Here is a 71,218-nt window from a genome sequence, read left to right on the forward strand (position 1 = left end):
AGAACAGTAGTCCTAAGGACTCAGAGGCTGTGCCAGCTGGCCTCAAGGGCCGTGTGTGTGAAGAGAGACTTGCAATACTGCAGAATGGTGAAACTGTACTGATTAACTCCCATGGTATGGCTCCTATGAGGACAAAATGCATTCCATGGTTAAAAAATGACAGACCAATGCCTAAAGCTCAGGTTCACTGGAAGAATTAAAAAAAAAAAAAATGACCTGAGAACTACAAAGGACTCTAAAGAACTGGTTAATAAATTAATTCTGGACAGCACAGGGAAAGACATAAAGAAGGCTTGCCAATCTATTTATCTTCTTCATGATGTATAGGATGCACAGGGGGTTGTCTGAGATGTCCCATATTCTTGGACATTTGAATACTTGGTCCTTGGTTGGTGGTCCTGTTTGGGTTAGCTTGGGAGGTGCGGCCTTGCTACTTGGGGAAGGCTTTGAGGTCCTCCTCCCAGTTTGCTCTCTCTGCTTCCTGCTTATGATGGGAGATGTGAGCCCTCAGCCCTCAGCTGCTCCAGTTGCCATGCCTGCTGGCACACTTCCTCATCATCACAGTGACAGACTTATCCCTCTGGAACCATAAGTCAACAACAAACCGTCATGGAGTTTTATCACAGTTATTGAAAAGTAACCTATACACGATGTCTTTGCTAGAAAAGTAAAAGTGCTGAAGAGGCCTAAGTTTGGGTTGGAAAAACTCATGGAGCTTCATGGCCCACGTGGTAGTTCTGGAAAAGCTGCAACTGGGGAGATGCATGTTCAAGCTGACTAACGTGACTATCAGGAACTGGTGTAAAATCCAGTTTATGCTTCTTTTTTAATGTATGAGAAAACAGAAACAGTACTTGGACAAATCTAATCATGGGCTTTAAATATCCCCTTTAGTAAGAGAATAAAACAAAAATCCTTGTTTTTGTAAACACTACTAAGATTTTGTAAGCATTACTTAGAAATCAGTACTTTAAAAATCTTGTTGTAAATAGAGAATCAGGACTCAGTTTCATCTGGATGTAACAGACTTTTAATCTTAAAATTTATAATTAAGTTAGAACTATATTATAACAATTTTAATAATTTGTATAGAGATACTTTAATATAAAACCATTTTCTTATCTGGGCATGACGGTACCTTTCTTTGATACCAGCACTCAGGAGGCAGAGGCAGGCAGCTATGAGTTTGAGAACAGCTTGTCTACAGAGTGAGTTTCAGGACAGCCAAGGCTATAAAGACAGACTGTCTAAAAAACATTTTTTTAAAATTTTCTTTAACATTTTTATCAATGATCTACTTCATGTTTGTGGTGGTTTGGAAGAAATGGCCCTCAAAGGGAGTAGCACAATTAGGAGACGTAGCCTTGTTGAAGTAACTGTGGCCTTGTTAGAAGTGTGTCACTGTAAGGACCGGCTTTGAGATCTCTTTGCTCAGTGTGACACTCAGTCCGTTTCCTGTTGCCTGCATATCAACATGTAGAACCCTCAGCTCCTTCTCCAGCACCATGTCCCACCAAGACAATAATGTACTAAACTTCTGAAACTGTAAGCCAGTGCCAATTAAATGTTTTTCTTTATGAGGTGCCATGGTCATGATGTTTTTTCACAGCAACAGAAATCCAAACTGAAAGGATAAAAAAAGGTGAAGCGGGTACCTTTTGGCAGGCCCAGCCAGATATGCCACTAAGCAAACATGCCACCTGCAACGGAGTTGGTGGAAGAGGTTTATTAGGGGGTTGGGGGGTGAAAAAGCAAAAGGCCATGAGGAATTGGGACATGAAAGAGGCAGGTGGACAGACAGACAACAGAGAGAACAGGGAAGAGACAAGAGGACAAAGAGAGGCAAGAGGGGACAAAGAGTGAACTGTGCCTGGAGGGAACCTTTAAGGTGTTCATGTCACACAGCTCTTGTTGGAAAAGTGATGGAACTGCATTGGCGGCAAAGGCAGGCTGCTGCCATGATGGAAACTAGCATTAAGACAGTATTTCATGTCTTTTTAAATTATTAGCTTAATTTTGCTTATAAGACTTTAAAAAACAATTATATTTTAAATTGAAACAACATATTAGAGTTGGCCTGGTAAATACACATGCCTTTAATCCCAGGACTCAGGAAGCAGAGGCAGGCAGACCTCTGAGTTTGAGGCCAGCCTGGTCTACAGAGTGAGTGCCAAGACAGCCAGGGCTACACAGAGAAACCCTGTCTCAAAAAATAAATAAACAAAAATTAAAATCAAATTAAAACCAACATATTTGAAACACAGAAAAGACACTCATTGTATTCCAGCTATTTAACAATCAAAGATAGACAGAACATGGTAATCATTTTAAAGAAACTTACATACTGTTTTCAGAAATTAAATCACCTATCCAGGTGGAGCACACCATTCATCCCAGCACTCAGAAATCAGGGACCCGGAATCTCTGTGAGTTAAAGATCAGCTTGGTCTACACAGGTCAGCCAGGGCTACATAGTGGACCATGTAGCAAAAAAATAAAGAAGTAAAGCACCTTAAAATTACACACACACACACACACACACACACACATTCCTCATACATTTAAATCCTCATCCATATATACCAGTGAACATTCACACATCTTAAAATCAGGACATCACTCTATCACCGTTTTGTGTGCCTAAAAGCTGTTGTAGAAGGGCACCAGGGCAGAAGAAGCAGGTGTGACAGAAGACAACCTTGGTAAGCTGTTTGGAATTCTGTAGACTGAATAGAGATGAGCTTTTAAAAATAATGTAATGGGGTGGAGCTAGGCACTAAGAAAGGCAAAGGCAGCAAGATTGGGAGGAGCCTTTCTATTTTCAAGAGCTGAGAATTTGGTACTTGCTTTCATCTGGCTGGGAGAGACTGCAGGTGGAGTGAGTTAGCAAGTTTTGCTGGGAAGAAAGCCCCACAGGGCAGCAGTTGTCCTCAGCCAGCAGGAGAGAAGGGATTTTTTTTTTTTTTTTTTTTTTTTTTTTCTGGAGAAGTCGACCTTTAATTGTGGAAAGGCAGCATACAATTATGAGAGAAGGTGGCATTTGTGTGTCACCGTTGTGTGGTGAGAAAAAGAACATGAACCACAACAAATCAGGAGGAGACTTGATAGGGGAGGATTTTTACAGTGAGCAGGAACCAGAAAGGCAAAGCAGCCTGAATGATGAGAATAGAAGCAGAAACCGAGAAAGGTTTGGATGCAGGGGCCTCAGCTCCGGTTTATTCCTTTGCATTAGGTTCTTTCCAATCTAGACGTCAAATGTGTTACGCTCTGCCCCATGATAACGGTTGTGCAGAGGCATTCAGGCCAGGCCATGGGTCTCACTTGGGGTTTCTGTGGCTGTGATAAAACACCATGACCTAGAGCAACTTGAGGAGGAAAGGGCTTATTTTACCTCACACTTCAAGGTCACACTGATCACTAAGGGCAGTCAGGGTCAGAAACTTGAGCAGGGCCGGAAGCCGAGGCAGAACTGAAACAGAAACCGTGGAGAACACTGCTGACTGACTTGCTCCCCACGGCTTGCTCCGTTTGCTTTCTTACAGCACCCAGGACCACCTGTCCCCAAGTAATACAATCCCCAGTACTGGGCCCTCCCACATCAATCCTTAATCAAGAAAGTGCCCTACGGATTTGCCTACAGGCAATCTGATAGAGGAATTCTCCGGGTTGAGGTGCCTCTTTCCAGACAACTCTCACCCATGCCAAGTTGCCATAAACAATAGTGGCACAGCATGTTATAGACATGACAAAAGTCACTTGTCTGTGGCTGGAGGGGTGAGAAAGGAGGTTCTTTCCTGATGGAAGGCAGGCCAAAAGGAAGAGGCAACATCACCCAGTCAACAGCGCTGTTCAATAGATGGGTTGGACCCACAAGAGGAGAGAGGCGTCTCCACTACTCTCAAGGGAGACCAACAGTCTTCAGGTGCCAGGGGTTTGGAGAAGTCCACCAGGAAGACTGCCAGAGAAGAAAAAAATTGTCTCAAAATGTACCCAATGCTGAATGAGCCAATGCTTGAAGGCAGGTTAAAGGAAGTCCACAAATGAAGAGATATTTATTTGGGGACACTCACACAATGATGGTAATAACCGTCATGGTCTATCTGCTACTGGAGGCTCAATGCCACCCTGCAGGATGCTCCAACCATAACCAGAGAGAGAGAGAGAGAGAGAGAGAGAGAGAGAGAGAGAGAGAGAGAGCTCCAGCGAGCACCTCTTCCTTATTAGGGGTTATGTCCTCACACTGAAGCCACACCCTAAGGTGTGGCCATTACCTCAAGTCTATTGGCAGAACAAGATGCCACTACAAGTGCTGGATGCCACACACACTTGACATATGGTCTCTGTCAGACTCTTAAGAGGAAAGAGGGGACAAGGAATTGGGGGAGGGGAGAGAGGAGTGAAAGAACCCCCATGGAGAGCCTGCACCCCTACTTCCCATCTGGGATGCCAAGTGAAATGTGAGGGATTGAGTGACAGACAGTGCAAGCCTTTATTGGGGTAAAGCCTGCAGAGGGAGCTCCTGTAAGAACCAGAGGCACTTGTCCACTTAAAGCTGAAGCAGTTACAGGGTAGGGGTGGGGAAGGAGGTCGAAGAACTTCCTGCGTTGGCCCATAGCTGGTCATTGCAAGCAGTCAGCTAGAGAATGTGAGGTGATAACCATCGGTCCAGGGTGGCCATTACTTAAGGTCTTTAGGGCAGGGAAGGCAAGAAACTAGATAAACAAGGTACTTCGAGGAACCAAATGACTATAGCTATGGGAATTGTCAAAGTCCAACTAAAATGGAGAAGCTTTGCAAACTGGTGAAGCTGTGGCTAACAGTGCGGACTTAATCAAAAACTCTTATCTCATGGAATCTGGAAGTCAAATGTGTAATTGTGACTTGCCCCTGTGACTGGAGAAGTCATAGGCCATAGGGGTGAACCTACTACTGTTACCTGCTAAGTGGTCTTATTATCAAAGTCTCTCTTACATATTTATGTTTACATTCACAGACTAGTGCCTTACACTCGATCAAAGTTTCTGTTTACGGTGAACAGCAGTTGATGCAGAGACTCATGAGTGGTTAAAATGTGCCTAACAAATGACTTTAATTGCTCAGCATTAGAAAGCATCCCAACATCTCTCCTTCCAGTGCACAGGGAGCAGAAAGCATATAACAGACAACGATAAGGGGAGGGCTATGAAATGCTGTCTTGTGGCGGTGGACGAGGCTTGACTCTCATGAACTCAGAACAGCTGCAATTACTTATATAAAGGCCTACCCAAGACTGAACCAGTGAGCAGTCAGTCTTAGAAGGGGGAGGGCTCGGGGAGTCCTGCCCAGAGAAATGAACGGGAGTCAAGGGCTGCTGTAGGAGATGAATTTATTTTTCTGTGGATAACTTCATACCTCTGCCCACTCAAGTGGCCCTGGTTAAACCTAGAGAGCCAAAGATAAAGGCAAAATCCCAGCACAGAGAAGGGGCATTGGCACAGAGCCCCACCCCTAACCAAGAAGCTATTTGCAATGGACACCTGCTAGAAGAGGGGAAATTGCTTTTCTTCAGTGGAGTGACATTGGGTGTATCAACCACATTTCAGGGTGTGCCCGTGCTCAGGCAGAGTAGTTAGTGAACACAAAACAGATTTCGTACTCTTTGTGTGATCGTGCGCGCGTGCACGTGTGTGTGTGTGTGTGTGTGTGTGTGTGTGTGTTGCTTTTTTTTTTCCTTTTTGGTGTTTTGATTTTGATGTGGGTTTTTTGTTATCTTTACCTATTTATTTTGAGAGAGAGAGAGAGAGAAAGAGAGAGAATATAAACTTGGGGGTAGGTAGAGAGATGGGGAGGATCTTGGAGGTGTTGAAAGGGGAAAGAATGTCTTTAAAATATATTGTATGAAAAGAATTTCTCAGCCACAAGGGGTGGTGCACGCCTTTAATTCCAGCACGTGGGAAGCAGAGGCAGGAGGACCTCTGAGTTCCAAGCCAGCCTTGTCTACAGAGTGAGTTCCAGGACAGCAGGGCTAACAGAGAAGCCCTCCTTGTGTTAGCAAAGAAAAAGAAAGAGACAGACAGACAGAAATTTTCAAAGCCAATAAATAAGAAAACAGGGAAAGAACTGAAAGTGGAGAAGGGGATGGCGGTGGCAGCGTGAAGATGAGAGACAGGAGAGGGTGAGTGCAACCCAAATGTGTTATACATGTGTGCTATACATGTGTGCCATAGATATGTGTTATACATATGTGCCATAGGCATGTCTACAGATGGTTGGGGGCCACCATGTCGGTGCTGGGAACTCTGCAAGAACAAGTGTTCTTAATCACTGAGCCATCTCTCCAAGGACAATCCTATGCTTTTCTTTTCTTTCTTTCTTTTTTTTCTCTTGAGACAGGATTTCTCTGTGTAGCTTTGGAGCCTGTCTTGAAACTTGCTCTATAGACCAGTCTGGCCTCAAACTCACATAAACCCTCTTGCCTGTGCCGTCTAGATGCTGGGATTAAAGTCATGTGCCACCATCGCCCAACACAGATTGATTTTTAAAAACAATTTGATACCAAAGATAAGCAAGTCTAACTGATGACTTCTTCCTTCCTTCCTTCCTTCCTTCCTTCCTTCCTTCCTTCCTTCCTTTCTTCTTTCCTTCCTTTCTTTCTTTTGAGACAGGCTTTCTCTGTGTAGCCCTGGCTATCCTCGTACTCATTCTATAAACTAGATTGGCCTTGAACTCGCAGAGATCTAACTGCCTCTGCCTTCCGAGTGCTGAGACTAAAGGTGTGTGCCACTACGGCCCAGCTATAACTGCTTATTTCTTGTTTTTGAAAAGCTTAAACAGAAGCCAGGCCTGGTGGCACTTGGTTATAATCCTAGTACTTAGGAGGTGAAGACAGGGGTATCAATCTGTTCTCAATTACATAGCAAGCAAAGCCAAACTGAAGGAAGTGATTGGAGATGAATAAGTCCCTCTCACACTAAAAGGAATGTAAGTTTGTTCCCTATCAGACCAAGGATTACCTGAGTTTCACATCCATAGAGAAAATATGGTTCTCAGAACTCTGCCAGTCCTCACAGAGGGGCGGGTCCCTTTCTTCATTGGGCTCCTCCCAATTCAGGACAAAGTCAGGGGCACCTATAAGGCCCTTGTATGGAAGTCAGCCCTCCCTCATGAGGGCCCTCACGTTGCAGGTTAAACATGGTTCTTGGGGATGCTTGCAACACAGTGTCTGAAATATCCCAGCTGTCCACGTGGTAACAGGATAGAGTCCTAAGACTCAAGGTTTAAGTCGCTTAGACTAAACCAGGTAGCCACTAGATGGAGCTCTCGCACCTGCTGAGCTGGGAGGGATAGCTTCCCCACTGTGGCTGTAAGTTGGGCTTGTCTTTGTGCTCTTTGCTTTGAGCTGTTCTGACTATAGGAGCCTCCTCCCACCTGTTAAAGACCTTGAAGACCTGTGTCTGGGTGATATGGGATAATGTTCTTGTCCACTGTAAAGATTTTTCATGCATATTGGTTTAATAAAACACTGATTGCCCAGCAGCCAGGCAGGACATATAGGTAGGGCTACCAGACTAGAGAATTCTGGGAAGAGGAAAGGCAGAGACAGAGTCACCCGCCAGATGCAGAGGAAGCAAGATGAGAATGCCTTACTGAGAAAAGGAACCAAGCCACATGGCTAAACATAGATAAGAATTGTGGGTTAATTTAAGTTGTAAGAACCTGTTAGTAATAAGCCTGAGCAATAGGCCAAGCAGTTTAAAATATATAAGCCTCTGTGTGTTTACTTGGAACTGAATGGCTGTAGGATGGGGTAAGGACCAAGTGTGGTTGGAGAGAAAGGGCAGAGACAGGCGCAGAGGCAGTGAAGCTGGAGGTTGAATAGAGGCTTCTGAGGTAGAGATGTCAAGGGTGCCACCTGGGGCTGAGTTGAAGGGAGATGGACAAGTTGGTGTAAGTGAACCCAGGACACACATGGCATCCCTTTCTCTGCTGAGGGTTCTGAGGCAAGGCCGGCAAGGCCAGCGGGTTACATACTTTTTGTTGCTGTTTTTAAATACTAGGATTAAAAGTGACTTAGGGAAGGTAGAGTTTATTTGGGCTTCCTTAAGTCCATAATAGCCGGGCAGCATGGCAACAGGCAGGTATGGTGTTGAGAGCAGGCAGAGGGTAGATTAGAATGGGGTGAGGGTTACGAGGCCGGCCTCAATGACATGCTTCCCTCAGCAGGCGCCACTTTCCCCAACAGCACCACCTGTGTCTATGGAGGACATTTTCCATTCAAGTCTCCACAACTCAGATATAAAAAAAATCTCAGGATCCAATCCTAATTATGACAAAAGGTACTTACAGTTAAAATCCAGTATACCCTAAGACAGCCAGGGTTCCCCATCTGGGAATAATAAAGAAAACTAAGCATTTGGTGTTTCTCATTTTTGGAGTCTGAGGAGTAAATGGAGGCTGGTGTTTGTTTGTTTGTTTGTTTGTCTACATCTCTGGAGTGAGTTAGAGTGTATCCCATCACACGAGTCATATGAGCGAGATGGGCCTTTAATACTGCACTTTGGAGGCAGAGGCAGGCAGATCTCTGTGAATTGGCCTGGTCTACACAGTGAGTGCCATCTAGGGCCACATAGTGGGGTAGATCTTGTCACAAAAGACAGAGCCAGTTAATCTTAGCACTCGGGAGGCAGAGTGGATCTCTGAGTTCAAGAACAGCCTGGTCTACAGAGTGAGTTAAAAGGAAGAAGGACAAAAGAAAGGGGATGAGGAGGCCGCAGGAGGAAAGAGAAGAAGGGAGGGAGAGGGAGGAAGGGAGGGGGAGGGATGAAGGGAGGGAGGGGGAGGGAGGAAGGGAGGGATGAAGGGAGGGGAGGGAGGGGGAGGAAGGAAGGGGGGAGGAGGGAGGGAGGGAGGCAGGCAGGCAGGCAGGCCCATTTGGTGAAAGTTCCACCTAAGGCAGCAGTTTCTGGAGTTAAATATGTGCTCAAATTTCAATTCTCCCTAGAAGCAGCTCCATTCTGTATTATCAGCCAATCACATAAGAATGTGAGGCAGGACTCTGACCAATCAAAATAAGGCACAGAGCCCTTGAGTTAGGAATGAAAACTCGGGAACTTACTCCTGGGTGTACTTGCTTAGCTGGTTTTTCACAGCACGAGTTTTTTTTATTTATTTATTTATTTATTTTTAGGTCTGGGTTTTTTTTGTTTTTGTTTTTGTTTTTTGTTTTTGTTTTGTTTTGTTTTGTTTTGTTTGAGACAAGGTTTCATTGTGTAGCTCTGGCTTTCCTGGTATTCATTATGTAGACCAGGGTGACCTCAGATTCATAAAGATCCTCTTGCCTCTGCCTCCCAAGGGCTGGGATTAAATGGATGAGCCACCACGGCAGGCTTAAAAGAAACAAAAATATTTTGCTTCACTGAAATACACTGGAGTGTGTGGCCACTTTTGGGACATCAGACACATTTCTAACAGGACTGTGGGTGGTAACTGCTTCCCACTGTCACCTTCTTGGCCTTTGGTTGCTTCTCTTGTCCCTTTTCACAGTTGTGCCAGTAGGTCCCCATCAAACTCTCACCAGCCACCCTTTCAGAGCATGCTACCTATTTCCTGCCAGAAGCCAGAATAGACATTTGACTATTATGGGATTTATCTCTTTCTTTAAAGATTTATTTTTATCTTTTGTGTGTGAGTGTTTTGCCTGCACATATGTCTATGCATCACAGGTACATACCTGATGTCCAAGGAGGTCAGAACAAGGTACGGGATCTCCTGGAGTTATTTGGCTCTTAGCTGCCCTGCCATGTGGGTGCTGGGAACTGAACTCAGGTCCTCTGTGAGAGCAGCCAGTGTGATTTTAACCACTGAATCATTTTTCCAGCTCCAGAATTTATCTTTCAAACGTACAGGTGAGAGGTGGAAATATGGCTCAATGGCTGAGAGCACACACTGCTTTTGCGGGGACCTGGGTTTGGTTCCCAGCATTCATGCCTGGTGACTCACTACTGACGGTAACTGCAGCTCCAGAGGACTCGATGCACACTTCGGGCCTCCATGAGCACTTGCACTCGGGCTAAAGAGATGGATCCACAGTTAAGAGCACGGGCTGCTCTTCTGAAAGACCTGGCTTCAAGTTCCAGCACCATTATGGCAGCTCACAACCATCTGTAACTCCAGTTCCAGAGGCTCCAGTGCTCTCTTCTGACCTCCATGGGCACCGGGCACAATGACATACACAGAGGCAAAACATCCATACACGCTGATTTTTAAATATTTAAGATAATTTAAAATGTTTACATTTGATTAACTTGTGCTTGAGTGTAAGTGCTCACATGCATGCAGGTGCCCAAGGAGGCCTGAAGAGGGCGTAGGATTCTGTGGAGCTGGAGTTATAGGTAGTTGTGGGCCACTTGAAGTGGCTGAGTCTCTTCAAGAGGGTGAAGTGATGTCAACTGCTGACCATTGCTTTCCCCCACCATAAAAATACATCTTAAAAAACAAAACAAACTGCGTGGGCAGCAGTGGTGCACACCTTTAATCCCAGCACTTAGGAGGCAGAAGCTGGTGGGTCTCTCTGAGTTCGAGTCCAGGCTAGTTTATAGAGCAAGTTCCAGGACAGTCAGGGCTACACAGAGAATCCCTGTCTTGGGGAGGGGGGGCTGCCTAATTAGTCTCTAAAACCATATCATTCTAGAGGATTAGAGTAAGACACAAGTGTAATGATATAGAGTGATTTCTCTGCTCTCCATGCAGTCACCTTGACTTGAGGTCTAACGTACGTTAAGCTAGTTTGGGAAACATACTGCGAGTGTGAATTTCAAGGTCTTCTTGAATATGAAATGTAGAAATAATGACCCAAATCTCTTCCCCCGGAATTGGCCCTGAGAAGCCTTTCCAGTTGGAAACTGCCAGTAAATAACTTGCAAAAGCGGGCGTCTGGCACTAGATGGCAACTGAGAGCTGCTGGTGTGGTTACTCAGACTCCCATTGGAGAAGCCCAGGTCACTGGGCTCTGCCTGTGCACAGTTCATAGTCCAGCAGAAGCCAGCTCTGCACTCTCAAATCCCACTTTTCACGCATCGTTTCCGTGCAGAAGCAGTGGGCATCTTTTCACCTTGTGTGTTTCGTCCTCACTGCCCTCATAGGATCTGGGAAGGCTCTGGCTCTTCTCTCCCATCACCTGCCTTCCTTCTGTGTACCCATTGCTAGGCACACAACCAACCGTGCAGTTAGAGAACCTGAGTATCTAGAGAAAGGGCTATAGTCTGTGCGGCCTTCAGAACAGGATGCAGAGGCTCATATTTGAGATCCTCGAAATTCGGAGGCTGAGGCAGATTGCCGCAAATCTGAGGCCATCCAGGACTTCGTACAGAGTTTTTGGTCAGCCTGAGCTAGAGCGAGATTCTGTCTCAAAAGAAAGAAGGTAAGGGAAAGAAGGAAATAAAGAAGAAAAAATGATGGAAGGAAGGAAGAAAAAGGAAGGGAAGGGACATGGAGGAAGAGAGGAGGGTGTGGGGAATATGACATTTCTGCTTTGGGAAATAGTGTTTAGTCTGTCCCTCCTTCTGATTAGAGGACACTATGTAGGTGTGTTAGCCTGCCTCCTCCAACTTTTTTTGGACTTAGCAAAGGTATGATATTAGTCAAAGTTGTTATGTTAATAAAGATAACTGGTTACAAATAACTGAAGCCTGTGTAAACTAGCTTGCACCTAATGGAAAGATAGGGAAATTATTTGATCAATACAACCATTTTTGTTATTTTAGACAGGAACTTGGGAGCCCAGGCTGACCTCAACACTCGGTCCTCTTCTGCCAGTTTCTCAAGTATTGGGATCATAGATATTTACCACCATACCCGGTCAGTTTAACAGCTTTGCAAGCTATGTGAACTCAAGCCCAAACATGAGTTTCAGGCATCCCTAGGTCCAGGTATTGCCTCCATCCATTCCTACCCTTTCTCTCAAGTACAGTCTCCCAAGGAAAAAAAAAAGTCTCTCTTTGCAGTTCTGAGCAAAAGCCCAGACTTGCCTGGGGACCAAGCCCATCACTAAATTTACTTGGTGGAAAGAGGCTGGAGAAAGGTCACACTCAGTTTGGTTATACCATGTGCCCATTGTTTGAGAGGAGGATCCACATGAATCAGAGGACGCCAAGATGGCTGGGCAGCTAGCTCCCTTTCCACTCTTTCATCTCTTCATCCACCCAGTACCCGTCAGCATGTCTTGCCTGGAAGCACTTCCTCTGGGTGCTTCCACCCCATAACTTTCCAGCATGCGTGTGTTAAAGCATTAGTAAGTTCTAGGATATATAGTGGCATGTATGCTTATTAACCGACCATGTATCTTTCTGCTTTATACTTCCCTAGTATGGTGTACACAGGGACAAGGATTAAACATCTTCAGAACCTATTATAGCAACTGGCACATAGTGGGAACTAACTAAATAACTCCAATCCACTCACTTGATAATTGTCTATTAGACACCATGATCATAAAAACAGTCACTTCGGCAGGCTCTAGAATGTCTACCCACCCCCCCCCCCACACCTATAGGCAAGTCTGTGAGGGAGCTTCTAGATTGAGTTAACTCACCCTAAGCATGAGTTGCACTATCCCATGGGCTAGATGGAGTTATGGTGGAGGTTCCACCCAAGCCCCCCTCCCCTGTCTCCCTCCAAACCCTGCTGCATCTCAGAAAGCCTGCCCAATGATGACCCCTCCCACAGAGATGCTCAAGACCATTCCCACAGGGTATTTAAACTGCCCCTCAGAAAACAGACTCATTGGTTTTCTGGTCTCTCTTTCTCATCTCCTCTCTGTGGGGGGGGAGGTAAGGGGGCTGAAAGGCCACCCAGGAGTGTTGTATCCATTAAATGGGCTTTAGTAGGATAAAAGTATAGCATCAACAATATATAAATATAGCATTTAGTAGGATAAATTTGTAAATGAATACAGCATTAGTGGGATAAATCTGTAAGTAAATATAGCATTAGTAGGATAAACTTGTAAATAAATGTAGCATTTAGTAGGATAAATCTATAGCACTGACAAAAATTTAAATTTCTTACAGGTTCAGGTTATGGATTATGTGCAAGTGGTTCTCATATAGACAATGATAAAATGCTTATTTTGTCAGAGGAAACAGATATACACCAGGGTTTCAAATAGCAAAGTTGTCCAGATGCCAGAGTCTGCAAAGGATGATTGGCTTGAACAGCAGTGGTATAGAGGGGTCGGAATGTTGCAGGTCTAGTGCTGAATTGCTCCGAAGTATCCACCAGAGAAGGCCACTCAGACACAGGTCCAAGGCAATAGTTAAGTCTTTATTAGCCAACCTGTGACTATGCTGGATGTTTGGGACCTAAGTGTAACCCTGAGCTTTCCTCAGGGTGGCCTTTCAAACACAAAACCACATCCTGGGTTGACACCTCAGTTAGCAAGAACAGTTAGCCAGAAGCAGAACTTCAGAGCCAAAGAGCAAGGTGAATACAGCTAGGGGCTTTCCCAGGACTGTGGAGTTTGATGGATTGGGCTTTGTTTTACTGTTAGAGGTGGCACGGGCTACCTGCTGAGTTCCATGGCCAAAAAGTACTTCCATCATGTTGTCCATGTGTTGGGGCCTGGAGGCCTTCAAGAGTATGGGGCCTGTTACATAATTATAATTTCTTTGGAAATATCATTAGCCTACTAAATAGCCATCCCTGGCCCACCTCTGTGTCAGACCTAACAACCTGTGATTAACAAATAAAACCCTTTTGGGATATGTTAACTTAGCAGACCACTAGCTTTCCCCAACCCAAAAGGCTAAGAATGTGATCTGGTGTCATTGGATCAGTCTGCTCAGTGTGTTTTAAAAGTGTCTTGATTTTATGATTTTCTTTGTTCTGTTAACATCAGAACTTCATGAAACTGCTTTTTTTGTTGAAACACAGATTTTGGGGTAAGCTAAATCTGGGTTCATAGGCCAGCTTGGGAATAAATATCACTTATTCCCTTTGAGTCTAGAGCTGTGTATTTGCATTGACAAGGTTGAAGACTCCTTTCACTTACAGGTTACTTTATGGTAAAATGTTGTGACTCAATTGAAGGCCTGAGTATATACACCCTGAGGTACCTCCTCATTCTACTCCATCCACCTCTGACATAGTCTGAGACTCTCAAATAGAAGTAAGCCTGTATTAAAAATCTCTTTGTAGCTTGGCTTTACTATATTGGCTGGTCCTGAAATGCCTTTCAGCATCAAAGCTGCAAATCATGATTGAATTTAAGTTGGGGTCTCAAACTCTAGGGGAATGTCTCAGCTTCATAGCATAGCAAGGCATGTTTCCTGTGCTTATATTCTTTTACAAAGACCAAAAGGTAAGCTGGAGAGATGGCTCAGTGGTTAATAGCATGGACAGCTCTTCCAGAGGACCCAAGTTTGATTCTCAGTACCTACCTGCAACTCCAGCTCTAGGGGATCTAACACTGTTGGCCTCTGCAGGGACCTGTCCTCATGAACACACATATACACATACATGTAATTAAAAATAGAAAAAAACAAAATTTTAAAAAGAAAATATCCCCTCCAATTTATTTTTATTTTATGTGCATTGGTGTTTTGCCTGAATGCATGTCTGTATGAGGATGCCAGATCCCCTGGAATCAGAGTTACAGACAGTTGTGAGCTGCCATATGGGTGCTGGGAAATGAACTTGGATCCTTTGGAAGAGCAGTCAGTACTTTTAAGTACTAAGCCTCTCTCCAGCCCTAACATCCCCCAAATTTTTAAAGCCTATAACAATCATCTAGTACTAAGATGTCTCATACTCACACAAACTGTCACCTCCAGTTCCCAGAAGAAAATTATTTTCGGAGAAACTGGGGCAGACTGGAAGATAGCTTAATGCTATTTTCAGGTCTTCCCATTGCTCCACTTTGAATTTAACTTAAACTGAAGGAGCACAGAATAACAAAGGTAAGCACTCCTTTTAGAGGTGTTTGGCCTTTAAAAACAGGCACATCCACCTCTTAAGAGCATACATGTAGCTCGTGCAGCACCTAGAGACAGGATATAGCATTACAGTTTCAAATATACAAAATGTTAACACCAGACAGAGACCAAGTTTCCCAACAAACACTTTTCAACTCACCAAAGAAATATAAGTATTTGAACAAAGATTAGGATAGAGAAGTTGGAACAAGAAGAGAGAGCAGTCTTCCCAGCGATAGCTACCAAATATAGCCTAACAAGTTATACAAACCCAGTAGGAGGAAAAGGGTCCCAAGAGCAGGCAAAAGAGGCTGAGACACCTCCCACTCCAAGAACACCAAGCTACACAACCACAAGTATATGCAGAGGACCTAGCTCAAGCCCATACAGGCTCCCTGATTATCACTTCAGTCTATACGAGGCCCTTTGAGTCCTGCTTAGTTGATTCTGTGGGCTGTGGTGATTCCTGTGGTATCCTGCACTGCTCTGGCTCCTACAGTCCTTCCTCCCTGTCTTCTGGGGGCTTGCCCTGGCTCTGCCTAGTGTTTGGGTGTGGGGCTCTTCATCTGCTCCCATCAGTTGCTGGATGACACCTCTCTGATGACAATTGGGCTAGGCACTGATTTATGAGCATAGTAGAATATCATTAGGAATTACTTCATTGACTTCTTTGCCAGTCACATTTGGTTCGATCCTGGGTCTCTGGGTCATCCAGTCTCTGGTTTCTGGACATCCAGGCAGTGCCAGACATGGGCTCCCTCTATGATGTGGGCCATAAGCTGGGCCAGTCATTGCTTGGCCACTTCCCCAAGTTCTGTGCTACCTTTACCCCAGCACATCTTGCAGGCAGGACAGATTGTAGGACAAGGTTTTGTGGCTGGGTTGATGTCCCAGTCCTACTGATAGGAACCTTGCCTGGTTATAGAAAGTGGCCAGTTCAGGCTCCATATCCTTGTCACTAGGTGACTTCATTGGAGTCACTCTCTTAGATTCTAGGGGCTTTCCACTGTACTGGGTTTCTACATTGCCTCCCAAATACCCCCAGTTCCAGTCATCTTTCCCAGTACTCTCTCGCCCATCTCTCCTACCCACTGCCTGATCCCTCTGTTCCTATCCTCACTTGTCCCCAGTCCACCCACAAAATCTATTCTATTGCCCCTTACCAGAGAGACCCATGCACACCGCCCCCCCTTGAGCCCTCCTTGTTACTTAGCTTTTCTGGGTCTGTGGATTGTAGCATGATTGCCCTTTACTTTAACAGTTACTATCCACTTATAAGTGCATGCATACCATGTTTGTCTTTCTGAGCCTGAGTTACCTCACTCAGGATGATCTTGTCTACTTCCATCATTTGCCTGAGGATTTCATGATGCCATTGTTTTGTTTTTAATAGCTGATTAATATTCTCTTATATAAACATACCACATTTTCTTTATCCATTCTTCAGTTTAGGGAAATCTACTTTGTTTTCAGTTTCTAGCTATTATGAATAAAGCTGCAATGAACATGGTTGAGCAAGTGTTCTTGTGATAGGATGAAGCATCCTTTAGGTATATGCCCAGGAGTATTACAACTACATCTTGAGGTAGATCAATCATCAATTTTCTGAAGAACTGCCATATTGATTTCTAAAGTGGCTGCACAAGTTTGCCCTCCCATCAGCAATTGATGGATGAGTGTTCCCCTTGCTCCACATCCTCACCAGCATAAGCTGTCACTTACATTTTTTATGTCCTTTGAAGAATGTTGGAAGACAAGGAAATGTTACAAAACCTGGCATGTTGGGGGCAATGTACATTAATGCCTGGATTAAAAAAAAGTTTGTGTTACTTAAAACAAAGACCAACTCTAGCCAGGTAGACAACGAATTAGGATCTAAGCAGAATACCAAAGAATGCAGAAGAGGACTAGGGAGCCGATGCAGTTAGAAAGGTGTCTTGTAACAAACTCCCAAATCATGACACAGACTTATTATTAGGTATGAATGCTCAACCTTATCTTATGTTTGTCCCACCAGCTCTTATAACTTGAATTAGCCTGTTTCTCTTCATCTACGTTTTTGCCTCAAGGCTTTTCACCTTTCTTTCATTCTGTATGTCCTGTTCCGTGTCTCGTGGCTGGTGGTGGTCTGCCTGGCTGGCTCCCTTTTCCTCTCCCTCATTCTTTGTCTTCTTCTCTTTCCCTAGAGTAGATTCCTTTTCCTACTTGTTCTCCTTGTCCATGAGCCCAACCTATTCCTCTACTGCCTAACTATTGGCCATCCAGCTTTTTATTAGACCAGTCAGGTACCTTAGGCAGGCAAGGTAAGACAGCCACACATCTTTACATTGTTGAACAAATGCATCATAAACTAATATAACATATCTTTGACTAGTTAAAGTCATATTCTACAACAATGTTTTCTCATGCAAGCATGAGGGTCAGAGTTTGATCTCCAGCATCCATATTAAAAATCTGGGGGAATGGAGAAATGTTTCAGTAGTTAAGGTTGCTACTCCAGATGACCCAAGGTTCAGTTCCCAGCACCCACATGGAGACTTGCAACCATTAGTAACTCCAGCTCCAGGGGATCAAATATCATCTTCTAGTCTCCAAAGGCACCAAGCATATATATGGTGCACAGATATGGATGCAGGAAAAATGACACAAACACACACAATAAATTTATTGATAAAGAAAATCAAGCTGGGTGTGATAGCATGCACTTGTAATCATAGCACTGGGAAGTTGGAGACAGGAGGATCCCCAGGGCTTGCTGCCTAGCTAGTCTCGTCTAATTATTGAGTCCTAGATCTCTGTGAGACTATCTAAAATTAAAATAATATAGGCAAATCCTAAGGGGAAACACCTGTTGTGGGATATTTGTATACTGTATGAAGGTGTGTTGCTGTGATTGGTGTAATGAAAACTGAATGGCTAATAGCTAGGCAGGAGTTATGGGTGGGACTTCTGGGCAGAAAGAGAGAGGAAACAGGAGATCAATCTAGGTGGGCATGAGACACCAATGAGACATGGGGAGTTGGACATACAGAATGAAATAAAAGTAAAAAGACACAAGGCAAAACATAGATTGATATAAATGAATTTAAGTTATAAGAGCTAGTGGGACAAGTCTAAGCTAAGGCTGAGCTTTCATAATTAATAAGCAGTCTCCGTGTCCTTATTTGGGAGCTAGCTGGTAGGACAAAGGCTTGTTACAAGCACCCAAGGTTGACTTCTTGCCTGCACACACATATGCCACCCCTGACCTCCACAAAAGGAGTAAAGGGGGAAAGAAAGGAAATCTTCAAAAAGGAAGATTATGTTACCCTTACATAACAAAAATGTGCCTAGCAGCACATGCTAATATCTAAGACAGGGATGGGAGGAGATGTGAAGGAAATGGGATGCTAAGCCAGGACACAGGCACAGAGAATGTCGCATTTGAGTTCTGAAAGGAAGACCAGGAACATAATCATCTTTTGTGTCTCAGGCCTAATTAGCATGTTTGAGGTCTGGGATTTAAAAGGTCCTATTCGGAAGGAGAATTTACACTCCATTAAAGCAAATGTTCAATCGGAGTCCACGATTTCCATCCAGCTTGGGTTGTATTTGTGAGACACCTGTGCAGAAAGGCAAGGAGAGCAACAAATGAACAGTTTATTAATCAATGTATCATACAACACAGACTGGGAATAAAACTGTGACTCAGAGTCCTAAGCTCCAGAGCAGTATGTGTGGATCAAACTTCATGTTGGATGGTCCATAAAAGTAGTTATTCATCAGCTGTCCCTGAAACTCTAAACCAACTTCAAAACAAAACAAACTCCATCCTGCAAATGGCAGGAACTTGAAAGCTGATTGGGTGGGGGGGGGGCGGTGAAAAAGACCATGAAAAAGGCCATCTTCAGTCTGTCTATCCCAGGCACTCTAGGAATCCACTTGGATCCCCTCCCTGGCTAGAGTTGGTCATTGTTTTGAGCTGCACATACTGGTCTTTATCCAGGCAGTCACATATTTACTGAGGACTTGCTGTGTAATGATTACCCGATCAGGCACTGTTACCAAATATGAGGGTCACAGTAATGGCAAGGACTTATCTAGACCTAGATGTGCCAATCAATGTTCTAAGCATATTAAATCAATTTTGTGTCACAAGGATCTTAAGAGGGGAGAGGCTGATAGGTCCCATTTACACAGAGAAGTTTGATAATTTATCAAGGTCACCCACCCATTCTTAACCAGGAAAGCTGGTATTAGAATCAAATGGTCTTTGCTACGGTCCATACTCTCAACCATATGATATGCTGCTTATTAAGAAAGGATGCATTGTCCCTGTCATGGCCCCCTCTGATAAGTATGCCTGGTTTTCTACCTACCTCTTCATCCAAAGTTCCTGGGGAAGCTGCACTCTCCATTGCTAATCATCAGCATGTCAGCTGTCCCCGACCCTGTAATTGTCTCAGACTGGAACTCTGACCCACTGAGAGCCAGCAAGTTCTGAAAGAGCTGCTTCTCAGGCTTCCGGCCCATTTCCTCTTCCTCGGGTTCCAGCCGATGAGGAGCACTCACTTCAGCCCACTGCTGCTGTGCAGTAGTGTTATCCACGGGAACAAAAACTGAGAGGTCGAAATGGAGAACTCAGGTTCTGTACCAGGCTTACAGCACTCAGTTTCAAGAGTACAGGTCCCCTGTGTCCCCATTACTGGGAACTGAGGCTGTGTTGCCACAGCCATCCCTATCCTGCTAAATGTGGCCACTTTTTTTTTTTTTTTTTTAATCCATGAGCTGGAGAGATGGCGCATCAGTTAAGAACTTGGCTGCTGTTTCAGGTGACCCAGGTTTTATTCCCAGCACTCATGTGGCAGTTTATAACCATCTGTAACTCCAGTTTCAGAGGATCCAATGGCATAGGATGACTTTTAGGAGTACTAGGCACATAATGTGGTACACATACATATATGCAGGTAACTTGCCTATACTCATAAAATGAAAATTAAAAACGTATTTATTCTTTTAACAGCTTAGTATCGCTGACTTTCTCAATTTTTACTCAGAGCCAAGTCTATCTGTGGATGCCAGAGCATCATGATTCTATAATGTAGCTGCTCTTTAAGTGTCAAGCATCTCTATGAAGTTTGGGTCTGCTAACCAATATACAGTGGGCATTTTGTTTTTGTTTCTGGGCTTGCTTTGTTTTTGCAGTATCACAGATTGAACCCAGAGTCTTATTGATATCAGGCAAGTGCCGTACCGCTGAGCTGACATGCCTAGTTCTGTTTCCTTTTATTCTGAGACAAGATATCCTCGGTATGCTCAGACTGGCTTCCATTGTGCCAGCCTCTTCAGTTGCTAGGACTAGAGGCAGTACCACCACACCTGGCCAATATATGCCTTCTAATTTTCTATTGTGCGGCCAGGGACAGGGCTCTAAAATCTCAATCATTCTCTAGTGTTAGACTTTTATCCAGACAAAGGACAGCAAAAGAACAGATAATCCTTCAATACTCTTCATTTCATCATCATAGTTACCTTCTGTTAATGTTAATTAAAATTCCTCAAAATGGTGTCTCAGCAGGGCGATGGTCAGGGACCAGAGTCTATTGAACACGGGGCAAACTCAGTCCATGCATCAAAAAATAGCTTTCAATGGTGAGATGACTCAGTAGCAAGTAAGAGCACGTGCTGTTCTTGCCAAGGATCCAAGTCTGCTCCCAGGACCCACACTAGGCAGTTCAAAGTCTCCTGCAACTCCAGTTCCAGGGGACCTGTGGCAGTTAGACTTAGAGGCACTACATATTCCCAGGCATTTGAACACGTGGTCCCCAGTTGATGGTCCTGGGGGTCTTAGGAGATGTGGCCTTCTTGGGCCACTGGAGGGTGGCTTTTAAGTTCACTGTCTGCTTGCTCTTCAGGCTGTGAGCTCTGTATGCTGCCCCAGCTGCCCAGCTTGCAGCTGTCCCTGCTGCCTCCTCATGATGGCCATGATCTCTAGCCCTCTGGAACCTTACGCCCAAATAAGCTCTTCCATCTATAAGTTGCCTTGGTTACCACAGCAAGAGAGAAATGACTACTACAACATCCAAAGCCTTATTCTAAACCCTGAGGGTACCTACACACACATACACACACACACATACACACACACCACACCTTTTAAAAGATGAAAAACATGACTTTAAATATGTACACATTGTGAGATGATTACCATTCAAATAATTTACAGTTATTTTATGTGTGTCTGGGTGATGACATTCAGCTTTTAGCTTCTGCCTTCTGAGATAGGATCTTGCTATGTGTTCATGACTGGTTGACTGGTCTTAAACTTGCAGCCATCTTCCTGCTTCAGCACCCCAAGTACTGGAATTAGAAGTACATGCATGCTATCATGCTCAGCCATTTCTGAAAACCGAGTATGCATTAAAAGGGGGGAACAAGTCATCGGTGACTTCATTACTTAAGATAAGCACTATTCATACTAGATGATGTACATTTCAGACACCCTAATCTATTCAGATGTCCTTAGAGAAGAGAAAAAAATAACTATACTCTAAGCCCTTTCAGCATCCCTGTGAGGTAGATATTGTCACCCTTGGTGACCTATGAGGAAACCAGCTCATGGTATAGGAAACCAGTCTTGCTGGAGAGGCCATGCTGCTTCTGAAATTCTTAGAACACCAAATAGCTCAGAAATCAGATGGATACTCAAATTCTGCACGGAGGATCTCAAGGCTAAAACTGGGAACAGCACTGTCATGAGGTTATATAGCTACACTGATAATAAATTTGAAACCAGAATTCAGACCTTGGATGTCCATTTTCCATTCATGGTTCAACCACTCTGGTTAAAGGGAATTTGAGTTGGTAGAAACTAGTGGTCTGCTAAGTTAACAGATTCCAAACGGGTTTGTCTGTTAATCACAGGATGTTAGGTCTGGCCCAGAGGTGAGCAAGGAATGGCTAATTAGGAGGTTAAGTTTAGCCTGAAATAAATTGTAATTAGGCAACATTCCAACCCCTCCATATCACTGCAGTTTTCATCAATCAGCCTTTGCAGACTCAGCTTCTTTCCAGGGATTCTGGCTCATAGCTATGATAGCTGGTTATCCTTTGCTTTATATCTAATATTCACTTGTGAGTGAATGCATACTGTGTTTGTATTTCTAGGTCTGGATTACCTCACTCCAAATGTTTTTTTTTTTTTCTAGTTCCATCCATTTGCCTGCAAATTTCAAGGTGTCATTGTTTTTTAACACTGAGCAGTACTCCATTGTGTAAATGTGCCACATTTTCTTATTCACTCTTTGGTTGAGGGGCATTTAGGTTGCTTCCAGCTTCTGGCTATTATGAATAATGCTGCTATGAACTTAGTTGAGCAAATAACCTTGTGGCATGATTGTACATCCTTTGGGCAGCCAAGCACTGGGCTGAGCTCCTAGCGTTCATTGGAGAGGGAGGAGGAATCATATGAACAAGGAGGTGGTTGGGGGGGGGGTGGAGAACATGATAGGAAAAACCACAGAGACAGCTGACCTGAGCTAGTGGGAGTTCATAGGCTCTGGACTAACAGCTGGGGAACCTGCATGGGACTAAACTAGACCCTCTGAATATGGGTGACAGTTATGTGACTTGATCTGTTGCGGAGGTCCCTGGCAGTGAAGTTTTGGAGACTGTTCCCTATTGTGGGATACCTTGCTTAGCCTTGATATGAGGGCGGGGAGGAGGGGTGTTGATCTTGCTTCAACTTAGTATGTCAGACTTTGTTGACACCCCAAAGAAGTCCTTATCCGCTATGAGGAGTGGATGGCAGGGTGGGGAGGGGGGGGATAAAGGGGATAGGAGAAGGGGAGAAGGGAGGGAGAACTGGGGTTAGTATGTAAAATGCAAAAAAAAATTTTTTTAAATAAAGAAGTCTGCTTTCTGCTTCAAGAAGCGCCCCTCCTCCCGAAAACCAGGTGGTGGTGGCACGTGTCTTTAATCCCAGCACTTGGAAGACAGAGGCAGGTGGATCTCTGTGAGTTCGAAGCCAGCCTGGTCTACAAAGTGAGTTCCAGGACAGCCAGGACTGTACAAACCAAAACAAAACAAAAAACACCAAAGACCACACTATCAACACTGCTGTCCTTTGCCATTCTCAAAGCTCACAGGTCACGAAGAAGCCCTCTTTCAGGCTTCTTTGCTCTCACAGAATGCCATCCCTTTTTCTCCAGCAGTTATTACAGTTTGTGATCATATTTGGGTGTGTGATGAGTTCAGTTATAAAATGGTTTTCTACAGGGACAGTCTGTCTGAGCTATGTTGGAACCCAGCACTGTGATCTGATAGGTCTTCAAAAAACACTTTGTTGAATTGAGGAATGAAGAAAAGTACCAGGGCTTCCAAATGCATCACCAACTGTGTGAGTAGACTGCATTTGCTGTATGTTTGGAACATTCATCTTGCTTTGGGGAAGGACATTTATGACCATTTCGGTCAGGTTTTATTTTCAGTACTTAGGCTCGTGTTCATACTGGTCCCCAGCTGGTAGAGAGAGCAACATAAAAGCAAAGTTCATGAAATTGTCACTCCCTATGTCAAGTGCCAAGAAGAAACTTTTCAAAGCTTAGTGCATTGCAATAAACAATTCAAATTTCCAAATTCAGAGAGTTACACAAGACTGATCCTAGAGCCCCAGCAAATTGGAGGGGCAGTGGTGCATTGGGAATGGGGGGCGCACAGGGCCTGGTTTTTGAAACACAGTGCCTACTCCATGCTCCTGGCTGGCTGAACAAGTTGCTTAACCTGAGATTACAAAGTAGAAATAACACTGCTTGCCCTTCTGTGCTTTGTACACAGCTAAGGGTGTTTCACAAGAGAGGTGTTTTGTTTTTTGTTTTTTGTTTTTGACAGTGCTCTCCCCTCAGCTCCTCAGAGCTGAACTCTAGACGGGCCATCTACCACCGAGTCACACCCCCAAGCCTGGGTGCTTTCTTATGCAATCTCAGAGACAGGGTGGCACCGGACTTGTTAGAGACATGAACTACTTGTGTTTTGCAACGATGATGTGGGAGCCAGTGTTCAGGGCACAGTATGCTGGGTGTTGTTCTCTCAGCATACAAATGGCCTTGTGTTCACTTCTGAGAGACCTAGGGTAGAGACAGCTGGGTTGACAGTACAGTGACTCAAAGGACAGTGAATAGGTCAAAGTTCAGTGTGCTTTGGAGGTGGAGGGGTGTGTCTGTGTGGCTCTTCAACTGGCCAGAGTGAGTAATAACAGGACATGGGGGGGGGGCAGTGAAGTACCCAGAGGGCAGATGCCATGGGGAGAATCTTCTACCTGGAGACTGAATGCATAAGGCACTGAGACAAAAGCCAGGAAGAGACCTGTTGACAGAGGTGCTGTTCAATCGAAGCCCAAACATGGCACTGGAGAGAGATTTAGTGGTTAGGAGCACTGATTGCTATTCCAGAGGACTCAGGTTTCCTTCCCAGCCTGACAGGGCCTCTCACAACGGTCTATAACTCCAATTTCAGGGGATCCAACGCCCTCTTCTGGCCTGCATGGGCACTGCACCCACATGGTGCATAGGCATTCATGGAGACAGAACACTTGTACACATAAAATAAGATTAAAAAAACAAGAGCTCAAACAGCACCTCTTCCTTCTTGCCTTCTGGGAGCCAGGACACAGGAAGGGGTTGGCTCAGCTCTGTGCTGCTTTGCCTTAATAAACTACCTCTTTTCTAGAAAAAAAAAAGAAAAAGAAAAAAGGGAAGAAAGATGACAATAAAGACAAAGATGACGAAGCAGAAGAGGTAGGAGCAGCAGCCTCCTCTGCCACCCAAACAGCTTCTTTGCGGGGACTTGAGTTTGCTAAGGTGGAAACACTCAGCTGTCTTTGGTTTCTGTTCTCCCAGACACATTCCTCTCTCACGAGTAATCAATTTGTTTGATCAAAGCATTTGGTATTCCCTTGAGGACAGATCAACAAGGGTGGTGTGCAACTTCAGGATTCACGTTCCCGCAAGTTCCTTCGGAACTCTCTCCTCAGTTGCACAAGGTATGTACCTGTTGCCCCCATTTCCCACCTGGGGATGGTGACATGCTTAAAGTCAGGTGACTCAGAAGTGGGAAAAGACAAGCCATTTAACCCAATTTATTTCTCAGATGAGGAGGGAGTCTGAGTCAGGGAGAAGGAAAGTGATTCAACCATGTCCTCTTTGTAGATGTTTGTGGCTCAGCTTGTGTGACCCTACCTTTGCACTAATGGCACACCCAACCTAGTCTTGTCCCAAGCTTGCCCCAAGCTTGTTCAAAGTGCACGTGTGGAGCTGCCTATTGGCAGGATACTTTTGCCCAAAGTAATTGCTATCATGTCCTGTGCATTCATTGTGCAACGAATATTTACTAAGTGCCATGTGCTAGAAATGTGAAAACAGGCAAGAAAGACACTGCTCCTGCCCTGAGCACGAGGTAATTTTAGATGCTGGGAAGGTTAGAAAGAAAACAAAATGGAATTAATATAGGTGAGGCTTCAGATAAAGTGGTATTGAAAAACCTTACTACTCTGTGTGTGGTCCTTTCCGACACCTCCCCCCTCCTCCAGCTCTTTGCTTACAAGAGAGAAGGAGCCAGGGTGGCATATTAAGCCGCAGTGGCTCCACTCCCTAACCAGCTGCCCCTGAGCGGCCAGTAGAACCATATGGCCTGGATGATGAAACTCAGGCGAAGACTGCATCACTTCGCGATCCACATCCCCATAGGTGTCGAGAAGTGAGGGTGGAGGGAGGCGGGGTCTGCATCTAGGGAGAAGCAGCCAAGCAGCAAATAACTAAATTCCAAAAGCCTCTGGAAAGGACAGTGGCCGCTGCCGTCGTATGATCTGGATTTTCTGTCCTTCAGAACCCGCCCAGACGACAGCTCCCCGCCCCTTGACCAGCCTGGTTCGGCCTGCGCCAGGCCCTAGAGGACTTGTAGTTTATCTAACACATCACAGCGGCGTTGCTACGGCCCAGACAACTACAAGACCCAGAATCCAGCGCGCAGGCCCGAGGCGGAGTCGGCGGCGGTGGGTGTGCGAATGCAGGGGACCAGGAGGTGCGGGTGCCAGGCGCCAGGATGCGGTGGCTGGTCATTCAGCTTGGGAGCAGCCCAGGCACTCATTAGCCAGAGCGGTGCGGGCGGCCCGGAGGCGACAGGCACGTTGCATTCGCACATTAGGTGCAGCCCGGGCCACCCAGCGGTGCAGCATCTTGGTGTTGCAGTGGCGCGGTTCGGGGTCCCGGTAACCAGAGGGTGGGAATCCAGCTCTGGAGCTAGGCTGGCGCTGCTAACCGAGAGCCTTGGGCTCTTGGGGGGACTGGTGTCCACCTGGGGCTGTGCGCGATGACTTGCTCTTGTTCTTTCTGGGCCAGGGTTATCCTCGGTAGGTTCACGATGCAGCGGGCGGCGGGGCTGGTGCGGCGGGGCTCCTGCCCCCGCGCCTCGGGCCCTTGGGGCCGTAGTCACAGCAGCGCTGCAGCCGAAGCCTCAGCGGCGCTCAAGGTGCGACCGGAGCGCAGCCCTCGAGACCGCATCCTCACTCTGGAGTCCATGAACCCTCAGGTGAAGGCGGTGGAGTACGCGGTGCGCGGACCCATCGTGCACAAGGCCGGCGAGATCGAGATGGAACTGCAGCGGGTGAGCGCGGGGCCCGAGGGGCGCGAGGCCAGGGGGCGCTCATGGCGGGAAGAGCCTTGGCAAACCCTCTGGGGTCCTCCAGCAGGACCCTCCACCTCCAGCTTTCAGCTTTTTCATTGTGCCCTTTTTGGCTGGAAGGAGAGAACGCCTCCTCTCTCGTCAGTCACTCACCAGTGCCCCGCATCTGGCACAAAGTGAGGCCTTCTGACGGTTCACTTGTTGAATTGTACCCAATTACTTGAGTGGTCTATGCTGCCAGGCACTGCGTGTTCCCTAAGTGTCCTCGTGGAACCAAGAACCCTTGGAAGGCGGAAAACCAGTGAATATAGAAGTGAGATTTTCAGATAGTGAATAAGTGCTTTGATTGAAGACAGGGAGATGAAAGGGCCTTGGGTGGTGAGGGGAAAACCCTGTCAGTTAGGAGCAGGAGGAGGAATGGGAGGATGTGCGGCTACTTTGTTCCCGAACCTTTATTTTGGGCTGAGGCCTGTTGGGCCTTTGCCAGCCACAGTTGCTTGACAAGAATGGGACTCTGCAGGAGAGACTGACAGAATTCCTTCTTTTGTACCTCGAGAACCGTGACTACTATAGTCAAGAGAGTTGGGGTCTTTAGCTATAATGAGGCGACCCTGGGACTTCATCTTGGTGGTGCCAGGGATGTTGGCTTGAATTCATAGCTGTTGTAAAACTTGTGGGGTAATTTCTCCCTGCTCCAGTCAGGGTGGTTTGGCTGTATGTATGTGGGACATGCCCTTGGAGGAAAACAAGTTCTTTGTTCTGGGAAAAAGGTTTGGTTGTGTAGCCCAGGCTGGCCTTGGATTGCATGTCTTCCTGCCTCTACCTCCCATGTGTTGGGGCTTACAGGCACACATCACAGCACCCTGCTAGAATACTGAGTTTTAACGTGAGTGGAATTTGGAAGGCAGAGTTAAGAGGGAACGTCAAAAGGAAAACACTCACAAGATTAGTAAGAAAATATTAGCGGGGGAGAACAGGGATTGGTGACAGACACCTTTAGTCCTGTCCCTTAGGAAGCAGAGGCAAGAAAATCTCTGTGAGTTCAAGGCCAGCCTGGTCTAAGAAAACAAAATAAAATGTTATCAGATAGTTCTGACCCAGAATGCGAATGGTAAGTTTTTTGATTTTGTTCCCAGAGTCACTAGGTTGCAGTGTTTCCAGGATAGTGTGGTCACTCAGTATCTTTGAATAACTGAGGGGAGCTCTCAGGTTCTCCTCTTCCCATGGGGACTTTGATGGGCCTGCTGATACCTTCTCAGGCACTCAGTTCTTCTCAGAACAGTGAGTTAGACAAAAGGGAGTTCAGTGTCTGTTGCTAACACTTTGCAGGGTTAAGACTTTCTGGTTTTTGGTTTTTTAAGATTTATTTTTATAGGCTAGAGAGATGGCTCAGTGGTTAAGAACACTGGGTGTTCTTCCAGAGGACCAGGGTTCAATTCCCAGCACCCACATGGCAGCTCACACCTGTCTGTAACTCCAAGATCTGACACCCTCATACAGACATACATTCAGGCAAAATACCAGTGCAAATGAAATAAAAATAAATTTTAAAAAGATTTATTTTCATTATTTTTAAATATGTGTAGTTATATGCATGCGAGGCTAGAAGACTTGGATCTGTGCTGGGTGGTGGCGGCCCTTTAATACCAGCACTCAGGAGGCAGAGATAGGGAGATATCTGAGTTCAAGGCCAGCTTGGTGTGCAGAGCTAGTTCCAGGACAGCCAGGGCTACACAGAGAAATCTTGTCTCAAAAACCAAAGCAAACAAGAGCTGGGTCTTCTTGGAGGCTGAAGTTACAGGTGCTTGTGAGCTACCTGATATGGGAACTGAACTGGAGTCTTCTGTGAGAGCAGAGAGCGCTATTAACCCCTCTCCACCCCAGGTTGGCCCAGAGAAGGCTGGCTCCATTCTGTGTCTGCCTGACACACTGGTGGGCACAGAGCATGTGCTCTTCTTTTCCGAACTTTGGTATCTGGGAGGCTGCAGCTGTCCTTCCTTGAGGCAACAGTCTCCCTGCTAAAACAAAGCTGGGATTAATATGTTCCTTGTTTTATCACGTCACAGCTGATTTCTCTGATTCCAGAGATGGGAGAGGTTCCAGGAATTATCTCTACCTTTTGCGAAATAGCAGCTTCCACAAAGTAGAGGATGGTGAGGAGTAAAAGGTCACTGAGCTTAGGTCCAGGCTGCCATATTGTTATTCCAGTCTTGTAGAGAGTATGTGAGAATGTTCCAAGAGCAGTGCTGTGGTCAATGGCAGGGAAGTTGGGAAGTTCTAGATTTAGGGGGAAGGGTAGATGCACTTAGTAGAAGTCTGTGTGGCAGAGGGAGGTAGGGTGGATGAGATGGAGAAGACAGAAGCCATTTGGATGACTCGGGACTTTACCATGCAACTCCATGTGTTTTGGCTGGACATGGGGAGCTAGAAAGGGTTTCCAACAGTAGATACATGTCTTGATCATTGGGCCAGAAGTGTCCTGACTTCCTAAATAGACATTCCACACAACCAAGTTTGAGCCCCCCAAGTTAACTGAGAAGTTGCAGGTGCTTGTGAGCTACCTGATGTGGGAACTGAACTGGAGTCTTCTGTGAAAGCAGAGAGCGAGAGCACTATTAACCCCTGCACCCTCTCCACCCCAGGTTGGCCCAGAGAAGGCTGGCTCCGTTCTCTGTCCACCTATATTCTTGGATGTTTGTTTTTGTTTCAAGACAGGTTCTGACTATGTAGTCTTAACAGACCTGGATCATTCTATATTGATCGGCTGTCCTGGAACTCACAGAGGTCTAAACTAAGGTGGTCCTGATATTCAACTATGTCAGCCATACTTGCCAGTTGTTTTTTGTTTTTTGGTTTGTTTGTTTTGTTTTTGGAGGATGCAGGTTGGTGCTGGGGACTTAAAATTAGGGCTTTATAATGTTAGGCAAGCACTCTACCATTGACCCAGAGCTGTATTCTGAGTCCTGTTTATTTTTATTTATTTTTTGTTTGTGTTGGCTTTGCAAGATTTTTTTTTCTGCCTCTGTTTTGAATTATAGCAATACAAATTGGACAAGCATTCTAAGGGGTTTTATCTGGTCAAGAGGTTTGTATGAAGTTTTGGGACAAATTCCATGTGTTCTCTGGGCATCAATTTCCCTAGTCTATAAAGGAGGCAAAGAGCTTAGCTGGCCCACTTGCTCCCTTCTCTAAGCCTTGTCCTGGGGGACCTGAGGTGGCCTCTGTGAAATGTCATAAGGTGGAACCTTATAATGTTTATGGAACTGTTTCTGTGAGTGCTTTGCTGGTAGTACCGGCTGGACACGTGGCCCCTGGTGTTTGTCTTTAAGTGGCTGGCAGGGTTTTGATAAGATACCCTGAAGGGAGAGGGGAAGAAGCTAAGGGGTAATAGCCAGGCCAGGGGGCCATTTCTCCCCTAGAGCAGCCCCACCAAGGGAGATCCATCCCATCGTTCATTAGGAGCAGCGATTTTTAATAAGTTGCAGTGGGGGTGCGGGGAGAGGATCTGACAGTTTCTCAAGCTTCTTTCTTCTCTTGTTTGTTTAAGGGCAGGGATCAGGACTTGGCACAGCAGAGTGAAGGAATGGCTTTACTTTTCCAATTGTAAAAGTAAACACCAGCAGGGTAGGGTGGTGGCGGGGCTGTAAATCTAGCTACTTAGGTGTGTGAGACAGGGGGACTTGTGTCCAGGAATCCAGGGCCAGCCTGAGCAATGTAGGAAAGCTCTGCTTCAAAAATTAAAAATATAAAAGTGCTTGCCATATGACTATGGGGGCTTGAGTTTGATCCTCAAAATTCAAATGAAAAAGCCAGGCATGGTGGCATGCACTTGTATCCCCAGTGCTGGGGAGGTACACAGGAGGATCCCTGGGGTTCCCTAGCCAGCTAGTAGCTTACTCAAGCCAATGTCTCAAAACATGAGGTGGATGGCTTCTGAGGAACCACACCCAAGGTTGACTTGTGACCTCTGCTTGCCACATATACACACAAGCACCTACAAGAACACAAAGTAAACAAACAAAAAAACCCGAAAGCTCACAAAGAGCAGAAGGTTCAGAATTAGAAAAGATTGATCTGTGTTGCCATCAGTGTGTGTTGCATGTAAACATAGTATCCTAGCACCTGGCTGTCGGTAGCAGGATAAAATTCATAGCCCTGGGTGTTTTAAGCTCAAGTGGCTGAATCTTACTGGTCAGTTTCAGAGTGTAGGTTTTACTTTAGAATATGGAAAATTGCCAGGCAGGATGGCACACACCTTTGATCCCAGCACTGGGGAGGCTGAGGCAGGTGAATATCACCTGAGGATTCTAGCTCAGTTTGGTCTACATAACGAGTTTCAGGCCAGCCAAGCAGCCAAGGCTACAAAGTAAGATCCTGTCTCAAAAGAAAAGAAAAATAATAGAGAATAAAATTATAAGATTTCCTTGACAGGATGAATCCTAAACCCATCCACCATGACCTGGTCATAGACCAGCATTCAAGGCTTTAAGGAGTGTGGTCCCCAGGCAATTCATCCAGAGTACCTTGACTATTCTTCTTTACAAACTGGTTTGCAGTGTTAGTGGCAATCCTTTAAACAGGAGCTAATTAAAATTGTTAACAAGTGTGACAAGGCCTGCAGTCCCCACTACTCAGGTGACTGAGGCAGGAAGATCCCTTGTGTCCAGGAGCTCCTGGCCAATCATGGGCAACACAGAAAGACTCCTCTTTGTTCTCAAACTGTTGTTTTTGGCTTGGTTTGGTTTTCAGGACAGAGTTTCTCTGTGTAGCTCTGGCTGTCCTGGAACTCACTCTGTAGACCAGGCTGGCCTCGAACTCACAGAGATCCATCTGCCTCTGCTCGAGAGTCCCCGACTTTCTCAAACTATTACGAATTGCTTGAGTGTAAGAAGTGCAGACGACTACTTCCTACCTCTGACTTGCTCGGTGTGGAGCTTCTTGTGGTAGCTGTAGCGTTGTTGTAATAATGGTCCAGAATGGAAATCATTCAGCTTTGCATACCACATTTTTTAGACTGACTTACTGATAAATTTTTATTATTTTATATGTATGTGTATTTTGTCTGTGAGTACATATGTACACTACATGTGTGTCTGGTGCCTGTGAGGCCAGAACAGGGTGTTCAGATCCCCCTGGAACTGAAGCTAGAGATAGTTGTGAGTGGCTATGTGGATGCTAGGAACCGACCCCAGCTTTGGTAAGAGCAGCGAATGCTCTTTTCTGAGCGCTGCTTTCCAACCCTGCTCCTTGTAAATCTTGAGTTCTCTGGTTGTCTGTGGAGTTGGGGCTTGCCTTGTGCTGGGTCTCAGCATCTTCTGTGAGATACCCGTTTTCAGCACTTCTGCCTGCCTGTTCTAATTCTTCTAAGTGTTCACTTGAATCTGGGAGTGAGGAGGCCTTTCATACAAGGTGCCTGGGGTCTGGGGAGGCCTCTCTCCCACCCTGTGCCCAGCCCCTTTCCTGTACCGGCTTTAGGTAAAGATTTATTTGTGTGTGTGTGCTCATGTGTTGTAAGTAGAGGTGCCCACAGAGGGCAGAGGCAGGGAGCTGGAGGCACAGGCAGTTGTGAGGTGCTGGCCATGACTGCTGGGGCCTGAACTGGGTCCTCTAGCAGAGCGGTATAATAACGCACTCTTACTTACTGGGCCGTCTCTGTACCACTTCTTGCTCTTCAGTTCCTGTGTTCGCTTTGGTTTTTCTCTTTGGTCCCTGCCTACCCTCTCTCACTCTCCCCCTCCTTTTGTGCTCTATTGGGAGTATTTGTTGAACAAACGGAGACTCTGTGGCCTTCTTGAGCATAGGTCTCATGCAATGACTGGGCCGTCCCTTGAACAAGGACATTAACGTGCTCTCGTCCCTCCCTCCTCCCTAGCTCTGTTGGGGCGTATGTAACTGGCAGTCACACGGGGTGGGGTGGGGGACTGGAGAGACGGCTCAGTGGTAAGAGCACTTGCTGCTCTTACGGAGCATCCAGATTTCATTTCCAGAGCTCATATTGGGAAGCTCACAACCACCTGTAACTTGATCTCCAAGGGATCTGATGTCCTCTTTCAGCCTCTGAGAATACCTGCACGTGCCTCCCAAGCCCTGGGATTAAAGGCATGTGCCACCATACCCGACTAGCTTTTTTGTTTTTTGTTTTTTGTTTTTTTTTTTTTAAATAAAATAGTATTTTCCTTGAGTGTGTGTGTGTGTGTGTGTGTGTGTGTGTATGTGCGTGTGTGCATGCGCGCGCACACACACACACACACGTAGGGTGCATGTAGAAGCCATAGGACAACATTGGTCATTCTTTGGATGCTGTACACCTTAGATTTTGAGACAGGGGCTCCATTTGCCTGGAACTCACTAATTCATCTAGGCTGGTGAACCCTGGGAATTCACTTTGCCTGCACTTCCCAGCACTGATTATAAATATACACCATTGCATTTGAGGGTTTTTCTTTCTTTCTTCTTCTTCTTTTTTTAATGTGATTTTGGGGCACTAACTCAGGTCATTGTACCTGCCTGAGCCATGTCCTCAGCCTTCCCTGTTTGTTAATTACTTCTTTTGTTTTGCCTTGTCCCTGTTGATTTGTCCCCTAGTCTGGTGTTCTTTGGTGGTGCTGGACTATGGAAAGGTAATAATAAATCTTTTTCTTTTTTCCTCTGAAGAAATGTTTCACCACTATTGGCCCCTGCATAAGTCCAAGTGGTGGGAAGAGAGCACCCACCCACTCTCAGTGCAGCATGGCACGCAGTCATGGGTTGGACATGTGCAAGTGCTTGTCTACACGTCTGTGCTTGTTAGTTCCTCTGCCAAGGTGCTGAACTGGGGCAATGGCACCTTTGAGTGCACATACCTGGATGAGCACTTTGGGCCAGAATCTTTCTGGGGTACCTTTCCAAGTCTGCCCAGAACATCCTTCTGAGTGGTTGCTCTTGGCTGTATAGAATGGTCCACTTGTCTATTCAAGGGAGCCGCTTTCCTGGCCCAAGTCATCCATCATGCAAAGTGTCCATGTTCTGTAGGCACAAAGACCGAAGTAAGGGGGTGCTCAGTGTTCCCAGGCTTTGTGTCAGCAAGCCCTGAATTGCTAATAGTGCCAGGGGGAGGGCACAGAGAAGGGACATCCAGAGCAAGATTCCAGGCATTATTTTCTTCTGTATTGGGCTGGCCCAGGGCCCAGGCCTTTAACTGTGTTGAGTCTTGGCCTTCTTGGCTGTGACAGATGTGTTTCTTACTGAAGAATAGGCTCTGGCCATACCACAGAAGTCACCTATGTTCAGTAGCTGTAGACTTGAAAGCTACAGTGATTTAAAGGCTAATGGAAGGTTCCTCAGCAGGAAACCAGGTCTGCCTTTTGTACGGGGTGACTTAGGTCTCTTCACCAGGATGTCTAAAAGAAGGCACTGGGACCAAAGCGGTGTAGAGAAATGGCGAGGCCAGCAGCAAAATATGCCAAGTGTCAGGGAGGGAGAGCCTCATAACCCCCACCAGCCAGCCGTCTTTGCTGCTACCTGCGGGGTGAGCCTTGCAGCTACCTCCCTCTCTCCCCTGCTCTCACCCCGACCCAGCCTGGCACAGCAAGTGTTCCCACCACTGGCCTTGGTCTAGGGAAGTTTGAGCACCAGAAAGAAAGCTCCATGTTGGCCACCTCTGACTAGCTCAAAAGACAACGGGACACGAGGCACGTGCAGGGTCCCCTGTATCCCAGACACACCTCTCAGAGACTTGGGCTCTGTTTGTGAAGTTCTGAGGCCCTCTCTAGGCTTCTTTTCTCGGCCTACTGTGCCTTGTGACTTAGGGCTATAAACAAGGCTCAGAAGAAAACTTAAGTGGCAGCTGCCTTTGTTTCTAGAGACCACTGTCTTTTTTTCTTTCTTTCTTTCTTTCTTTCTTTTCTTTTCTTTTTTTTTTTTTTTTTTTTTTTTTTTTTTGTTGTTGAAGGGTACATTACTGATCATAAATGAAGGAAAAAACAAAACAAAACAAAACAAAAAACATGGTACATGGTGGGGCAGGGCCTAAGAGATGACTCTGTAGGAATGCCCATTATGTAAGCATGAGCCTGAGTTCAAATCCCCAGCGCCCAGGCAAAAAGCTAGGCCCGGTCCCACCTGTACCTGAAGCCCCAGTGCTGGTGAGAGCAGAGACGGAAGGAGTGGCATGGCTGGCTAGCCGTTGGCCTGGGGGAAAAACTGTGAGCTCCAGGGGCAGTGAGACATCCTGTCTCAGAGCAACGAGATGGTGAGCTGTGGAGAAAAATCCAAATCCACCTGAGCATGGTACACACACATGCACACTTATGTGCAGACACACGCATACTCAGGAGAACAAACTTTACCAGTGTCAGAACCATAGAGTTGTACCTTTGTTGTGTTTGGGACGCACAGCTGGAAATGGGTGGCGGCAAGGCCTTCCCACCTTTATCCCGTCTTCCTCCACAGTGACACTCAGGGCCTCCTTCCTGGACCACCTGCACAAGGCAGTGTTTGTTCCCGGTTATCTTCTCAGTCACCTGAGGAGCGCTTTAAACTTGTCTAGTTTATTCGATAAAGTGTGGTAAATAAGAATCTGGGAAACAATCGGTTGACGGAAATTATTCAGGGAGAAATCACTTACACCAAAAACAGATGACCACTGCATGTTCCCATCCCAAGGATGCCTCCGGATGCTCTCTGTCTCTGACCAGAAAGTAAGAGTGAGCTGGGGTCCAGAACCCCAGACCTAGTCTCCCCAGGTCATGCCTGCTCCTGTCCTTATGCCACAATGGGCGTGGTCAGTGGAACAGGGGCCGGAGGGGTGGATATCTCACTATAATTCCTCCTGTGCTAATTCTGGATTTATCAGGGAGCTGTGTAGACTCCTGTGTTTCCACATCTCCATGATCCATTTTACCTTTGTAGCAGCTGAAGTGTCATTCACTCTCTAGTGACATCCAAATCTCTCTCTCTCTCTCTCTCTCTCTCTCTCTCTCCTCTCTCTAAGACAGGGCTTCATTGAGTAGCCTTGGCTGTCCTGGAACTCACACTGTATAGACCAGTCTGGCCTCAAACTCACAGAGATCCACTTGCCTCTGCCTCACAAATGCTGGGATTAAAGGCACGCACCACCAGCATCTGGCTCAAATCTCTGTTAGTTCCTCTGTGATTCCTGCTTGGTGCTCTCACTTCATTGTCTCTTATGCTTTCTTCTAAAAAAGAAAGAAAAGGAAACTAGCATTTCTGCAAAACCAGGGTTGTGAGAGAACAAGGCCAGGACCTGGCTGCCAGTGGTGGATGTCCTCTGGAGGGGAAAATGAACTCAGTGTCTATCCTTTGGTCCCAGTATATGCTACTAGACATCCTTGTGAATTGACACCCTGTGGAACTGTCTTAGGGTGCCCCAGCCACCTCACAGCTCTTCCAGTTTGTTCAGTAAGTGGAGGGCAATAGGGCAGAGCATACTGGGGCCTGGCTTCCAGAGTTTTAATCCTAATGCTGTGTTTATCAATTGTGTGACACTGAGCAAGTCTGTTAGTCTTTTGGAACCCCAGTTTCCTCCTTTGTGAAATGGGTTTGCTCCTGGTTCTTCCTCACAAATGGCTGTGAAGATTAAATGGGGCTCAGTTAGCACTGCTTGACATTTGGTGAGGCTTAAAATAGGATTGCTTATTAATATCTTGTGGTAATTTTATTCTACAACTTGGCCTCAGGAATGTAGGGTCTAACCACCTGCCACCTTCTCTCTGCAGGGTATCAAAAAACCGTTCACGGAGGTAATCCGAGCCAACATCGGGGATGCCCATGCTATGGGCCAGCAGCCAATCACCTTCCTCCGTCAGGTGAGCCCGCCCTCGGGAACAAGCCTCCGGAGCCCTAAACTAGAATCTGGGAGGGGCCAGTACAGCAATCGCATCTGACGGATGTGCCACCCATAGCAGCCCTTTCGGGCACCTGATGTCCCCTGTTTCTCTCCCATAATCCCCTCCCAAGGATATCAAAGGTGCCTTAACCCCTTTGGGGTGGCCTGGGGTAGGAAGCTTCCGGGAAGGCTCTTTTCTGTGTTGGGTCTGGGGTACTGACAGAGAACTTCTGTTAGGGTGTTTCTTGTGTGTGTGTGTGTGTGTGTGTGTGTGTGTGTGTGTGTGTGTGTGTGTGTGTGATAGAAGTGCAAGCCCAGCTGGGTGGGGGCAGGTGTGCCAGGGTGAAAATACAGCCAAAGGGAGCCCCTGGGTTTGAGTGCTGGCTGGCTTTGTGCAAGTGGAAATCATCCTGGTGCCTTGGAGGACAGGTGGAGGTCTTCCTCCAGCCAGCTGAAAGTCCAGTTATAGCAGATCACTGCCTCCTGCTCTCGGTTGCCTCCAGTATAACTCATCTCCCTCATAAGGGCTCTGGGTGATGGCGGGTTCTAGTGTTTATGTCTGAACATCAATGACAAAATGTTACATGAGCTAACATTGCAGGACCAGCAAAGTGTGGTAGGAAAATGCCACTGGACAGCCTGATCAGGGACAGGAGACATAACTACGGAGAACTTTTTCCTAGAGGAGGAATGGGCCTGTTTTGGAGCGCTATGTATAGTTAAGGTTCACAGGCAAGGCAGCTAACGAGCTTTCAAAACGGCAGCCTCTCTACCCGTGTTACCACCCTCAGGAGTGGCACACAGCGCGGGTCCCCTCGACTTCTCCTTTGGGGCGGAGGGGTGTTGGTGCTAGAAGATCCCACCAACAGCCTGGTCCTAGTCTGAGGAATGCCCTGCAACCGTTACTGTTGACCTTCAGAGGACTGTGGAGATGAGTGGATTGGGCCCAGGATGCAGAAGTGGGGGGCCAAACAGTAGCTCTGTCAGAGGAGTAGAGGCAGGAGGAAGGCGGAGATCCTTGATTGTCAGTAGAGGTTCCAGATGTAGACCTAGTCTCAGGCCATGAATATGTTGCAGGCTGTCAAACTCACCCCCAAAAGCCAACCCATCCCTGGACCCCAGTTGTCCTAACTTGTCTTGCATTGTATCAGCCACTTGTAGCCTTCATCTGTCTCTTCTGGTCTTCATAATGCCCCTGGGTGAGGGGTGGGCTAGGTTATTGCTCTTTATCCGGAGAAAGAAAGGCCTCGAAACTGGTCTGTCACCTGACTGCTATCAGAGCTATGACCTCTTCTCCCCCACTCCCACCCCATAGTGAGCCTGGCTTGGTCCCTCAGCAGCCAGCTTTAGACAGGTGCACTGGGTTTTGCTGGCACCTTGTCACCCATGGCCTTGGTTAATCCTCTCAGTTTGTGCGTTTAGGTGATTTTATGTTACAGGGAGGAAAAGCCTTTCCGGCTTTCAGATCTGAAGATTAGTCTAGAGGAAGAACAGGGTAAGAAGGGCTTCAGGCTGTGTGTCTGCAGGGGTCTTAAGCCTTCTTGTCAGCAAATTCTTACTCCCCACCGAGGCCTGGCCCTGTACCCAGGAGACCCTCTGGCTCTTACGATCTTAGATGTTTTGGTCCAGTGTTCCTCACAGATGAGGATTGGAGGCCAGGTTCCTCCTTTGGCACCTTGTTCTTGGGCCAAGCCTTGGCCATTAGAATCTCTCCTCCTGCAGAGAGCCAGCATCTTCCTCTTTGCTACCCTGAAGTCCCACAGCCTTAGCTCTCATGGAGAGGCATGCTGTAGCATGGTGTTTGGAGTTGTCATCTTCTCACTATGCCTTGCCCAGTGTCTTCTTAGCTCAACTGTACCCTCTTTCTTTAGGTGATGGCACTCTGCACCTACCCAAATCTGCTAAGCAGCCCTAGCTTCCCAGAAGATGCTAAGAAGCGAGCCCGGCGGATCCTGCAGGCTTGTGGTGGAAACAGCTTGGGTGAGGCCCAACTTGCAAGGTCCTCAAGGATGTGGGATGACTGTGGGTTCCAGGATGGGTCTGGGCCCTTCACCAAGCAAAGGGCTATGATGTGGCTATGCTAAGTGTGTGGAAGGTGGCTGATGTGCAGGCGCATATACTCTTTCCCCCTCTAATTTACTACGTCAGTGTTGTACATGCCGTGTTTTGGTGGGCCGAAACTCAAGTACAGGCACCTCCCTTCTTCTGGATTTGTGTGTGTTAGACTGACAAACGTTTGGTTCAGAAACCAGCTACAGGCTGAATAAAAGGATAGTTCCCAGCTTTGCTCAAGCTTCTTGTGTCTGGCAGTGTCTGAGTAGCAGCAGCTACTGCTTGCTGAGGATAGGAAGCATCTGGGTCCTCTCTGGCACGCTTTGCTTGGCTTACTTCAGTTGAATGGTCCCCATTACCCCTCCCACTCTGTTACATCCCTTCCACCCTGCCTCTGTTCCGCTTTGTGGAGAGCCCAGGCCCATCAGTCTGCCTCCCGAAAGAGGCAGGTACCCTCTGGCTCCATGCAAGGAGGTCCTGAATTTGACCTCTATAGATGTGAAAATGATATTCCCCCTTCCTCCCCTGCTTAGAATCCAACCCTTGGCCTCTAGCTCTTTGTTCTCATCTCATTTTCTTTCCTGTTTATTTCTCCCTTTCTCCCCCCCCCCCCAGTGCCTACACAGCATATCTCAATCAAAAAGCCAGTTGTTCTCACAGATTTCTTAGGATATGTGCCCTAATGTTCTGAGACCTAGAGCCAAGAGTGAGACACAGTTCTCTGAATCGCTCAGTCAGGGATCAGTGCCCTGGTTCCTGCCTCCTTCCATGTTCCCCTCCCCCCTTTTCTGCTGTGTCTTGTGGCTCTGTGCTTGCCTGGCCATGGTGTCCCTGTCAACACTCTTAGGGACAGACCACTGCCCCTGCTTCCCTGCCTGCCAGCTAGAGGTCTAAGTCATGTGGTGCAGAGACATCTCTTCCCGTACCCTCTGCCCAGCACAGGACAAATGTATTTCTCCAAGTCCTGATGGCCCTGAGGTCCGCAGAGGTTCTGCTGGAGAGGCAGGAGAAGGGGAGGGGAGTTTGCTTTATGTGTGTCTAATGTGAGGGTATAGGGAGCGGACCTTTATTCCACCCACTAAATCTCATCTATTGATTTTTGCCCCTGATTGTCAGCTAGAGCTAGTGGGTAGGTGAAAGGCTGTGTGTATGGAAGGGTTGTCTTGGGGTGTTACAGGAGGAGGCTGGTAGACCATAAGGGTTTTGTGGCCTATACCAGGCTCTGTCCCAGGAACTCATGAATATAGATGAGGGAAATGCATTCTGAGCCTTCCTTTTCATCTTTAAAGTAGGAACTATCTTGTCTCCTCCTTCTGGACTTGTAAGAAAGGCTGGTGTGTCTGCTAGAGCATCTTGTTAGATGTAGAGATGCAGCCAGGCCCTGCCCACTGCAAGGAACAGTTGGTGTGGTCCTTTAACGGTGATGCTAAGGTGCCACTGTCAGCTGAGCCCTCTGGAGCCCTGTTTCCTGCTATGGAAGTAAAAGGAAGTGGAATGTATCAGTGTTCTCTAGGACCATGCTGACCAGAGTATGAATTACTGAATATGGATATGAAGTGGGGTTTTTTGGTATTTTAAGTGTTTTTTACTTTATTTTATGTGTACAGGCCATTTTTGCCTGCATGTATGTCTCTACTCCACTCGAGAGCCTTTTGTCTGTGGAAGCAAGGAGGGGGCATTGAATCTCCTGGAACTTGGAATTATAAATGGTTATGAGTCACCATGTGAGTCAAGCCCAGGTCCTCTGGAAGAGCAGTCAGTGTTCTTTAACCACTGAGCCATCTCTCCAGTCCATTTCCAAATGTTTTAAAAATGAATGTGTATGTTTGTGCCTGCTTCTCTGTATGTGCCCCTGGAGTGTGTAATACTCGTGGGGCCAGAAGAAGATGTTGAATCCTCTGGAACCGCAGTAGTGGGCCACCTCATGGGTGCCAAGGCTTGAACCTGGCTCCTTTGCAAGCACAGCCTGTCGTCTTCATTGCTGGGCTGTCTTTCTAGGCGCCATGCATGAAGTCTTAAAGTTCACACATGTTTTTCTCACGACTCTTAAAATCCATTTTAATTGGTAGGTTGTGGTGACATGGCCCTTAGCTCCAAGAGTCCTGAGGCAGAGGCAAGCAGATCTTATGAATTTGAGCCTAGCCAGAGCTACATAGAGACCCTGTCTTTAAAAAAGAAAAAGGAAAAAAAAAAAAAAGCTTCTTACTAGTGCTTGCTTTCTTGTCCAGCTGACGAGCTGACGAGCAGTTTAGTCCCTAGGTTGTATCCTGGACACTAAATAAAGGAGGAATTGGGAGCTGTGAATTTTGACTGGCCTGACTGTGGCCAGACTCATAGCATGCATCAGGTGCTATTCCCCACACTGAGGGACACAAGTGATAGAGATGAATAGTCTGTGCTTGTGAGAGGAGCAAACACTAACAGTACTCAAGGGCTGGAGAGATGGCTTAGCCGTTAGGAGCATGTGCTGCTTTTTTTTTTTTTTTTTTTTTTTTTTTAAGACAGGGTTTCTCTGTAGCTTTGGAGCCTGTTCTGGAACTTCTTGTGTAGACCAGGCTGGCATTGAACTCACAGAGATCCTCCTGCCTCTGCCTCTGCCTCTGCCTCTGCCTCTGCCTCTGCCTCCTGGGTGCTGGATTTAAAGGCGTGTTCCACCACTGTCCAGGTGCATGTGCTAGTTTTGCAGAGGACTGGAGTTTAGTTCCCAGCACCCATGTCAGGACAGGCTGCTCACACTGCCTTTAACGCTTGCTCTGGATTGGGGGTGGGCTGGGGGAGTGTCCAATGCTTTTGGCTTTTGCAGGCATCTATACTCAAGTGCATATAACTACACACAGATACACATAAATAATTACTATGAATTTTATATATGTGTGTCATTCCCAGCTTTCATGACTTAAATGGATAAGGGACAGAAAGCTATAGGGTTACATCAAGGGGTCCTAATGTAGAGGGAGAGTTTAAGAAAACAGATTGGAGCTTGGTGTGATGGTATACACCTTTAATCCCAATGCTCAGAAGGCAGAGGCAGCCAGATCTCTGTAAGTTTGAGGCCAGTTTATGTGGTTTATGTAGTGATTGGATTATATGTAGAAGCCCTGTCTCAAAAACACAGAACAAAAAAAAAAAAAAAAAAAAAAAAAAAAAAAACAGAAGAGGAGGCTGAGTGAAAGAGAGCTTGCAGATGCATTCTAGATACAGGGAGCAGCATGGGTAAGACCTTGAGGTGCAGGGTGGTATGATCAGAGAAAGGGGCTGGGTTATCCAGGGTGGTGAGGGGATTTGGCAATGGTGATGTGCCAGTTTGTAAACTGGAAGCAGATGAGCACTCACTCAAGGTGTAGTGTGGAGGGGGCCCAATGGTGGCTAGGTACTCCAGGATCTGTGTTTGTGCCACTTAGAGCCCTGAGCTATTTTGGAGTACTAATGTCAAACCATTCTCTCAAGTTCTATAGAACCATGTGTAAGCACCTACCTAAAGCACAGAAACCCCAGATCTAATGGGTACTGTTGTCATAAAACATGTCTGCATCGGGGGCTAAGATGGCTCAACAGTTAAGAGCTCTGGCTGTCCTTCCAGAGGACCCAGGTTCAGTTCCCAGCACCCATGTGGCAGCTTACAACTGTCTGTAACTCCAGTTCCAGGAAATGTGTCACCCTAACACCAATGTACACAAAATAAAATTAAACAAAACAAAACAAAAACAACCATGTCTATCTCAGGTATGGGCACTAGTTGGTACATTAGAAACCAGGGCTTAACATGTAATAGATGCTGAGTAAACACTGGGTAGAAAGATGGGTGGGTGAGCCCAAATGAGTAGGTAAGCAGCTTGCCATAGTTTCAGAGCCCAGAGCAGTGGGAAGGAGGCCCTACTGTAGTGTTCACAGCCATCTTTACCCCCAGTTAATTATATGGATGTCACACTCATTCATTGAACCAGACATCTTGCCTCTAATCATTATCATGTTTGCTGTCTCATAGGATCTTACAGTGCCAGCCAAGGTGTTAATTGTATCCGTGAAGATGTGGCAGCCTTTATCACCAGGAGAGATGGTGTATCTGCAGACCCAGACAACATTTACCTGACCACTGGAGCTAGCGACGGTATTTCTGTATGTGCAAAGATGGCCCATTCTTAACACAGCGTTGCAAGTTAGGGCTAGGTATTTGAACTAGCTGGCTAGGAGACAGGCTTGGTGAGCAGCATGGGCCATCCAAGCTCTGATGCCATGCGACAGAGCTTGGGTGGAGGGGTTCTTAATTGGGGAAAGTGAATGGGAGAAGGGGAGAAGGGAGACCTGTCTCTGGGGACAGGAGTGGCAGAAGAGAAGGAGGGGACAGAGAGGCAGATAAAGAGAAAAAATGGGAGGTGGGTGGGACCCTTTTAAAAGGGAATGTAGTGAATGTGCACAGGTGGTGCTCTTAGTGACTGCAGCTGAGGGCCTATCCTCTCAGAACCCCAAGGGCAGGCCAGCACAGATGCCTGAATACTGACAGCACCCCTGTCCCAGTCGCTTCTAATCCCTGATAGTGTCATGACCCTGGATACAACTGCACCTTCAATTTCCCTCCAGAGGGTCCACCAGCAGGCCCAATGGGTGGGGAGCTATAGGATGCTTGAGGGTGCCCCTTGGCCTCTGTTGTGAGCACATGGTGTTCCTCCTCTGCTGGACCTTGTGCTTGGTGCTGGGGAGACCTTAGGGAACCAGACCTCTGCCTACATGCCAGTGTTATGACAGTCTAGCATTAACACCACGAGCCTTCAGTTTCTGTTCCATAGTGAAGAGAAAGACCAAGTGCTATAATGGTCGCAGCAGGAGCGGGAGAAGGCTCCTCTGAAAAAAGACTGAAAGATGCAGTACTGGCCTGGGGAACTTGGGAGAGGGAGCGTTTTCTAAGTGGAAGCAGGAGTATGAAAAGACCTTGATCTGGAAAGAGGCTTAGTATTTTGGAAATGAATCCAAGGTGGGTAAACTCACACAATGAAGGATAGTTACCAGAAATAGGACCAGGGAAGCAGGTTCTATAGGGCCCTGGAAGCCACACTGAGCCTTTAGGTCATCCTAAGAAGAACCATTGGCACTTCAGTAAAGGGAGGGAGGGAGGCCACTTGTCAGTCAATATTCATTTCAACACGGGTCTGGCTAGAAAGAGCCAAGTAATGTGAAGTGAAGGAGCACTTAGGGGTGAGGGAAGGGCTGGCTCAGGCTGGGCATCAGTAGCTGTGGCAGGGGTTATGTGGACTGGGTCAGTGGTTACATGGCTGAAGTCTGAAATTCCAGGCTTAGGGAAAGGGCTCATGGCCTCCTGGGTTTCATTTGTTGACTCATTTTGTTTATTCTTTAGTGCTGAGGGTCTAATCTGGCCCCTGGTGTGCTAGGCAAGTGCTGGACCACTCCCTTAGCTGCACACATCCTGGCCGTCCATTCACTTTCGGCATGCTTCCCTCTGGCTCTGGTTCTGTGCTAAGTGCCCTTAAGTCACCCGTTCTTCCTACTTGGGCAATTGCCATTATCCTTTTCCATCTTATCAAGGCTCTCTGTCTCCTGACCTCAAGGCCTTTCAAATAGATCCACTGATTTCCTGGAGCCCATGGGGAAGTAGGCCCCGAGACAGTGAGTGGGCAGTAAGTGCTTTCCCATCTGGTGGGATTCTTGCAGCAAGGAGTTGAACCTGAGCTAGACCCTATGGCCATGTGTAAGGTGGAAAGTCTTCCTGCTTCCTTGGCGTACTAATTCAGGAACTCTTGCCACTTTGACCAGCACCTCCCCAGACTCCCATGTTTTCTCAGGAAATCTATAAATATGCACTCTGCTTAGCCAGCAAATAGGTGAAAGCACCACCTGGTAGCTGGTGATACCATTTCAGCAGCCTCCTATTGAAGTCCATCCAGTCACGTGTGGGCAGCTGATGATTACTGATGAAGTACAATTTAAAAGAGATTGTCAGAGTGAGGCCAGGGCCGGAGCAGCCTGGATACTGTTTTACAAAGTGGTTGGTTGCTTAGTTGGTGGGTTAGTCTTTTGGAGACAGGATCTCACAGGGTAGCCCAGGCTGGCCTCAAACACGTGATGGTCATGCCTCAGCCACCCAAGTGCTGAGATTATCATGTGTTGCTCTACATTTGTCAAGTGTCCAGCCTTTACTACAAGTTAAGCAGACTTGCCGGGGCTACACTAGAAGCAGGCAGCGGGGCCTCTGGCGGAGAGCTGGGGCTGGGCCTCCTCAGGCTTGTCTGCTCATTGGTTCTTGAAGGATGAGAAGCAGCAGGGACCCTGTAAATGTTACTTTCCGTTGCAGACGATCCTGAAGCTCCTGGTCTCTGGGGGTGGCAAGTCACGGACAGGAGTGATGATCCCCATCCCACAGTATCCTCTGTACTCCGCGGTCATCTCCGAGCTTGACGCTGTCCAGGTGAACTACTACCTGGACGAGGAGAACTGCTGGGCCTTGAATGTGAACGAGCTCCGGCGGGCAGTGCGGCAAGCCAAAGACCACTGCAACCCCAAAGTTCTCTGCATTATCAACCCCGGGAATCCCACAGGTCGGTAATTTACTCTCTTACCACTTTCTCAGGAGCAAGGAGGGGCTGGTGTGAGATGCTTGACTACCGAAGAATTTAGTGACACAAGGTCCCCTCTGTTCCCTTTTCTCAATTCATTCCACATTTGCTAACAGCTGTGAGACTCGCCTCAGGCCACCTCAGGAGACCAGAAACAGGCAGGGTTTTATTGAGTTGTATTGCTGACAGGACCTGTTCTTTTTCATATTTTACCTCCATTTGCAAAGACTCTCCCCTTGAGGTTGCTCACACAAACTGTTGCCGTTCAGCCTGGGGTGTACTACATTCGCTCCCTCTTGTTTTGCTCAGCTGGTTTCAGAATGCTGGTGTGTGGAGTTTGGCTGTCTTTTTTGAGAATAAGAACAAACAAAAGAAAAAAAAAAAAAAAAAGCCTGTTTCTGGAAGTTGAAAAGCACCCCAAATTTTGCATGTTTTTCTTAGAAAAAAAAGTACACAGTCCTGCCTGTTTTGACTCCCCCCCCCCCTCCCACCCAGGCTGCTGGTTCATGTGTCTCCAGGGCTATTTGGATGAGAGAACAGGAACTCCCTTCTCCTTTGTTGAGTTAAATTGGATTGGGGCCAGAATACATCAGAGTTGATTGTGGAATCTGCTTTTCCGAAACATGAAACTATGTTTCAGTCAGCTGCAAACAACTGCTTTAATTCCTGAATGTTGTTGCAGAGACACACCTGGTGCAAACACTAGTTTGCGTGCTCCAGGGCCGTGTACAAGGGATGATGATGCTATTCTACCCATGATGCAGTTCAGGGAAGTGACAGAGAACTCTGCTCTCAGTCGGGCTGCAGATCAGTATCAGCTTTGAAACCTCCCAGGCCAGTCCGGAGGTCAGTGTTCTTAGTGCTGAGGAGAGCTACTTTAGGACACTGGTTCCTAAACTCTTAGCTTGTTAAAGTACAGGATGTGGACTCCGCCCACCAGTATTTTAATGACTGGGTAGGGCTGGAGACCTGGCAGGCCTACCCAGTCCAAGATGACACTTCTGCTGATCCCAGGGCCACACTTGGACAGCAAGTTCTACAGCATTTGTATGCTGAGTCGGCTGTTGAGTCAGCCCTTTTGTGCTGTGTCTTTGGAGATGGTGTATCCCTATCGGGCCTAGTTATTGCTACTTCATCCAGGCAGGCCCCTTGAGCCTCTGGATGCTGGATTATAGGCATACCCCACTGGATTTTCTGCTTGGGTATTTATGTAAATCTTTTTTATCTTTCTATCTGGGAGAACATACCTCCACCAAAACATGCCTGTTGTAAATAAGGAACCCAGTGAATGTGTATTCTTATAAGTAGTTCTCCCCCCTCCCTTTTTTCTCTTTCTCTCTCTTTCTCCCTCTTTTGTTCGTTTGTTTGAGACAGGGTCTCATTATGTAGGCTGTCCTGGAACTTGCTTTGTAGACCAGGCTGGCCTCAAACTCACAGAAATCAGCCTGCCTCCTCCTAAATTCTGGGATTAACGGTGTGTGCCACCATACCCAGCCTTATTATAACTACTTCTTATGAAGAGGCACCATCCACCCTCATTTTCTGGAATCTTAATGTTTGGGAATCAGTCAGCTGTTAGAAGAGGGTGGTAGGAAATGGAAACTTCGCAACCACATACCATAATCTGTTGGCTGAAAGATGCCAAAGCAGCTTGAGAGGTTAAGCCAGGATGCTTTGGGTTTCAAGAGAGAAACCCAGCTCAAACAGAAAGGCCCCATGTTGGAACTTGATGTCTGGGTCATAAAGCAGTAACCCGAATCAACATTATTGTGGGAAGGACCTCAGTTCACGTCTCAGCTCTGCTGTCTCCTGAGTTGGATTCCTTCTTAGTATGTGTTCTTGAAGGGCCTTCAGCATCTCTGTCCCTGGCGAATCAGGTGAAACCTGAGAATACATCTTTTCCAGTGCTCTCACTGAGAGTCCTAGGTCAGGTGCTTACTGCCCTTCTAGGAACAAGTCAGATCACTATGACTTTGATAAGCAGCTCTTTTATTTATTCACTCAGAAGTCCTTGATAGGCTGGCCTTGAACTCACAACCCTTCTTCTGCTTAAGCATACCAAGTGCTTAGATTAGTGGTGCGTGTCTAGCCCAGGACTATTTCTCTTATTTCCTGCTGGGGGTTCTTCTCAAGACAGCTGTAGTATGCTGCAGGAGCGAGGAGGTAAAATCACAGATGTTCCTATCAGTTTGTAAAGAATTCCTTAGGCCCATTTTCTGGGACCAGCTTTTTGGACCTGTATCAAAGCTGCATCTTGTATCTCCCCAAGCTGGGCATAGCCTGGCCCCTATAAAGCCATTCTCCACAGCTCTTGTCTCTTGGGGGTATTCATGGCTGGGCCCTAAGTGATTGTTGAATCCCAGGCCTGGGGTAAACATAAGCCTGTCTTTATGGTCAACTGTGCATTGTGTGTTATCAGTGGAATTTTGCATCCATTCAGTCTCATTTCCTCCACCAGGCTGAAGCCCTTCCAAGGCTCTGGCCCTTCAGTCTTTCTTTGTGTTCCCCTTAGCATTCAGTGAACATGTTTTTGTGTATTCTGATGCTCACATCTCTGCTTGTGTTCCAGTAGGATGTAGTTAGGACATCACAAGGCCCACGAAGGGTTTGCAGGCAGGCTCTACCCACAAAGAGGCCAGCCTTTGTCTGTGACAGCAATGCTGCTTCCATATAGAAACCACGACCTGCCACTCTGCTGGAGTCCCAGAGCCCTGAGCTTCCTTCTTATGAAGCCTGGCTGGCACTCGGTGGCCAAAGAAAAGTCAGTGCCTTACTAAAGAAACTGGCTCATTGCTTAAGGAGTGGAAGGTAGAAATCCTGGCCGATTCATTATAAGACACATTTCTGTTTTTATAGATATCTTCATATCATTTCATAGATAGGTATATAGACTTTTTTTTTTCCTTTTTTAGCCAAAAGGTAACAGTCTATATGCTTTTCTGCATTAGGATGTCTATACATGCAGAAATAACACGTGAACATATGTTTATATCTGTGCATATGTGCTTAATGTAAGATAGATATGCTGCACACACACACACACACACACACACACACCGTGAAGAAATCAGCAAGCCCGACTGAGCACCCAGCGATCCCTGGTGTCGCACTCAAAGCAGAGAGGGAATACAGGGCGAGTTCCTCCTCCTTCCCCTTTGCTCTCTGCTCCTGTGTGTGCCTGTAGGCTGCTGACTTACGCCCTGCTGTTTGCACTTGTTCTCTGACATGAGTGGTGGGTGTCTTCCCTGCTGGCGTTGAGGCGGGCCCTGAAGGAAGCCAGAGAGAGCTGCAGTGTGCTCTCTGAGTCCCCAGAGTCCCCAGTGCTGCCAGTTCTCTCTGCAGTAGCAGCTGACAGGGGACACCAGCCTGGCTCATTCATTTGGTATTCTGCAAGTATTGATTTGAACGCTTGCCATCTCTGAGGGTAGATGATGAGCTGGGACGAGCCTGTCGCTTCCTTGTGGGTGTGTGCACCTGCCTTTCTGCAAAGAAGACACCCACAGTTCTTCTTCAGGAATGCCAGCTCAGTTACCATATCAACCAGGGCAGTTTTCTGCATTGCTTGCTGCTGGGGCATAGCAGAGGAGTTGCGGGGGGCTGGTGAGGGGAGCTCCTCCAGTTTCTTTCTCTTGCTCACTGTGGCATGTTTGTGCCTTTCTGTCCTCCAGAAGAGACCAACATCATGCACACAGGTGCACACCCAGTCATAAGAATGCCGAAAAAGTTAGGTGTGGAATACTTGCCCGCGCCTGACTTCATTGACTTAGGCAGGCATGGAGCCTGTAGGCGTGGCCGGGTTTCACACTGCTGTGTGGAGCAACTAGGAGGGTGGTCTCCTGGGATCTTCAGGCGCTTAGGACACCCAAGTGATTTGGATGGGAGTATTACTTGGGGAAACTTCGGTAGCATTACAACCTACATTTTGGTTTTTTTGGGGATTTTGTAGGCCAGGTACAAAGCAGAAAGTGCATAGAAGATGTGATTCACTTTGCCTGGGAAGAGAAGCTTTTCCTCCTGGCTGATGAGGTAAGAGCAGTCCCAGAGATGGGTGGGAAAGCTCAGAGAGGGAGGGGGCAAGCCTCCTCTTGTAGGGGAGGGATCCAGGTCTGATTGTTCTATAGCCAAAGAGAACTTTCTAGGCAGAATGATTCTGGGCAAGCGCACGCACGCGCAAGTTCTTACATTCTCCATATATATGGAGAAAGGGAGAAAGAGACTGAGGGGAGTTTTCTATGTAACCCAGGCTACCCTAGAACTCACTGTTTTAGCCCAGGCTGGCTTTAAACTCACAGCAACCCTCCTGCTTCCTCTCCCAGTGTTGAAGTCACAGGTGTTGGCTTTTAACTTGGAGACAATGATGATGTTGATGATGATGATGGGGTCACAGGTACATGGCTGGATCCTGAACTCCAACTGTGTCTTCTAAATCCTTTTCCTTTCATCTCTGTATGTCGGCCTCCAGAAAGCAGCTTTTCAGCCTTGTTGTTTCAGTTTACGCTTGATTGGTTCAACTTGAGCCATGATTATTGAACCAGTCACTGTAGCCTGGAGTTGTAATATGCAGACTGGCCAGGCCCAGGCAAGGTACAAGATGTCTGCCCTGCCCTTCCCCCACCTCCCCCTGGAAAGCCATGGAGGGCTGTCCCGAGGGAAATCCATGGGCTCCTACTAAGAGTGGGGTGTAGCTGCCCTGTGTCAGAAATGGCCAGTGCTACTCCTGTGCCTCTGGGCAGTTCTCATCTTCTATCTCATTTCCTGTCCAGCCGTCTGCAAGCCTGTGAGGGTCTCGGGTCTGTGTCTAACTTCTTGAACCCCAATCATGAGGCGGAGGTTTGCCTGTTCTTTGTCTGCTTTGGAAGAGGCTGAGCATCCATCTCGTTCCATCGTCATTTTACCTTCATTGCTGTGTGTTTTCTGGTTGGCCGTACTTTCTAGAATACTACTGTCTTTTCTCCTTAAGCACTCTGCTCTGTTACCACATTTAAATTGCCATAAGTAACCATGGATATAAAAACCTTCATTTCTAAAAGAGAAAAAAAAAAAAAAAGCAGCAGAGAGAGACCTGGGGATTTCTTATGACAATGTACTAACTACCCCACTGGTCTGGGAGGAGGGCAGGAGCTCCCCCATTGCCGTTGAAGGTGGAGCTTGTCTGACTTTCCCACTGGCCCAGAAAGCCAGTTTTCCTGATTGTGGAGCAAGCAAGGTGGTATTTGTAGGCTGTGAGTGCTAGATCTAGACACAGAAGAACAAAATGTGTGTGGATTCTGCTCTGGCAGAACGAGCAGAGGCAAAGACAAATGATTCCAAACCTGGTAAATGGCATAAAGGACACCTGGTGGAGTTCACCCCTAAAACAGAGAAAGCAGCGGGCAGGAGGCTGCTGATGCTGTTTCTGTCACTAGGAGAGTGATCAGTGCTTTAGGAGAAAAGTTTGCTTGGGAAGATTGGAGTCCCTGGTGTCATCACTGGCCCGATGTGTTAGGCAGGTGGGCTAGAGAAATGTAGGAGCTGTCAGGGAAGCAACTAAGCTGTCATAAGCTGAAGCATCCAGTCTAAGGCTGTTCCCTTGCTTGTTCTGGAAGGTTCCTTCAGGTACATTCTGGCTTATCTGTGGAAACAGCATTGGAAGCTGGGCTGGCTGTTTTGTTCAAGGCTGGACTTTGTGATCTGCACCTGATGACAAGTTCATGCTGTACCTGTGTACCCCTCTTGGGTGTGGACCCTTGGCTACTCTCGGCCACAGCCTGTGTTTGTTCAACCTTCCAGGAGGACTCACTGCATCTTTGCTGTTTCCATGCAGGTATATCAGGACAATGTGTACTCTCCTGACTGCAGATTCCACTCCTTTAAAAAAGTGCTTTACCAGATGGGGCCTGAGTACTCCAGCAACGTGGAGCTTGCATCCTTCCACTCCACCTCCAAGGGCTACATGGGCGAGTATGTTGACCTCTGCTCCTCCTCTGCCACTGGTGGGTCGGCTTTCCCGGCACTGCTCCCTCCCTTCAGCCTGCTCCTCTGTTTGACCCTGTGGTCCACGTGGTGGGAAAGCCGCCCTCACCCTTTGCTGCTGCTGTAAGAACCAGGAGCCAGGCTGCATGTCCCTGGAAAATCTAAGTACAAGAACTATCCTTGTGCAGGGGCTCAGGTGAAATGCAGCATGTTCAAAAGAAATCAGACTGTGGATAAGTGACAGAAATGAAAACAGGTTCCCATAGCAGCTCTAAGCCTGGAATTTTCCACTTCAACACTGACTGAATTCTGAGGGCCCATGAAGAGAGGATTTGAGTGGATAGGTACCAAGACCTGTGTCTAAGGCTGCCTTAGCACGGGGGAATTATAAGGCCAAAGGGCCAGTCTGGGGCCCATCTTTGTTTATTTGACTGGTAGTTGCTGAGTACTTTAGTTTGTAGCACTGAGGACGCTGCCATACACAGCCAGTATGTTACGAGGAGCAGAGGACTAGGCAAGCAGCAAAGTCACGTGGCAGAGAACAACTGAGGCCTCAGAGGAGGCAGAAATGCCAGAAGGTGGGGCAGGAGTTGGAAGAAGGGAGACATTTGGGCGAAGAACATTCTAGGCAGAAGAAATGGTATACGAAGTTTGAAGAAATAGGTTGCCTTGGTCAAGGGAGCTGTCTCCTTAGATTGTTCTTGGCTTTATTTGATGTAGACTAGTATATGAGTTAGATTCCAGAGTAAGCAGCTACAACAAAATGGCCTAGAATATAGAGGCTCCAAAAGGGTAGAAATGTACTATTTTTGACATAATGCTTCAAAGATACCAGGAAGACAAGGCTGCATTCCTTGGGGACTGCTTTCTCAACTTGTAGTCTCTGTCTGTAGGATCAGGAGTCTCCACCTCCCCAGAGACAGGAAGGGAAGAGAAGGCGGGCACTGGCTTTTCCTTGGAGGAAAGTGTCTTTGTCCTTTTACCTGTTTACCTAATCCTGCAAGAACTCAGCCACAGCTGCCTGCTTGGTTCTCGGGGTATGGTGTGATATTACAGAATCTGGCATCCAAGCTGCATTTGTGAGATCTTCCTGTAACTGGTGGTTGTGCTCCCTCTGCTCAACTCTCCAGGTGTGGTTACAGAGGGGGCTACATGGAGGTGATCAATTTGCACCCTGAGATCAAAGGCCAGTTGGTAAAGCTCCTCTCCGTTCGTCTCTGCCCGCCAGTGTCTGGACAAGCTGCTATGGACATTGTTGTGAATCCCCCTGTCCCAGGGGAGGAGTCCTTTGAGCAGTTCAGCAGGGTGAGTGAGTCCGCCTGACCTAGCCACCTCACTGCCATTGCCAGGGTCATGGTAGATGAGAGCCACCATTCCAGGTGGCCAAACATTTGACGGTGTGTGTGTCTGTGTTCATCCGTGTCCATGCTTCAAGGGGCACCCATGATGTCTCTTGGTGCTGAACCACCCTCATGAGTTAAGTTCAAAAATGCAACGGAGAGTATGTTTAGAAGTGGGAGGACTCTGTGTGAACGAATGAACTCTTCTTTCTCATCTGTGCACATCATAAGTGGGTAGGATCCCAGAAGGAGAGCCCCATGTTTGGCAGACATTTTTGTTACTAACCTGAAAAGAAAAGGAAGTAAGATAGGCATAGCAGCACAGTTTAAAAAACAACAGCAAAACCATTTTAGGTTGTAGAATCTAAAAGTCAGTTTCCCAGATGGTATAAATTCATCTCTCTCTCTCTCTCTCTTTCTCTAGTTTGAGAAATTAAAGGGGGGAGATTTGCTTGTTTGTTTTAGGACACAGGGTTTAATAGCCCTAACTGTTTTTTAATTCAAGATCCTATTGCTTCAACCTCCTAAAGGCAAGGATTAGAGGCATGCACTACCACACTCCCCCTCCCTCTTCTCATTTGCCCTCCTCCCCTTTCTTTTTTATAGTAGAATACAAATAAATAAGCCTTCGCTCTTTTCAAGTACACAGTTCTAGCCTGCTGCATTGAATGCCTTTAATCCCATCACTTGGGAGACAGAAACAGCAGGACCTCTGTGAGGCCAGCCTGTTCTACATAGGGAGTTCTAGGACAGGCAGAGCTACAGTGAGACCCTGTCTAAACAAACAAAAAGTTTGGTTTCATTAAAGGAAGATTGTTGTGCAGGCGTCTCTGTCATCTGCCTCAAAAACGTTTCCATCATCCCCCAATTGAAGTGTCAGACCTAGTAAGTGCATAGCTTCCCATGCTCGCATTTCCCAGCTCCTGGCAACCAGCATTAATCCCCCTGACATATACATACAGAGGTGGAATTATGCAATGTTTGCTCTTCTATGCCTGGCTTATTCCACTTGTCACAGTGTCCCAGAAGAGCAGAGGTCTCTTTGGGATGGAGACCTGGGTTCTTTGTCATTGCATGGATGTGCCACCTTTTGTTCACGTGCCCGTTTTCAGGCCTCACCACGCCATCCCTCTTGAACAGTGGCATTTGCAGAGAGCCTGACTGGCCCTGTTCCAGCTCTGCTGACTCTGTTCTGTCTGGGTCTGTGTCCATGCACACCACACTGAAGAGACTACAAAGGGATGGTCCCTAGATTACAGGATGCGGATGGTCTCTGGTAGAAGTGTTTCTAGGGTATTCCATCAGGGTCTGGGGCATTCAGATTGAAGAATGAAAAAAAAAATCCCTGCAGAAAGACCTGTCTATCGGTCCATGTCCTTCCCCTTGCCCTATTTGCAGTGCTGCAGGCACAGTTCATCTCTGTCAATATGTTCTATTACCTCTGTGTTGAAAGAGCAACCTTCCATAGCCTTATCTAGGATTATTGATACCTGTGCTTTCTGTCACCAGGAAAAAGAATTCGTTCTTGGTAATCTGGCCCAAAAAGCAAAGCTGACTGAAGATCTGTTTAACCAAGTCCCAGGGATTCAGTGCAACCCCTTGCAAGGAGCTATGTATGCCTTTCCCCGGATTCTCATTCCTGCCAAGGCTGTGGAGGCGGCTCAGGTCAGTGGAGGGCTGGCTGTCTTCCTGGATCCACTTGAGCTGTCTGGGTCATGGTTGGCGTTTTGCTTTGGTGAGCCTTAGGAGTTCTGGACTCTTTGGGACTCTTGGACAGACGCAGTTGACTGTGTGGCAGCTTCTTAAGAGTCCCAGCTGCAGCAGAGTATGGTGGTGATAGGACAAGCATGAGGCCAAACCCAAGAGAGAGTCCAGTGTGGACCTCCATGGTGCTGTTCTGTGGGTGGAGGCATGGCTCAGCTATTAAATACTTGCTGCTTGGAGAAGATCTGGGTTTGGCTTCTAGCACCTACATGGTGGCTCATGGTCATCCATAACTCCAGTTTTTAGAGGAGCCAATACCCTCTTCTCATGTCTGAGGGTACCAGGCATGTTATACATAGTATATAGTCGTACGTTCAGGTAAAACACTCATATGCATAAAATAAATAAATTTAAAAAATATTAAAACAACAGACATGCAGTCTCTGAAGGGGGGGGCCTAAGTGGGGTGTGATAGTGATGATGGGGATGAAATGAGAGTCCCCACTTCCCCCAGCCATTGCATCCTGCAACAGTGATTCCTACGCCTCGGTATTCACAGTAGTCAGAACCACTTTGGGTTTTCAAGGAGTTGAGAGCCTGCACTTCCAACCCCCACTTTGAGGCTCACGGGCAAAGTACTGTGTCTGAAAGCAGCATCCTCATGCTACCCTGGTTAGACACTGGGAATTCCTAGATACAGAGTCAGAAACCCAGTGTCAGAACCTGGGAATCCCAGAGACTGTTATATAACCCGCTGTGTTTGTTGCTGTCTTCGTTGCTGCAACCAAACACCTGACAAGGTACAGTGTAAGGGAGAATGGATTTATTTTGACTCCTGGTTTGTGGGTGTGGCCTTCTGTTCTGGGGAAGGCATGAGTCGCTTGATGCTGGGGCACAAGCAGAGGCCACTTGCTCACATCTGGGTGGAGATCAGGAAGCAGAGGAAGGAGAAGCCAGTGTGTGGTGTGTGTATGTGTGTGTGCTTGTGCGTGCGTGCGTGCATGTGTGCGTCTGTCTGTCTGTCTGTCTGTCTTTCTCTTTATATTACAGCCAATGGGCAAGTTGTCTACAGTCAGGGCAAGCCCTGGAAATATGTCCTTCTATCAGCAGTAGCTCCAGGGTTTAGACCCCAGGTCCTTGTTTCCAGATTTATTTATTTTTTTATTTTGTGTGACTTGACACAGAGGTGTCTGTAATCAATGACTGTTTAGCAGTTCCTGGGATGGGGACAAGAAACACTGGAACCCTTGCATGAAGATCAGGAGTGTCCTCAGATGTCCAGGCTCCAGAACCAGATTCCTGACTGTGACCTGGGAGCCTGCCTGATTTTGTAGCAGGCAGGAACAGGAGTAGAAAGGACTCTATCACAGAAGAGAGGGCCTGGCATTCTGTATTCTGTTTCTATCTGGCTTTGATTCCCCTTCCATCAGGTCTTTCTAGCCCAGGTGGGACCCCACTGCGTAGCTCTGGCTGGTGCTGAATTCAAGGCATTCTTGTTTAAGCTTCTCAAGTGCTAGGATTATAGGTGTGAACCAAAACCAGCCCTGGCTTTGTTTTTGGTTTTTACATGTGCCAGTCTGGAGTAAAGCCAGCGGTGAATCTCAAGTTCTGCCTTCCCCCTCACAGTCCCATAAGATGGCCCCAGACATGTTTTATTGCATGAAGCTCCTGGAGGAGACCGGCATCTGTGTCGTGCCTGGCAGTGGCTTTGGGCAGCGAGAAGGCACCTACCACTTCAGGTAAAATATTTTCCGTGGGGGTGGGTGGTGTTGGTCCCTGGCTTGTTGAGGGAAACTTGGGTTCCTGCTTTAGAATCCGAGGGTTGTGAGCCTCTGTTTTCCTTGGGTGGATCTCACCATGGCAAGCTCAGAGCCTGTCAGAAAAAACGGGAAACAGGGACATTTCACAGCCGTCTCCTCTAAGTACTCCTAGACTGTTCTGTCCTTCGGCTGCTTCCTGTCCCTTTCATGCTCCATGCTTCTGGATGCATGGGACAAAGCCTGTGCCTTAGTTAGATTTCTGCTACTATCAAAAGCACCATGACAAAAAGCAACTTGGGGAGAAAAGTGCTTATTTGGCTTAACGGTTACAGTCTGTGATCACAGAAAGCCAATGCTGGGACCTGGAGGCAGGACCTGAAACTGAGACCACAGAGGAACCCTGCTTGCTGCTTGCTCTCCATTGCTTGCTCAGCCTGCTTTCTTATATAATCCAAGACATCTGTCCAGGGATGGCACCACCCATGGCCAGCTGCATCCTTCTACATCAATCATCAGTCAAGAAAGGTCCCCACAGATTTGCCTACAGGCCAATAGAATGGAGTTATTTTCTCAAGTGAAGCTCTTCCCAAATAACGTTAGCTTGTGTCAATTTGACAGAAAAACCAACCAGAACAGCCTGTCACAGGACAGGTCCCCTGTAGTCCCTTGGCTGCACTATGGGCCATGATACTTTACTGACACAGAACTAACCCTGTATAGATGTGAACACGGATTCCCAGAGCTGTTTCGGCAAGTGTTCCTCACTAAGGCCAGCTCTGTTCAGAATATGATCATTTCTTCATAGCTCCTGTGGCAGTGTCTCTTGTAGCAGATGCTAAAAAAAAAGAAATGTCATGAGTGGCTGGCATCTGGAACCAAGTGTTTGCTTAGTCAAAGGTATGGGTTATGTCCTAAGAGGGACAAACTGCCTACCTGGCCCTTTTTCCCTTGGTGGGTTCTCTACTGTGATTTATAATCCATCCAAAATGTAGAGCCAGGGTTGCAGTGTAGCTCAGTGGTAGATCACAAGACAAGTGTGAGTCCTGGGCTCTGTGCCCAGCATACCACCCAAAGTGTTGTTGAGTTAGGAAGCCTGTGGTTAGGACCGGAGGGAGAGGTTAGGGTATTGTGGCAACTGGAAATGTCTTTGACGTGAAAGCTGTGATTTGAGGTTAGTTTCCTGTCAGAAGCCGAGTCCTGGGACACACACGCACACCCAAAGAGTGAAAAAAAGAATCAGATCATGCTCTCGGGTTAGAATATAGTCAGGCTATTTGCCTAGCATCCATAAAACCCTGAATCCAATCCCTAGCACCACAAAACGGGGAAATGGTTATGTTCTAGAAAGTTCTCTATACTAATCAGAATATGGTGCTAGAGCCAGATGTGGTGGTGCGTGCCTATAATGCAGGCACTATAAGACACTGAGGCAGGAGGATTGCTGCAACCTCAAGGCCAGCCTAAGAAACAGGGTGAATTCCAGAATAGGCAAATGTCACATGAAACCCTGTTTTATAAAGGAGGAAGAAAGGAAGAGGAGTTATTAAAAAAAAAAAAAAAAAAAAAAAAAAAAAAAGAGGCAGAGGGAAATAGATCTCTGTGAGTTCAAAGCCAGTCTGTTTTACAAAGCATGTTCTAAGGACAGCAGGGCTACGTGGGAGATCCTGTCTTAAAACAGATATACAAACAAATAACAACAACAAAACCCAACTTACAAAGCCATGGTGCCAGCCTTCTGCAGTAATGAAAAATACGTTTTGGTGAGTCAATCCAGTTTATTGCTTTAGTGGACTGGTCTCAATGTAGTAAAAATGCCTGTGTGTAAACCACCACAGTGGTATGTGTCTATATTCCCAGCTTCCTGGAGGCTGAGGCAAGAGGGTTGCTCAGGCTCGGGCTTCATGGCTCGTCTGGGCACCATGTGAGAATGGAAGGAAGGACTATGGGAGACAGAGTTTCACAAGTGATAGGCTCTCTCCAAATCCAACAAGGCAGGGCCATGTGTCCACACAGGGACCTCATCACCCTCCCAACCTGTGAACAGCCAGGCTGATGATGCTTTCCTCTTTCCTGACAGAATGACAATTCTCCCTCCCGTGGAGAAACTGAAGACCTTGCTCCATAAGGTGAAAGATTTTCACCTCAAGTTCCTGGAGAAATACTCGTGAGGATGCCCAGGCGCCAGAGGGTCTTGGTGCCAATGCCCAGGCCTTCCCTCATGGACTCTGCCTCAGACCTCCTGCAGGTCGCCAACCCAGTTCATCATCATTTTCCCCAGGAGACTTCTCTCTTTGTGCCTTGATGTTGAGAGTTCTCTTCTGAGCAAACAGTGATTTTGCAATGTCTTGAAGGCCCTGTTTTTTATTTTATCTTTTTTTTTTATGCAACCAAAGTAGAGTCAACTTGCTCAGCAGATGTGGCTGGAATTCTCTGAATCACCTATCTTTGTTGTGTTCAGAAAGTTCCTTTGGGTTTTGAACAGCTAGGGTGCGTTGAGATGAGATAGTTCATATCTACAGAAACAATCAGGTGTTTGGGACTGGAAACCCACAATCAGCAGTGAGATCCCTTAGCAGCGTGGTAAATCTATAAATCCAGTAAGAACCCAGAGAGAGCTTGCCATTCTGGTCTGGAGACAGGCAGCACATCACAGACCAGAATACTGAAGTCAGTAGTGGCACAGGAGTCACAGCAGACACCAGGCTAGATTGTACTGAAGGCAGGATTGGCAGGGGGCGTGGCCTAGGCCGGAGGTCCTGAGGGGAAGTGTCTGTCTGGAAAGTGCTGCCAGTTGAGCTGGGTCTTCTGTGCCGTCTAGTTGGTGATGACTCAGCACACCAACCTTTGCACATGCTTTTGCCGAGACCTAGGTATAAAAGGCCTCCCCAGGCTTCAGGGTCACTGGGAGAGCCCGGAAATATCATGGTGACTGAGGATTCTCTGCCTGTGGATGGATCCACCCCACTGGTTTACCTAGGGGCGGTTTTCTCCCAGGGCTTGTTTGAGCTTTTGCGCCTATTGCCCTCTGCTGGTAGCAGCAGAACTAAGTAAAGGCTGAAAATGTCCTAAAGTAGGAGGTGATGATCCTTTTAAAAATTTGGCAGTCAAGCCCTTGCAGATTTTTTAAATTGTTTCAAACTAAATTTGGTTCATTTTGTAACTTTAGTTGGTCACAATGCCTGGTACACTGACTGCGCAATCTAAGTCAGTGTATTTCTCTCCGCATCAGTTTCCTGCCTCCCTCCCAGATCTGTGGACAGTGTCCTATGGCATCCATGTGTCATCAGCTATCCCTCTAAGTACCAGAGTAGCAGCCACCAGGTTAGCATATTTCTTGAATTAGTGCACCTGGGTGGAGCCACGTGCACACCGGCAGAGAGCACCCGGCCAAGGTTTTCTTCCCAACAGAAGCGAGGGAAGCTCAGGAGCCTGGGGACCCAGTAAGTCTGGGGATGCGCAAGGAGCTAGAGAGAGCAAAGTGAGGTCCTGTGCCATGATTCCATACTGGGTCTATGCAGGGGGTTCAGTTAACACTTATGAGCATTACATTACTGTGAAGGAAGCAGCCGCATTCTTAACAAAATGGAATATCCTGGAACTTTAAAAAGTTGACAAGGTAGCATGTATGCTTGCTAGGCATATAAACCAGATGTGCTCCAATGTTCTGAGATTCCTCAATGAAAGGTAAACTAGAAGCTAGTATATTTTTTATATTTTTGTAACAATTGCTTTTTTCATTGGGGGTGGAAGGGTTAGTATTTATAGTCCTAACAAGTCCAATAATTTTTATAAGTCTCTTCAGATTATAAATAATCCTCCAAATTTTGCAATGTTTACATGTTTTTTTAAAAAGATGATAATTATGCTAGGTTTGCTTTTTAAATAAAAGCTTAGGTGTGCTAAGAGATTAATAACTTCAAGTAGGAATACTGGTTATGGAGTTTGGATTTTCTACAGATTCTGTCCCCTTGCCTTTTCTGTTCCAGCATCACTCAAGAAAGTTTGTCGTTTGGGGTTTCCCTTAAGAGTCTACACTGGGAGGTTTCTGTTCCTCCAGAGATGTGTGTGGGTGGTGCGGTGGAAGCCTGGGCCAGGCTGGACCTGGGGCCGTCACACCCGTGCAGACCTGCCTGTTCTCACTTCTTCGGGCCTCCCTGACAGAGGTCCTTGTAATAGCTGTGCTGGGGAGATCTGAACAATAAAATATGTGACTGTTCAACTGTGTCAATTAAATCTACAGGTTGAGTGGGGATGAGAGCGAGGCATGCACTTTAATCCCAGCACGAGGGAGGCAGCATGCACTTTAACCCCAACACGAGGGAGGCGGAGGCAGGCTGGTTGACATAGTAAGGCCCTGTCTCAAAACAAAACAAAAACCAAACGAGCAAATAGGTGAGTGGGTGTCACTAATTCTTTGTTTGTCCTGAACAGCAAATCTGTCTAAACAACCCAAACTCCAGCCAACTGCTCTGGTTAGGGTTAGGGTTTGATCCTAAAGACGGAGTGGCTGAGCTGGAGACGCTTCATGCATCTTTCTTTGTGCTTTTGTTTTGGATCAGCGTCTTGCTCTCTGGCTGCCTAGCATAATACTACTTGCTGTGTACTCTAAGCTGACTTCATACTCACTGTAGGCTAAGGGTGACCTTGAACTCCTGCTCCTTCTCCCTTCGCTTCCTAAGTGCTGGGATCGGATCATAGGCATGCACCACCATTCCCTGCTCTAACAAGACATTAACACAAATGTGGATTTTAACCTCTGCTGGCATGAAATGAGAAGTGATAGAACCTGGCAGTGGTGGCACATGTCTTTAATCCCAGTACTCAGGAGACAGAGGCAGGTGGATCTCTCTGAGTTCGAGGCCAGCCTGGTCTACAGCGTGAGGTCTAGAACAGCCAGAGCTGTTACACAGAGAAACCCTGTCTCCAAAAACAGAAACAACAAACAAAACAAAACAAAAACAAAAAAGAAAGAAAGAAAAGGAAGAAAGAAAAGAAGAGAAAAAAGAAAAAGGTAGAATCTTCACAGGGCTGGGAGAGGTGGGGTTAGGAGCTGGGGAAGCCAGGACAAGGGTCTCTAAACAAGATATTTTATTGGTTTTGCCCAGGTTTCCCAATCCACATCAGTTTTGAAGTGTGACTTACAATTTTAAAAATTCTCCAAAACGAAGCTTTCTATATATTTATTAAAATTCAGAAAGTATACACACACACAAAATTAGGGCTCTTACTTGGAGTCATTAGGAGTCTACTTACCATAGTTTAAGCGGAGAAACTGACTATCCTGTGTATGTTGTAGGGAAACTGGCTCCATTTCTAATATTTACTTTGGTAAATGTAGAGATTGCCTTGCCCCATTGCACATATAAAAATCTCATGGTCCCAGCCAGGCGGTGGGTGTACCTTTAATTCCAGCACTTAGGCAGAGGCAGGCAGATTTCTGTTACTTTGAGGCTACTCCCCCATAGAAAAGGGGTTGGGACAGTGCTGTGCCAATACACCTCATTTGCCACAAGGCCACCTTAGTGTGGGGATGGAGGCATGTGTTTGAGCGGTGGGAGTCACAGCTAGTTGATAGCTAAGTGGACAGGAAAACGCTCTGTGTTTCCACTCATCACAGGAAGCCATACAGGAACACACCAACTATCTAGGGGGTAAACTAGTTCATTGTACAGTGAGTATAGTAAACACAGATCAGAAACTGCAGTTACCATTCTAGATGTGTAGCAGGGGGTAGGTCTCACTGAGTAGTCCTGTCTGGCCTGGAACTCTGTGTAGACCATGCTGGCTTAGAACTCACAGAGATAAAGCCAGGGGGGTAGTGATACACACCACACCTTTGATCTGAGAAGCAAGTGATTTCTCTGAGTTTGAGGCCAGTTTGATCTATAGAGTGAGTTCCAGGACAGCCAGAGATAAAGAGAAACCATCTTGAAAGCACGTGTGTGTGTGTGTGTGTGTGTGTGTGTGTGTGTGCGTGTGTGTATGTGTGTACACACACGCACACACACACACACTGCACACAAGTCGCCTCATATCTCATTGATGTGTTTCTTGTTTCTTCCAGACTACTTAGAAGTAAATCTTAGGCACTATTGACTATTGTCCCTAGAGAATTCAAAGTGTATCTTTTTCCTTCCCCTCCCCCATTTTTTGAGGTCCTGTGTACATCAGGCTGGACTTGGATTCACCATGTATCCTGCTTCAGGGTCACTAGGATTCTTGTCATGTACTATGACACTAAGTTCAGTGTGCATCTTTTAAAAGGACATTGTTTATTTGTTTGAGAAGGGCCTTGTTATGTGGCCCTGGCTGGTTTGGAACACCCTATGTAGACAGTGATCTGCCTCCCAAGTGTTAAGATTACTGGTGTGGATCACCTCACCCCACACTTATGTGTGGGATTCTTCTTGTTGCTTTGGTTTAGTTTGGTTGCTTTGTTTTGAGACAGAGTCTTGAGTATGTAGTCCTAGCTGTCCTGGAATTCACTCTGTAGACCAGGCTGGCCTCGAACTCACAGAGATCTGCCTGTCTCTGCCTCCTGAGAGCTAGGATTAAAGGTGTGTTTCCATTATGTTAATGCCATTATCAGGTCTAACAAAATTTAAAAACCATATTGTGCACAGCTGAAGTTATATTCACATTTCCACGAGTGATTCTTCCCCATCTGTCACGGTGCACGTGGGGACAACTTATGGGAGTTGGTTCTCTCCGTTCTCCAGGTGGGTTCCAGGGGCTGAGCTCAGGTCATCAGGCTTGGCAGCAAGCCATCTTGCTGGCCCCTTTACTGTCTTCAGTTAAACAGCCAGCACCAGCTTTGTTTCTGCTCTGACAAAAGGACAATTGCAACTGTAAACATCCGTCCACCTCCCAACCCTTTTGACTAAAATTAAGCTCAAAGACAGATATTCACAGACCATTTTTTCCCATGTGTATGCCAAGGCTGTTTGCCTGAAAGCAATAGAAACTTAATATGAACAACAGCAAAACAGGCTTCGTTGGCTCTTAAAATCCAAGAAATGAAGAGCGTGCCTGGTGGCACAGGCCTGTCCTCAGGAAGGTGAGGCAGGAGGATTGACATGAGCTATAGTGAGACCCTGTCTCAATGTTTTAATAACAAAGAAAAGAGGGACAAGAGAGATGGCTTGGTGCAAAAAGGCATGCACTGCCCTACAGAGGATCAGTTTCAGTTCCCAGCACCCACAGCTCCTCCAACTCCAGCTCCAAGGCGTGTGATGCCTCATCCTCTGTGAACTCCTACACTCATGTGCACACACTGTATACACATATACATATAGTTTTTAAAACTGAACTTTAAAAAGTCATTGCATGCACTGATAACTTATTATATAACTAACATGTCATAAAACACCACATTTGCTAGTAATATACTATGTATTGATGGGTATAATAAAAACCATCATGGGGGGTGCTCAGGTTACTTTCAGTTTCACACAATTTTAAGCAGTATTTCTACAGTCTTCAAATTATTTATACTACCATAATTTCCCTAAAATAAAAAAAAAAGAATTTCTAGGTGGGGAAAATGTTTAGGCACGTGGGGTGTTTGCCACATATACAGTACTCACAGGCAGTGAGGGGTAGGGATAATATGTTAGAGCAAACTCTTCTATCTTAGTAGTTTCCACTTTGCAAGACTGAAATGCAAAGCATTCACAATGGCTTCTTACCGATGCCTGGCACCCAGGAATGCTAAACAGGTGCCTAGTCTTTGAACCTCTGCCCTATACACACTTTACTATGGAAATTGTTATTTCTCCTTCACTCCCATACCTTTCTAGTTAAAGAACTGCCCCACTTGCCCAGCTGTGTAGTACTGAGCCCTGAATCTGGAGCTTTGATCATGCTTCCTAAGCCCTTGCTATTGGACATGCTGGTGATGCTACTGTTAAGTCTGCCGTTAGGAGAAAATGGCTCTACCTCAATATTCCCAGCTGGACATGTGACCAGGCCTAGCTAATCACCTGGCACACTGACCACAGGGACTAGCTCAGGATGACATGTAACCCACACCAGATTAGTAAGAGCCCCAGTCCAGATTTATCTTGGAAGTATAGAGAGTTGCTGTTCTCCTGAGGTTACTGCCCTTTGGATCATGTTGAAATACATGGCCTTTGGAATTTGGACTTCAACTGGAATTTCCTCTTCACCATTGACAAAATGACCTTTTGGACCTATCTTTCTTTCCTTTTCCTTTTTAAACATCTATTTTACATGTGTTTGCCTATTACATGTGTTTGCCTATATTAAGTGTATGAGATGTATGGAGTTCCCGCAGTGTCCAGAAGAGGGCATCAGATCTCCTATAACTGGAGTTACAGATGTTGGTGAGCCACCATGTGGGTAGCAGGATCCTCTGCAAGAGCAGCAAGTCATCTTAACTGCTGAGCCATCTCTCCAGCCCACTTTTGGAAATTTCTAAATCTCCGAGATGTGGCTCCCTTGCTTATGAACTGGTACAATCAAAACCCTTACCTTTACGTTGTTTTCAGTTTTAGATGAAATAACATGTATAAACATTATCTGCTGAGCTTGGCGTGTATAAATCATTCCTATATGAGTTGACTGTTAACCATGGACCACACCAGCCTAATAGCCCACAGCACTATGATGCTCTTATGTATTCATCTTTTCCATGTCAGTGCGGGGTGGGGAGATGGGAGGTGGAGGGGGTTGGGGGAGGGGGCGCATGGCTTGGGGTCTTATATACTGTCACTTTAGCCAAAGGGTATAATCTTCCTATCTCTGGTACAGACAGACCCAAGTTATTGCACAGCTGTGCATGTGAGGCCTTGCGAAGAGAAAAGGTGGTTTGTGATAGGCCTGCTTTCTGTCAGACAAGGTGAGGTTGTTTATCAAGGGATGAAAAACTTAGCCAGTCAATTACAGAATAGCCCTAATTCTCTGGACTGGGGATTAGTAAGGCTGTGGTCTCTATTACAGAACTAGGCAGACTTTTTCCTGTATGGATCAAGATAGTAAGTAAATAGTCTTCATAGAACATATAGGGTGACAAATGATTTGGGTTTGTCTTGCATTCAAGTTTGGTCTCCACCTATGGCACTATTAAGAGACAGTGGAACACTTAGCGGGCGGCATCTAAGGAAGAAAGCGAGGTGTGGAGACAAAGCCCTGAGAGGGCTATCAGCCCCCCAGTCCCTCTCCCCACCATGGTGTCCTGTGTCAGCAGAGTCCCAGAACGAGCAGCAGGCCTTTAAATCTCACCAGATCCCAACTCTTAAGACATGGGCAGGACACGGGCAGACTATTTACCAGAATATGATATGAGTGGCTGTGGCTCCATCCTTGAGGCTCACTGGATCCTGCTCTCCTCTAGGACCTCATGAACCAGGCCTCTGATGTCCTCATTTCCCTCAGAGTGTTATTCTCCAGGCTCCCACAGGCTTGGCCCATTAAACTCTGCTTGAAGTTTTCAAAGGCTTTTCTAGCCCCAAACTCCAAAGTCTTCCATATTTCTCCAAGAAATCAGTTGCAAAGAGCCAAGAACTATACGGTTGGGTTTATCACAGCAACAACCCCACTTCTCAGCCTTTTTTGTACTGTTTTCCCAGTTGCTATGATAAAGCACTCCAAAAAAGGAATCTTAAGGAAGAAGTTTGTCTGGGCTCACAGTTTGAAGGCACAGCCCATGGGAGCAGGGGATCACGGAAAAAAGCTCTTGAGGCAGCTGGCCATACTGGTGAACGTCTGTGCTGAGCCTGCTTTCTCCTTGTTTTTTTTTTTTTTTTTTTTTTTTTTTTATTATGGGATTCAAACCATGAAATGGATTTCCCATATTTAGGGTGGGTCTTCCCCTTCAATTAGTCTAATACAGATAAACAGTCACAGATAGGATTCTAAATCCCACCAAATTGTCAAGATTAACCATAGCACCGAGAGTGAGGAGTGTGAGCTTGCACTCTTGAGTCTTTTTGCCTCTCCCTCCCTGATGCTGGGGTGACAGGGTACACCACCATACCCAGTTCCAGACCCTTGGATTTTCAGTGACCTAAGATAGTGTGCATCGATTGCTTGGTCTTCAGATGGATTCCACAATGTTGTTATGTATGATGTGTTTATAGTCACTGGGCTTAAAAGATGTCTGAGATGTAAGTGTGCACGGATTAATGTCAACAAAATATTAATTTCCTGTGCATGATATACTATGCTTTAGAATGTCTTGGTCAGATAAAAATACACAACATTGGGAGCTGTCCAGATGTCTTAGCCAGGGAAGGTGATTGCTGTCAAGCCTGACATGTGGGTTTGCTTCCTGGAACCTACATGGTAGAAAGAGAAAACTGACTCCTATAGATTGCCTTCTGAGTTCCACAGGCACACACGAGTGTGCACCCCCCCCCATACACACAAATATAGGGCCGTGTGGCGGTGTACACCTTTAATCTCAGTACTCAGGAGGCAGAGGCAGGCAGGACAATCTCTGGATCTGAAGCCAACCTGGTCTACATTGTAAGTTCCAGATCAGTCAATGCCACATAGTGAGACCCTGTTTTAAAAATAACAATAACTGGGTGGTGGTGCACACCTTTAATCCTAGCACTTGGGAGACAGAGGTTAGCAGCTCTCTAAATTTGAGGCCAGTCTGGTCTACAAAGCAAGTTTCAGGACAACCAGGGCTATACTGAGAAACCTTGTTTCTAAAACAAAACAAATGAAATAGTAATACAAGAAATTTAAATGCCAAGCATAACAGGGAGTGGAGAGGTGGTTCAGCAGTTAGGAGGACTTGCTGCTCTTGCAGAGGACCAGGTTTGGTTACCAACACCCGCATGGTAGCTCACGACCAGCCATAATTCTAGTTCCATGCCATCAGATGCTCTCTTTTGATCTTTCAGGGCACCAGGCAATCATGTGGTACATGCAAAAACCAAATACACATAAAAAGAAACATGTAACATTAGCAAAGGCATTCTGAGTTCCCACTGACCCATATTAGTCTGAGGAATGTATTCAACAAATGTAGTTAGTGGTCTTTTCTTAGTAAATATGAAAAATAAGGAAACAATGTGTTTGAGACAGAAGTCCTTCCAAAAATAAGTTTGCTTCTCTGTTCTGGAAAGCCTTGGAGTTGCCTTGGTGACCACAGACCTGGATGATAGTTGAATCTTTTTCTTCTGTGGACAAAGTGAAACCTTCACATTTCTGCAGTGGGACTCTCACAGTGCATTGTTTTAGAGATTCTTCTTCCTGGATGATGACCCAGATTCTGACTGGTGTCTAGCTGAGCCAGATGTCTTAGTTACGTTTCTGTTACTGTGATAAAAACACCATCACCAAAGCTACTGGGAGAAGGGAGGGTTTATTTGGGGCTTACGGTTCCAGAGGAATGAGATTTCATGATGGCCAGGCAACATAGTGGCCAGTGGCAGGCTCCCTGGCTGGAGCATCTGCTGAAAGCACACATCTCTAACCACAAACAGGAAGCAGAGAAAGCTAACTTGAAATAGGGAAGAGTCCTTTACCACAGAGTCCACTCCCAGTGATAACATTACTCCAGCAAAGCCACACCTCCTAACTACCAATTAGCTACCAATTTGCAGCCAAGTATTAAAATCTCCAAGACTTATGGGAGAGATCTCATTCAACTACACTTGGGGACCTAGAATCTGAAGCTTCAGCTGGAAGTCTGTATCTTTCTGGACCAATAGTGAGAAAAGAATGGGATGGGAATATTACTATATTGTCTAGCATGCCACTCTTACCCAGATTAACAATTGTTTGGAGACCCTAGGAATCAGGATTTGGGAACCTGAGCCAGCTCTCCCTTTAGAAGGAATAGCCATTTTCCTAATGAACTCTGTAGAATTATCTTTAGATGCCCATGAAAAGGCCAGAATTTAAAGATCCCAGGCCAGCTACAATTAGTGGCCCACAGAGGAGCTCACCTCCTGGTGGTATCAGGATTGGCACAAAAACTGGGCGTTTAGGTGTTTGCCTCACTAAATAAGTACCTATCTGTTCTCAGCTATCTATACAGGGTTCTACTTGACTGGATGATCCTGTAAATGCCCCCCCCTCATCTGCCTTGGCTCATATTTTATTGTACTAATTGAGTATCACATAATGACTTGACATCAGCTTCTTCAGGAGTGCAACAACAGATGAGGCCTGATATTTTAGAATTATGTTGCTTTCACAGTTGGAATTTGTCTAGGTCTTAGCTTGGAGTCTAGAACCAACAAAGCAGTGTCTCTCTGTGTGGCCATTATAAAATTCACTCTACCTACGAGAAAGACAGTGTAAGAGTCGAACAGGAGGGAGGAGAAAGTGGGGCTGGTATGTAAAATGAAAAATAAATTTAAAAAATGTCAAAATAATCTTTTAATACCAAAGATCTAAAATTGGCCTTTAGGTTCTGGATCTTCCATGGTTTTCTTCAGTCTTTGTCCAAGTCACAAATTCTGCAGTAACCTCATGGTCCTCTTAAGTAGACACGGTTACAGACTCCCATTGTATGGGTTTGGTTCTATTATGAATGGTGTTACAGTTTTCTATACTTAAAATTTTACTTAAGTACCAATGCAAATAATCATTACTTATTTGAGAGCCAAGTATTTCAGAATAAGGCCTTGATGCTTAAGAAAGTTTACAAAGAAAGTGTCCGAGTCCAGCACTGCAGGATTACATTCATTGAAGTGTATCTGAGAGCCAAGCATGGTGAGACTAGTCCCAGGAGGAAGCGGAGGAATTACTTGAATCCAGGTGTTGGGGATTAGCCTGGGCAACACAACAAAACCCCATCTGGGAAAAAAAAAATGCAAACCTACAATCTATAATCCCAGCACTAGGAAAGCAAAGGCAGGGGGGAATCTTTGTAAACTCAAAACTAGCATGGGAGCTGGGCAGTGGTGTCGAATGCCTTTAATCCCAGCACTCAGGACACACAGGCAGGAGGATCTCTGAGTCCGAGGCCAGCCTGGTCTACAGAGTGAGTTCCAGGACTGCCAGGACTGTTTCACTTGAAACTGTGCCTTGAAAAGCAAACGAACAAAACCAGCAAGGGCTACCTCTATAGTTCCAAGGCAGCCACAGAACAGAAAAAGAAGAAACATGGTTTGTTCTGTCTACAATCCTCCTATAGTAAAGGGCTAGACTGTTGTTCTAGAATTTGTTTTCAGGTTATTATTTCAGATCCTCTATAACTAAGATTTAGTTTAAAAAGAGCACGGAGTACTTCCTTCAGGAAATATTCATTTAGGTTCTACTTTGCACCAATGTTCTGTGCATTAGAAATTTTTGTTTGGTGCTGCAGACCCAATTCAGTGCTTTACACATACAAGGCCAAGTGCTTTGCCCCTGAATTCCATGCCCAGTTCTAGAACTTTGCAGTCTAATTCACAACCCTCTATAACTCCAGTTCCAGGGGAACTGACACCCTCTTCTGGCCTCTGCACAGGCACCAGGCACAGACATAGAACACAACAGATATGTAGCAGAAACAACCCCAAACACACACACACACAGACACACACACACAGGCACACACACACACACACACACACACACAGGCACACACACACACACACACAAACAAAACAAACAAACAAAAAAAAAAACCAGTGGTTTACAAAACAAGGAAGAGCTAGTTCTCTTTCCCATCTTGTAAGATGGCAAGTGAGAAAGTGGGAAGCTGTACATTGGGGCTAGAAACTTGGAGCTACAGCTGGTATACACGGTGTGAGTAACCCTACGGTGGAGAGGTAGAACAGAATCTATCAGCTTCCTCTACAGGAAAAGAATGGATAGCATAAGCATAATTTTGTTAGATTGGCTTGCATGAAGAGGATGAGGGCCAACAACATGCTGAAGAGGGCCAAGAACACAGTAGCTCCTCAGTCTGGCACTGAAGACCTGCAGGATTACCCTACACATTTGAGTTCAGACTGAAGCTGCACTTGGATGTCACCTAAGGATGGCAGCAGCCAGGTCAGCAATGGTATAGACACTCACTTATTAAGATATAAACGCAGGTAGACAAGCAACCAACACTGGTTTTCTTCCGGCCACTTTACATCTGAGCCAGAGGGTGCTGCCTACTCTGGGGAAAGGGTTTCTTCCCTGAATCCCTTCCAGAAATGCTCACACAGACATGCCTTCCCTGAAACTTGCTTCTTAGTTGTTTAAGATACCACCACGTGAAAAATTCAGATTCACCATCACAACACGGAAGTTCACTGGGGGGCAGATACTCCCCATCTGCCATGCTTTTGAGAGGTCCAGCACTAGAGTACTCAGCTGTTACCTTCGAAGTTGAATATTAATTTGTTCTTGCTATTGTCACGAAACCAGTTGGTGATGGCTAGGGTTAAGTCTTGCACACTATTATCCTAAGATGCACCAAGGAAGAGTTGAGCTATGGCAAAAATCTCTTTATAGTCAGTGTGAGGAAGCTATACCCTGGCATTGTTACTGAACTTGGTGGTTACCACTTGTCCCAAATCAGTTCTGGCCACTTGTTCTCAATAAGCCAATAAAAAAGAGCCAAATTAATAGTGGAAAGCAGAAAAGGATCTATTTATTCAATGTGGCCACACTGGGAAGTGGGACTGTTTAATCCCACCGGTTGAGATAAGACCACAACCACAGTTTAAAGCCAAATTTAAGCAAGCATTAATTAAATAATGGTCAGATTGATGGACTCTTTGGCCAGGTCCATCTGTTTTGCCAGTAAATGGCACCACGTCACATTTTGCAGGGGCTTAAAAAGGCAAACCCACATGAGATCCAATCAGGGGCAAACAGACTGCCTGATGTGCTTTCTGCCTGCCAGTGTACATCCTGCCAACATCCAATCAGGAGCAGTGTACATTCTGACCCATTTCCTGCCCACATGCGATCAGGCCCTGATCTAGTGCAGATGGGTCAAACTAACTTGTTTAAGGGAGTGAAAACATGTGACTTGTTATCTCCCATTAACAACAGCCTCCAGCATTTCAGAACTGTCTGTCCTTGAGCAAGGCGCTTCCAGATCACAAGCATTTTGTTTCATAGACTTCTTAGGCATACTAATTAAAACTTAAAAACGTGGCTCTCTCAAAGGACAAGAGATTCAAGCCCATCTTCAGGGTCCTCAAGTGAAATCAAAGTTTAAATAGAGGGCCAAGGTTACTGTACATCTGAGCAGTTCCAGTCAAGGAGTGGTTCCGCCCACCAGACCCAAGGTTGTTTGGGCTTCACTCAGTCTCACCTGTCAGGGAGATGGACAAGTTGTTAGAACTGTGAACATGCTTCTGGTCTGCCTGGCATCCCTTTCTTTCCCCAACATGAAACTCCTGGGGAAATCCCCATTCTTTGGGGAGTCCACTGTCTTGTCAGAGAGACCAAGAGACCAAATGGGTGACTATCTTCCTGAGACCACTAGAGAACCAAGAGAGTA

At 46.4% G+C, this 71,218-nt stretch overlaps 1 protein-coding gene across 4 annotated transcripts; it reads left to right on the forward strand.

Moving 5' to 3' along the window:
* The first annotated feature begins 25,884 nt into the window (after positions 1 to 25,884).
* Gpt2 (glutamic--pyruvic transaminase 2) lies at positions 25,885 to 60,022 on the forward strand. 4 transcript variants are annotated; one of them, XM_051195037.1, is made up of 12 exons: positions 25,885 to 25,974; positions 26,321 to 26,585; positions 36,320 to 36,409; positions 38,301 to 38,409; positions 42,467 to 42,597; positions 44,786 to 45,029; positions 48,994 to 49,073; positions 50,851 to 50,987; positions 52,130 to 52,304; positions 53,849 to 54,004; positions 55,670 to 55,782; positions 57,881 to 60,022. In XM_051195037.1, the coding sequence occupies exons 2-12, from the start codon at positions 26,343 to 26,345 to the stop codon at positions 57,969 to 57,971; spliced, it is 1,569 nt and encodes a 522-aa protein (XP_051050994.1). In that variant the 5' UTR covers positions 25,885 to 25,974; positions 26,321 to 26,342; the 3' UTR covers positions 57,972 to 60,022. The 4 variants fall into 4 exon arrangements, with proteins under 4 accessions (XP_051050994.1, XP_051050993.1, XP_051050995.1 ...); XM_051195036.1 differs by lacking the exon at positions 25,885 to 25,974 and adding an exon at positions 26,057 to 26,201; XM_051195038.1 differs by lacking the exon at positions 25,885 to 25,974 and adding an exon at positions 26,060 to 26,190.
* The last annotated feature ends 11,196 nt before the right edge of the window (positions 60,023 to 71,218 follow it).

Source organism: Phodopus roborovskii, unplaced genomic scaffold, assembly GCF_943737965.1.
Source record: "Phodopus roborovskii unplaced genomic scaffold, PHOROB, whole genome shotgun sequence".
Classification (NCBI taxonomy): Eukaryota; Metazoa; Chordata; class Mammalia; order Rodentia; family Cricetidae; genus Phodopus; species Phodopus roborovskii.

Bases quoted from the DNA above. Each gene is read 5' to 3' on its own strand.
- Gpt2 (XM_051195035.1), top strand. From the start codon at position 26,292: ATGACTTGCTCTTGTTCTTTCTGGGCCAGGGTTATCCTCGGTAGGTTC. The intron at 36,410-38,300 runs GTGAGCCCGCCC...CTCTTTCTTTAG, and splicing joins CAATCACCTTCCTCCGTCAG to GTGATGGCACTCTGCACCTA. The intron at 49,074-50,850 runs GTAAGAGCAGTC...GTTTCCATGCAG, and splicing joins TTTTCCTCCTGGCTGATGAG to GTATATCAGGACAATGTGTA.